The following is a 72,089-nucleotide window of genomic DNA, read 5'->3' as shown; positions in this document are numbered from 1 at the left end:
TAACCTGGGACGCTGACAAATGGAAGAGCGCGTGTCAGATGCTTCAAAGGTATATATATATATCGGCCTCTTCCGTTCATCGGCCTCTTTTTCGTTCATTTCCTGATATCAAGTAAGTAATAATTAACTCTTGTATTCATTTTTCTTTGTCGGCCAGGGTTTGGCAAATGTTCATCAAGGAAGAACCCGGTACATGGGCAGACAAGCTCCACTTTCAGATTAACAAAGTAAGTAGTACTACGTACCCTGGTTTCAATACCATTACCATTCTCTTGATTATTATTAATTTGACTGAATTATGTTCTCGTATATAGGGCGTCCCGCAACAACCACAGGGCACTGATTATTGTGGATACTACGTTTGCGAGTACATTCACAGGATTATCAATGAGAAATCCCGTACTTCCAGAAATCTAGAGGTACGTAACCGGATCTTCATAACTTTATTTATGTTGCCATCAATTATGTTAGTTTTTTTCATAACTTAATTGTTTTCATCTACTTCTTTTAAAGCTGCAACGAAAGCGGGTGATGCTAAGACCAATCCAACGTTGCAAGGCAGTTGCAGAGGAATTGGCAGGATTTCTCCTCACGCAAGACATAGATGAAGGCGGAGAATTTTTCCATCCTATGAACCAATAGCCAGCTCCCTTCTCTATGCAAGTATAGAGCTATATATAGGAAACGAACTTCAAATTATGTAATGATAATTGGTCCAGTACTTCGTGTTACATGTATATATGTACTTTTATTTGGTGCATCAACATTTAACCGCAAACACGGAATCGGAGAAACACTTAACCGCAAACACGGAATCGGTGTTTCCGGATACGTGTTTCCGATTACGTGTTCGTAAAAAACGGAACACAGACACACGGAATCGGAAACACGGAATCGGAAAGACGTAAACGGAAATACGGAACCGGAAACACGTAAACGAAAACCCTGAAAATAGGAACACGGAAACACCGAAATACGGAATCGGAAACCCTGAAAAGAAAAGGAAAAAAAAAGAAAAAAAAAGCATTAGGACCGGTTGGTGTTACCAACCGGTCCTAAAGGTCCTCCGCATGCGCACACTTTTCGGCGCCCACGTGGAGTCCTTTAGCACCGGTTTGTAAGAGACCGGTGCTAAAGTGGGGGGCCTTTAGTCCCGGATACGTAGCACCGGATGTGTATCCGGGTCCAAAGGCCCTTACCAACCGGTTCTAATACCCCTTTCTCCACTAGTGTAACATATGCCTTAAATGCTAATAATGGTGTATGAAAACGTACGACCGTTGTCCTCCAGGGAGGTTACGATATACAGAGTGGAATCCAGTCGGCAGTTTAATACGCTCTGAATGCTCATCTCCGACTGGATGATGGCGGGAATCATTACCGACTGGATGATGGGAAGTCCTTAATTCAGTCGGAACTGACTAAGGGCCTTGTCCCTTAAGAAGGGTAGTCCTTGGGTAGGACCTATAGGGCAGGTCTATGACCCTACCGTGGGACTATGACCCCATCATTAGTCCCCGAATGGATCGGGGTTGGAACGACGAAGTGATGCCTGGAATAGGGATCCGACTGGTATGGATGCGACTTTGGCGTGGTTTGCCTCGATCCATCTTATCCTCTTGACCAGTGATCCGAGTGGATATATCTGTGAAACGAACCGTCAGAGACCGAGTGCTTCTGCGGAATCTTTCGACGTGACCGGTCAACTGACAGCGGCGGATTTTCCAGGATCCTCAAATTTCGGTTGCCGCACGCTCAGCGGGGATGACGGCATCGTCATCGAGTAGTTTCTGCCGCCTCAATTACCGCGCCTTCATCTCCTCCACTAATATCGCAGCAGCCGGTCGGGGGATAAGATTTCGGGGCCACCTGTTAGTGACCCAGTCGGAAGCTTATTTAAACCTCCCCAGCGAGGGTTTCTCGTTGTGCTCTCCTGATTACTCGCACTCGCCCCACTTCTCCCGTAGCTCCCTGCGCACTCCAAGCCTCCTCCTTCCTCTCCTCCCCTGCGGATCTGCAGCCTCCACCATGACGAAGGGGCCGTTGGGGAACGTCGCATGGGAAACAAAAAATTTCCTATGCGCACGAAGACCTATCATGGTGATGTTCATCTACGAGAGGGGATTTCTGATCTACGTACGCTTGTAGATCGCACAGCAGAAGCGTTAGTGAACGCGGTTGATGTAGTGGAACGTCCTCACGTCCCTCGATCCGCCCCGCGAACCATCCCAGGAACCGTCCCGCGATCCGTCCCACGATCTAGTGCCGAACGGACGGCACCTCCGCGTTCAGCACACGTACAGCTCGACGATGATCTCGGCCTTCTTGATCCAGCAAGAGAGACGGAGAGGTAGATGAGTTCTCCGGCAGCGTGACGGCGCTCCGGAGGTTGGTGGTGATCTGATCTCCGCAGGGCTCCGCCCGAGCTCCGTAGAAACGCGATCTAGAGGTAAAACCGTGGAGGTATGTGGTCGGGCTGCCTTTGAAAAGTTGTCTCAAATCAGCCCTAATTGCTCCATATATATAGGAGGAGGGAGGGGAGGCTTGCCTTGAGGCTCAAGGAGCCCCAAGGGCTGCGCACCAAGGGGAGGAGGAGTCCTCCTCCAATCCTAGTCCAACTAGGATTGGAAAGTGGAGTCCTTCTCTCCTTTCCCCCTCTTTTTTTTTCTTTTCTCTTTGATTTTCTATCCTTGGCGCATAGGGCTCTCTTGGGCTGTCCCACCAGCCCACCAAGGGCTGGTGCGCCACCCCCAAGGCCTATGGGCTTCCCCGGGGTGGGTTGCCCTGTTGGGGAACGTCGCATGGGAAACAAAAATTTTCCCTTGTAGATGAGTGATCTACGTTGCATGGGCATGGGGTGGGTTGCCCTGTTGCCCCCAAGACCTATCATGGTGATGTCCATCTACGAGAGGGGATGAGTGATCTACGTACCCTTGTAGATCGTACAGCAGAAGCGTTAGAGAACGCGGTTGATGTAGTGGAACGTCCTCACGTCCCTCGATCCGCCCCACGAACAATCCCACGATCAGTCCCACGATCTAGTACCGAACGGACGGCACCTCCGCGTTCAGCACACGTACAGCTCGACGATGATCTCGACCTTCTTGATCCAGCAAGAGAGACGGAGAGGTAGAAGAGTTCTACGGCAGCGTGACGGCGATCCGGAGGTTGGTGATGACCTTGTCTCAGCAGGGCTCCGCCCGAGCTCCGCAGAAACGCGATCTAGAGGAAAAACTATGGAGGTATGTGGTCGGGCAGCCGTGAGAAAGTCGTCTCAAATCTGCCCTAAAAGCTCCATATATATAGGAGGAGGGAGGGGGACCTTGCCTTGGGGTCCAAGGGACCCTCAAGGGGTCGGCCGAGCCAAGGGGGGGAGGACTCCCCCCGCAAACCAAGTTGGACTTGGTTTGGTGGGAGGAGTCCCCCTCCCTTCCCACTTCCTCCCTCTTTTTTTTCTTTTCCTTTGATTTCCTTTTCTTGGCGCATAGGCCCCCTTGGGGCTGTCCCACCAGCCCACTAAGGGCTGGTGTGTCTCCCCAAAGCCTATGGGCTTCCCCGGGGTGGGTTGCCCCCCCCCCCCCGGTGAACTCCCGGAACCCATTCGTCATTCCCGGTACATTCCCGGTAACTCTGAAAACCTTCCGGTAATCAAATGAGGTCATCCTATATATCAATCTTCGTTTCCGGACCATTCCGGAAACCCTCGTGACGTCCGTGATCTCATCCGGGACTCCGAACAACATTCGGTAACCAACCATATAACTCAAATACGCATAAAACAACGTCGAACCTTAAGTGTGCAGACCCTGCGGGTTCGAGAACTATGTAGACATGACCCGAGAGACTCCTCGGTCAATATCCAATAGCGGGACCTGGATGCCCATATTGGATCCTACATATTCTACGAAGATCTTATCGTTTGAACCTCAGTGCCAAGGATTCGTATAATCCCGTATGTCATTCCCTTTGTCCTTCGGTATGTTACTTGCCCGAGATTCGATCGTCGGTATCCGCATACCTATTTCAATCTCGTTTACCGGCAAGTCTCTTTACTCGTTCCGTAATACAAGATCCCGCAACTTACACTAAGTTACATTGCTTGCAAGGCTTATGTGTGATGTTGTATTACCGAGTGGGCCCCGAGATACCTCTCCGTCACACGGAGTGACAAATCCCAGTCTTGATCCATACTAACTCATCTAACACCTTCGGAGATACCTGTAGAGCATCTTTATAGTCACCCAGTTACGTTGCGACGTTTGATACACACAAAGAATTCCTCCGGTGTTAGTGAGTTATATGATCTCATGGTCATAGGAATAAATACTTGACACGCAGAAAACAATAGCAACAAAATGACACGATCAACATGCTACGTCTATTAGTTTGGGTTTAGTCCATCACGTGATTCTCCCAATGACGTGATCTAGTTATCAAGCAACAACACCTTGTTCATAATCAGAAGACACTGACTATCATCGATCAACTGGCTAGCCAATTAGAGGCATGCTAGGGACGGTGTTTTGTCTATGTATCCACACATGTAAATCAGTCTTCATTCAATACAATTATAGCATGGATAATAAACTATTATCTTGATACAGGAATTATAATAATAACTATATATTTATTATTGCCTCCAGGGCATAATTCCAACAGTCTGCCACTTGCACTAGAGTCAATAATCTAGCCCTCACATCACCATGTGAATTACATTGTAATAAATCTAACACCCATACAGTTCTGGTGTCGATCATGTTTTGGCCGTGGAAGAGGATTAGTCAGCGGGTCTGCTACATTCAGATTCGTGTGCACCTTGCATATATTTACGTCCTCTTCCTCGACGTAGTCGCGGATGAGGTTGAAGCGTCGTTTGATGTGTCTGGTCTTCTTGTGAAACCGTGGTTCCTTTGCTAAGGCAATGGCACCAGTGTTGTCACAGAACAAGGTTATTGGATCCAGTGCACTTGGCACCACTCCAAGATCCGTCATGAACTGCTTCATCCAGACACCCTCCTTAGCCGCCTCCGAGGCAGCCATGTACTCTGCTTCACATGTAGAATCTGCTACGACGCTTTGCTTGGCACTGCACCAGCTTACTGCACCCCCATTAAGAATAAATACATACCTGCGACTTAGAGTCGTCCGGATCTGTGTCAAAGCTTGCATCGACGTAACCTTTTACGGCGAGCTCTTCGTCACCTCCATACACGAGAAACATCTCCTTAGTCCTTTTCAGGTACTTCAGGATATTCTTGACCGCTATCCAGTGATCCACTCCTGGATTACTCTGGAACCTACCTGCCATACTTATGGCCAGGCTAACATCCGGTCTAGTGCACAGCATTGCATACATGATAGAACCTATGGCTGAAGCATAGGGGACGGAGCGCATATGCTCTCTATCTTCATCAGTTGCTGGGCACTGAGTCTTACTCAATCTCGTACCTTGTAACACTGGCAAGAACCCTTTCTTGGACTGTTCCATTTTGAACCTCTTCAAAACTTTATCAAGGTATGTGCTTTGTGAAAGTCCTATCAGGCGTTTTGATCTATCCCTATAGATCTTAATGCCTAGAATGTAAGCAGCTTCTCCTAGGTCCTTCATAGAGAAACTTTTATTCAAGTAATCCTTTATGCTCTCCAAAAACTCTACGTTATTTCCAATCAGCAATATGTCATCCACATATAATATTAGAAACGCCACAGAGCTCCCACTCACTTTCTTGTAAATACAAGATTCTCCAACCACTTGTATAAACCCAAATGCTTTGATCACCTCATCAAAGCGTTTGTTCCAACTCCGAGATGCTTGCACCAGTCCATAAATGGATCGCTGGAGCTTGCACACCTTGTTAGCATTCTTAGGATCCACAAAACCTTCGGGTTGCATCATATACAACTCTTCCTTAAGGAAACCGTTAAGGAACGCCGTTTTGACATCCATCTGCCAGATTTCATAATCGAAAAATGCAGCTATTGCTAACATGATTCTGACAGACTTAAGCATCGCTACGGGTGAGAATGTCTCATCGTAGTCAACTCCTTGAACTTGTGAAAAACCTTTTGCCACAAGTCGAGCTTTATAAACGGTCACATTGCCGTCAGCGTCCATCTTCTTCTTAAAGATCCATTTGTTCTGAATAGCCTTGCGGCCCTCAGGCAGTACTTCCAAAGTCCACACTTTGTTTTCATACATGGATCCTATCTTGGACTTCATGGCCTCCAGCCATTTGTTGGAATCTGGGCCCACCATTGCTTCTTCATAATTTGCAGGTTCATTGTTGTCTAACAACATGATTGACAAAACGGGATTACCGTACCACTCTGGAGCACCACGTGGTCTCGTCGACCTGCGTGGTTCGATAGGAACTTGAACCAGAGTTTCATGATCATCATCATTAACTTCCTCCTCAACCGGCGTCGCAACGACAAGCGTTTCCCCTTGCCCTGCGCCACCATCCAGAGGGATGAGAGGTTCGACAACCTCATCAAGTTCTATCTTCCTCCCACTCAATTCTCTCGAGAGAAACTCCTTCTCGAGAAAAGCTCCGTTTTTAGCAACAAACACTTTGCCCTCGGATTTGAGATAGAAGGTGTACCCAACTGTCTCTTTTGGGTAACCTATGAAGATGCACTTTTCCGCTTTGGGTTCCATCTTTTCAGGCTGAAACTTTTTGACATAAGCATCACATCCCCAAACTTTAAGAAACGACAACCTTGGCCTTTTGCCATACCACAGTTCGTACGGTGTCGTCTCAACGGATTTTGATGGTGCCCTATTTAAAGTGAATGCAGCTGTGTCTAATGCATAACCCCAAAATGATAACGGCAAATCGGTAAGAGACATCATATATCGCACCATCTCTAATAAAGTACGATTACGACGTTCGGACACACCATTACGCTGTGGTGTTCCAGGCGGTATCAAGTGTGAAACAATTCCACATTGTCTTAAGTGAGCACCAAACTCGAAACTCAGATATTCACCCCCACAATCAGACCGTAGGAACTTGATCTTCTTGTTACGATGATTTTCAACTTCACTCTCAAATTGGTTCAACTTTTCAAATGTTTCAGACTTGTGCTTCATTAAGTAGACATACCCATATCTACTCAAATCTTCAGTGAAGGTGAGAAAATAACGATATCCGCCGCGTGCCTCCACGCTCATCGGACCGCACACATCGGTATGTATGATTTCCAATAAATCACTGGCACGCTCCATTGTTCCGGAGAACGGAGTTTTAGTCATCTTGCCCATGAGGCATGGTTCGCACGTGTCAAGTGAATCAAAGTCAAGTGACTCCAAAAGTCCATCGGTATGGAGTTTCTTCATGCGCTTTACACCAATATGACCTAACCGGCAGTGCCACAAAAACATGGCGCTATCATTGTTAGCTCTAACTCTTTTGGTCTCAATGTTATGTATATGTGTATCACTATCAAGATTCAATATGAACAATCCTCTCACATTGGGTGCATGACCATAAAAGATGTTACTCATAGAAATAGAACAACCATTATTCTCTGACTTAAAAGAGTAACCGTCTCGCAATACACAAGATCCAGATATAATGTTCATACTCAACGCAGGCACTAAATAACAATTATTCAAGTTCATAACTAATCCTGATGGTAACTGAAGTGAAACTGTGCCAACGGCGATTGCATCAACCTTGGAACCATTTCCTACGTGCATCGTCACTTCATCTTTCGCCAGCCTTCGCCTATTCCGCAGTTCCGGTTTCGAGTTGCAAATATGAGCAACAGAACCGGTATCGAATACCCAGGCACTACTGCGAGAGCCGGTTAAGTACACATCAATAACATGTATATCAAATATACCTGATTTTTCTTTGGCCGCCTTCTTATCAGCCAGATACTTGGGGCAGTTGCGCTTCTAGTGACCCATACCCTTGCAATAGTAGCACTCTGTTTCAGGCTTAGGTCCAGCTTTGGGTTTCTTCGTCGGATTGGCAACAGGCTTGCCGCTCTTCTTTTAATTGCCCTTCTTGCCTTTGTCGTTTCTCTTGAAACTAGTGGTCTTATTCACCATCAACACTTGATGCTCTTTACAGAGTTCAGACTCTGCGACTTTCAGCATCGCAAACAACTCGCCGGGTGACTTGTTCATCCCTTGCATGTTGTAGTTCAACACAAAGCCCTTATAGCTTGGCGGCAGTGATTGAAGAATTCTGTCAGTGATAGCCTCTTGCGGGAGTTCAATCCCCAGTTCAGCTAGACGGTTTGAGTACCCAGACATTTTGAGCACATGTTCACTGACAGACGAATTCTCCTCCATCTTGCAAGCATAGAATTTATCGGAGGTCTCATACCTCTCGATCCCGGCGTTCTTCTGAAAGATAAAGTTCAACTCCTGGAACATCTCATATGCTCCATGACGCTCAAAGCGACGTTGAAGTCCCGGTTCTAAGCCATACAAGACTGCACATTGAACTACTGAGTAGTCCTCCTTACGTGTTAACCAAGCGTTCTTAGCATCCTGGTCAGCTGTAGCGGGTGGTTCATCTCCTAGCGCAGCATTAAGGACATAATCCTTCTTCCGAGCTTGTAGGATCAACTTAAGATTACGAGCCCAGTCTACAAAGTTGCTTCCATCATCTTTCAACTTAGCTTTCTCTAGGAACGTATTAAAATTCAGGGTGACTGTCGCGTGAGCCATGATCTACAACACAAATATATTCAAAGTGGACTTAGACTATGTTCAAGATAATTAGAGTTTAAGTTAATCACATTACTTGCTAAACTCCCACTCAAAAAGTACATCTCTCTAGTCATTTGAGTGGTTCTTGACCCACTTACACTAGCTCAAGTCCGATCATCACGTGAGTTGAGTATAGTTTCAGTGGTAAGCATCCCTATGCTAATCATATCAACTATATGATTCATGATCGACCTTTCGGTCTCATGTGTTCCGAGGCCATGTCTGCACATGCTAGGCTCGTCAAGCTTAACTCGAGTGTTCCGCGTGTGCAACTGTTTTGCACCCGTTGTATGTGAACGTTGAGTCTATCGGACCCGATCATCGCGTGGTGTCTCGAAACGACGAACTGTAGCAACGGTGCACAGTCGGGGAGAACACAATTTCGTCTTGAAATTTTAGTGAGAGATCACCTCATAATGCTACCGTCGTTCTAAGCAAAATAAGGTGCATAAAAGGATTAACATCACATGCAATTCATAAGTGACATGATATGGCCATCATCACGTGCTCCTTGATCTCCATCATCAAAGCACCAGCACGATCTTCTTGTCACCGGCGCCACACCATGATTTCCATCAACGTGTCGCCATCGGGGTTGTCGTGCTACTCATGCTATTACTACTAAAGCTACATCCTAGCAAAATAGTAAACGCATGTGCAAGCACAAACGTTAGTTTAAAGACAACCCTATGGCTCCTGCCGGTTGCCGTACCATCGACGTGCAAGTCGATATTATCTATTACAACATGATCATCTCATACATCCAATATATCACATCACATCGTTGGCCATATCACATCACAAGCATACCCTGCAAAAACAAGTTAGACGTCCTCTAATTTTGTTGTTGCATGTTTTACGTGGTGACCATGGGTATCTAATAGGATCGCATCTTACTTACGCAAACACCACAGCGGAGATATATGAATTGCTATTTAACCTTATACAAGGACCTCCTCAGTCAAATCCGATTCTACTAAAGTTGGAGAAACCGACACTTGCCAGTCATCTTTGAGCAAGGGGGTTACTCGTAGCGATGAAACCAGTCTCTCGTAAGCGTTCGAGTAATGTCGGTCCAAGCCGCTTCAATCCAACAATACCGCGGAATCAAGAAAAGACTAAGGAGGACAGCAAAATGCACATCACCGCCCATAAAAACTTTTGTGTTCTACTCGAGAAGAAATCTACGCATGAACCTAGCTCATGATGCCACTGTTGGGGAACGTCGCATGGGAAACAAAAAATTCCCTACGCGCACGATGACCTATCATGGTTATGTTCATCTACGAGAGGGAATTTCCGATCTACGTACCCTTGTAGATCGCACAGCAGAAGCGTTAGTGAACGTGGTTGATGTAGTGGAACGTCCTCACGTCCCTCGATCCGCCCCGCGAACCGTCCCACGAACCGTCCCGCGATCCGTCCCACGATCTAGTGCCAAACGGACGGCACCTCCGCGTTTAGCGCACGTACAGCTCGACGATGATCTCGGCCTTCTTGATCCAGCAAGAGACACGGAGAGGTAGATGAGTTCTCCGGCAGCATGATGGCGCTCCGGAGGTTGGTGGTGATCTGATCTCAGTAGGGCTCCGCCCGAGCTCCGCAGAAACGCGATCTAGAGGTAAAACCATGGAGGTATGTGGTCGGGCTGCCTTTGAAAAGTTGTCTCAAATCAGCCCTAATTTCTCCATATATATAGGAGGAGGGAGGGGAGGCTTGCCTTGAGGCTCAAGGAGCCCCAAGGGCTGCGCACCAAGGGGAGGAGGAGTCCTCCTCCAATCCTAGTCCAACTAGGATTGGAAAGTGGAGTCCTTCTCTCCTTTCCCACCTCTTTTTTTTCTTTTCTCTTTGATTTTCTATCCTTGGCGCATAGGGCCCTCTTGGGCTGTCCCACCAGCCCACCAAGGGCTGGTGCGCCACCCCCAAGGCCTATGGGCTGCCCCGGGGTGGGTTGCCCCCCCTCCCCCCCCCCCCCCCGGTGAACACCCGGAACCCATTCGTCATTTCCGGTACATTCCCGGTAACTCCGAAAACCTTCCGGTAATCAAATGAGGTCATCCTATATATCAATCTTCGTTTCTGGACCATTCCGGAAACCCTCGTGACGTCTGTGATCTCATCCGGGACTCCGAACAACATTCGGTAACCAACCATATAACTCAAATACGCATAAAACAACGTCGAACCTTAAGTGTGCACACCCTGCGGGTTCGAGAACTATGTAGACATGACCCGAGTGACTCCTCGGTCAATATCCAATAGCGGGACCTGGATGCCCATATTGGATCCCACATATTCTACGAAGATCTTATCGTTTGAACCTTAGTGCCAAGGATTCATATAATCCCGTATGTCATTCCCTTTGTCCTTTGGTATGTTACTTGCCCGAGATTCGATCGTCAGTATCCGCATACCTATTTCAATCTCGTTTACCGGCAAGTCTCTTTACTCGTTCCGTAATACAAGATCCCGCAACTTACACTAAGTCACATTGCTTGCAAAAGTAGCTACCCCGCTCTTCAGTTGTCCGAGTCCGTTAAGAACTGGCAGTCGACTCGGTTCTATTGCCAGGACGTCGCCTGTCCGAATACAACAACTGGGCTGCCACCTTTTAGTCTAGACTGACCGGCTCCGCCCAGGTAGCTTGCGCTCACGAAGATGGAAAAGATCCAGATCCAACCTCTGGTCGAAGTGCTGATAGATGTCGTCCGCAAGGGAGTCACTGGCACGGATCTGCTGGTGACTTTTCTGGGCCGGCGCATCCAGCCTCTGCAAGCTCGACACCATGCCATGTGGCAGTACCCGGGGCCTGGAGACTCCACTCGGACTCATCCCGAATGCGTGACCGGGGAGGTTGTGACCGCGTGGGTCCGCGGCATCACAGGCGCCTACGATAACCCCAAAGGAGCCGGCGATTGAAGCCCTTCCGCGCTGACAACCCTCCTCCGAATGAGGTGAGCATATCTTGCCGAGTGCTTACAATTCCCTAAGATTTTCCGCTTCTTCTTGCATCACCGTCTGACGTCTGATGTTGTCAACTGTATCTTGTGTAGGCGTGGACCAACTGGTATTCTCCCGTCTCAAACGGGAATCCGGCTGAGGAAGAGGAAGGCAGCCAGGAGGGCAGCGTGGACAGCGTTGAGTACGTCTCCGACAGTGGGGAGACGGAGGAGGAGACCGAAGAGGAGGGGGGGAAGTTGGGGAGCAGAGCTCGCCACCCCCACCACCAGAGCCTAGAACTAAGCGCCGTCACGAACCCGTGACTCCGTCGGCTCCTCCAGCGGCCCCGAGTGCCTCGCCAGCTCCTCCCGTGGTTCCGAGTGCCTTGCCAGGTACTCCCGTGGCTCCGAGTGCTCGGAGCACAAAGAGGACCAGGGACGCTGCTGCCGAGCCCACGGACCAACCTTCCAAGGTGGCCAAACCGAGTGGATCCAAGCCTCGGAAAGCTTTGCCTCGGATGAGGATCGTTGTTCCCATTGCCTCAGCGTAAGTGTCTTGTTCTCCTATCTTCTTTCAGTATTTCACTGAACTCATGCTTATCGGTTGAGTGGATTTTACTCGACAGAGCCGCTACCTCCGCCACCTCTCTGCCACGCCAAGAAGACGATCCCATGGATACGGATAACGTTGCCACATCCTAGCAAGGTACGTCGTGACAACTCCGAGAGTTTGCATTATTGTTTCGCGAATTCTGTATTTAATCTTGCCCTTTTTCCGTGGTCTCACGTCGTTCAGTCGGGCTTCCTTCAGAGGTGATTCATCTAGAGGAGGATGACCAGAAGAGGTCCGGGCAAGCTTCAGTGCCTGTCCCTGAGGTTGTTCCATCTGCTACCGCCCCTGCCATGGACGCGCCGCTGACCGAGACGATGTCGTCGACTGAGACGGTGCTCATCATGGCTGAACCGACTGGAGCAGGACTTGGGATGCCCAAGGAGTCTCCTGTCGTGCCGGGTCCGTCGACCGTCCAGTTCAACGCCCAACACCTCCCGGAAGATCAAGAGGGACCGGCAAGGCGGCCATGGTGCAGGTGGAGTTGATGGCGGGTGATGCCAAGGAGGCGTACGACTCCATCGCATCTTTGTACAAGAGAAGCTTGGAGCTCCGGGATGATATCCGAGTAAGTGCGCTAGTAAGTATTTTCTTTCCTCTTGTAACCCAGTGGAGGTTTAAGCGATATACTCGGATACAGTAGGATTATTTTGCAGTGGGTTCACTCCGAGTGAACCCAGTGGGTGTAGTCCCCGAGACTTTTGTCGAGTGCTTGGATCGGCAGTTGTCTTTATATACATTTTCCTTGACTTGATCGGATCAGAACGAATCTGTCCGAATGATACCAGTGGGGGCACTCCGAGTGCACCCACTGGAAGTAGTCCCCGAGAGTAATTTTACTCAGGTCGGGTAGTAGTAGCCTCATAGGCTTGTTTTTGTTATGTAGCTCAATAGGGCGGACCTGTTCGAGCTTCATGCTAGTGGGGTCACTCTTAGTGAACCCACTGGGTGTAGTCCCCGAGACCGCTGTCGACTGCTTGCGTCGACAGGGGTCTGAAGAACTTTGAACTTTTATTGTTTTCCTTGTTGAATGTGTCTCGTATCTTCTTCGCGCTGATTTGCAGAAGACTTGCGAAATGGGCTCAGCGTACAATACTCTGAAGGCTGAAAAGATTCAGCTTGCTGCGGAATTTGAGGCAGCTGTGAATGACTTAGCTGGTGTGAAGGTAGCACTTGCTGACCGAGAGAAGTCTTTGGAGGAGTCCCGGGAGACCAACAAGGCATTGGTGGCCGAAATTGAGAAAATGGGCAAGCAAAGAAGTGAACTGATGGGTCAAATGCAGGTGATGAACCGTCGATGCATTTCGCAGGAGAAGTATGTCAACGACTGGGCGAGGAAGATGATTGCATTGCTCGGTGGTAAGCTTCTTGTCGAGTGCTTCTTGACTTTGTAATTCATTCTGCGCTTACTTTCTGCTCTTCTTTTCTTTGCAGATTTTTGTCTGGACGCTGAGGCTGAAGCAACCGACATTGAATGGTCGGTTGTTCTGAACGTTCCACTCGGCGACGAAGCGAATCGGGACATGCTCCGAGCACATATTCGCCTTGGCAGAGTGGGGCCTTTTATCGGCCGTCTGAGAGAAGTCATCGGCCGGATCGACAAGGAGCTGTGGCCCGAAGACGATTCCCGGCAGGAAATAGAAGCGCTGATGACTCGGCTGGAGGACGTCCCGAACCGAGTGCAGGCGTGGAAGAAATCTGCCGCTCACTGTGGTGCGGACGTGGCGCTATCGCTGGTCCGAGTGCACTGCAAGGAAGCTCACGAAGAGAAGATCAAGGCGTTGCAGGTCGCCAACACCAAGAAGCTTCGATTCGAAGATTTCATGGAGACCTTCCTTGAGACCGCCACTCGCATCGCAGACGGGATCGACCTTGACACTTTTGTGGAGCCTGCCAGTCCCGGTGCCAGTCCTGACGATGCTTGAAAAACTTTACCTCGGTATGCCGACTGGTATCTGTATCAAACTTGGGCCAGTGCTGTTGGCCGTCACGTTCGTGGTTCGGTGTGGGTAAGCTTGATCCACACCGAGCCGACTATCGTAGATCCAACGTTGAATTCGAATCGAATATTTTGCTGTTCTTTCGCCAAGTTTATTTTCTGACACGATTTGAGCTCGTGGTTTTTGTTTGGCGTTTCTTGGTGAAGCCAATGGAAAACATGCGGAGCATGTAATTGTTAATTGTCTTCACATCCACATGAGCCTCAATGAGGGTCTGCTAGGCGTCCGAGTGGATCTCGAGGATACACTCGAAGGAAGCTTTTTTACTTAGGCGATTCTGGATCGCAGCTAAGTCCCCGAGTGCGGCATCTCGTGCGCACTCGGAGCGAGTTGATACTCATGTAGTTGTCAGTTGTCTCGACATCCACATGAGCCTCAATCAGGGTCTGCTAAGCCTCCGAGTGGATCTCTAGGATACACTCGAAGGAAGCTTTTTACTTAGGCGATTCTGGATCGCAGCTAAGTCCCTGAGTGCGGCATCTCGTGCGCACTCGGAGCGAGTGTGACGTTTAGTGCGCGCTCGGAGAAAATTTTTGTACTTAGGCAATTCTGGATCGCAGCTAAGTCCCCGAGTGTGACGTTTAGTGCACACTCGGAGAAAGTTTGTACTTAGGCGATTCTGGATCGCAGCTAAGTCCCCGAGTGTGACGTTTAGTGCGCACTCAGAGAAAGTCTGTACTTAGGCGATTCTGGATCGCAGCTAAGTCCCGAGTGTGACGTTTAGTACACACTCGGAGAAAGTTTGTACTTAGGCGATTCTGGATCGCAGCTAAGTCCCCGAGTGTGACGTTTAGTGCACGCTCGGAGAAAGTTGGTACTTAGGCGATTCTGGATCGCAGCTAAGTTTTTTTTTCTGAGACCGGAGTCTGCCAACGCGGAAGAATCTTGAATCTGCAAAAAATCAATCTGCTTTGTATTACTTCAATGATACTTGTTCTTTACATTGCCCCATTCGGCGGTCACGTGTAGAAGCACTTCAGGAGATCTCCGTTCCATGCTCACGGCTCATCCGTTTCCCTGTCGAGGTTGTAGAGTCGATATGCTCCGTTGTTCAGCACCTTGGAGATGATGAAGGGTCCTTCCCAAGCGGGAGCCAACTTGTGAGGTCTTTGCTGATCCACTCGGAGCACCAGGTCGCTTGCTTGGAATGTACGACTCCTGCCGTGCCGCGCGTGAAATCGCCGCAGATCTTGTTGATAAATGGTTGAGCGAGTCACTGCCATCTCGCGCTCCTCTTCTAGAAGATCCACTCCGTCTTGCCTGGCTTGCTCTGCTTCGGCTTCGGAGAAGAGTTCGACTCGTGGAGCATTGTGAAGCAAGTCACTCGGAAGGACTGCCTCTGCTCCGTAAACGAGGAAGAACGGGGATCGCCCTGTAGATCTATTTGGAGTTGTGCGGAGGCCCCACAACACCGAAGGCAGCTCGGTGACCCATGCGTCGGCAGCATGTCCAACTTCCCGCAGGAGTCGAGGCTTCAACCCTTGAAGAATAAGTCCATTCGCCCGCTCTGCTTGCCCGTTTGTTTGGGGATGAGCCACAGATGCAAAATCCACTCGGATACCTTGGCATGTACAGAAACCTTTGAATCTGTCTGAGTCAAAGTTTGTGCCATTGTCAGTGATTATGCTGTGCGGTACCCTGAATCTGGAGATGATGTCCCTGACAAACTTGATGGCCGTAAGGGCGTCGAGTTTCTTGATGGGCTTGGCTTCAATCCACTTGGTGAACTTGTCGACTGCCACCAACAGATGTGTGAATCCACCTTGGCCTGTCCTGAATGGACCGACTGTATCTAATCCCCACACTGCAAACGGCCAAACAAGGGGGATTGTCTTCAGCACAGACATTGGCTTGTGAGACTTGTTCGAGTAGAACTGACAGCCTTCGCATCGTTCGAGCATATCCTTCGCCATTTCATTCGCCTGCAACCAGAAGGAACCAGCTCTGAATGCTTTGGCGACGATTGCTCTTGAGGAGGCATGATGACCGCAAGTTCCCGAGTGAATTTCCTCCAGGATTAACTGCCCCTCCTTAGGGGAGATGCATCGTTGAAGGATGCCTGAAACACTTTCTTTCTACAACTGGCCATCAATGATAGTGAACGACTTCGACCTGCGGACGATCTGTCTGGCTTGGACCTCATCTTCTGGTAATTCTCGCCTTAGGATGTACGCAATGAACGGCACAGTCCAATCGGGGATGATAGCAAGAATCTCCATGATCAGATCAACCACAGCGGGGACCTCGACTTCAGTCGGATCTGTCGAGCTCTTTGGTTGTACTGGTTCCTCTGTGAAGGGATCTTCTTTAACTGAGGGAAGGTGTAGGTGCTCAAAGCAGACATCACTCGGGACTGGTCTCCAAGTGGATCCAAGTTTCGCCAACTCATCAGCTGCTTGGTTTTTCAGTCGCGGAACATGGTGGAGTTCCAGACCTTCAAACTTTTTCTCGAGCTTCCTCATTGTGTTGTAGTATGTAGTCATGGTGGGGTTCCTAACGTCCCACTCCTTCATCACTTGATTAACCACCAAATCTGAATCGCCATAGACCATCAGGCAACGGACACCTAGTGTGATGGCCATGCGCAATCCATAAAGGAGAGCTTCATACTCTGCCTCGTTGTTGGAGGAATCAAAATGTATGTGCAACACATACTTGAGTTTGTCACCTTTTGGCGATATGATCACAACGCCAGCGCCGGAGCCATTCAACATCTTGGACCCATCGAAGAACATTGTCCAATGAGCCGAGTAGATGTGGGTCGGTTGCTGTTGTTCTACCCATTCTGCTATGAAGTCAGCCAGGGCTTGAGACTTTATAGCTTTCTTGGCCTCGAACTTGATATCGCAGCATAACATCTCCATTGCCCACTTCGCCACTCGGCTTGATGCGTCCCGATTGTGGCGGATTCCAGACAACGGAGCATCAGAAACGACAGTCACCGAGTGGTCTTGGAAATAATGAGCCACCTTCTTTGCAGTCATGTAAATCCCATAAATAAGCTTTTGATAATGGGGATACATCTGCTTGGAAGGAGTCAGGACTTCGGAGACATAATACACTGGCCGTTGAACCTTGTATGCTTTGCCTTCTTCTTCGTGTTCGACTGTGAGAACAGTGCTGACGACTTGATTTGTAGCCGCGATGTACAGAAGAAGGGGTTCTTCACTGAGCGGAGCAGTAAGAACCGACAGGGTGGAAAGCAGGGCTTTGAGGTCGTCGAATGCAATCTGGGCTTCGTCTGTCCACTCGAAAGTATCTGATTTCTTCATGAGTCGGTACAGAGGTAGTGCTTTCTCGCCGAGTCGACTGATAAACCTGCTCAAAGCCGCTAGGCAACCTGTGAGCCTTTGAACATCGTGTATTCTGACCGGCCGCTCCATTCGGACGATGGTCCCGATCTTTTCGGGGTTGACATCGATCCCTCGTTCGAAAACGAAGAAACCGAGTAACTTTCCGCTGGGAACACCGAATGAACACTTGGCAGGGTTGAGCTTGATATCGTACCTACGAAGGTTGGCGAATGTTTCTGCCAAGTCTGTCAGCAGGTCGGAACCTTTGTGTGACTTGACTATGATATCATCCATATACGCTTCCACATTTCGACCGATCTGGTCAAGGAGGCATTTTTGGATCATGTGCATAAAAGTTGCACCTGCATTCTCCAAACCGAACGGCATAGTGATGTAGCAGAAGCACCCGAATGGGGTGATGAAGATTGTTTTTAATTCATCGGGGCCATACAGACGGATCTGATGATAGCCCGAGTAGGCATCAAGGAATGACAAACACTCGCAACCCGCAGTCGAATCGACAATTTGATCAATGCGGGGGAGCGGGAAATGGTCTTTCGGACATACCTTATTGAGATGCTTGAAGTCGATGCACATTCGGAGAGACTTGTCCTTCTTGGGCACCATAACGACATTGGCGAGCCATTCGGAGTGGTGTACCTCGCGAATGAAGTTAGCTGCCAAAAGTTTAGCCACCTCCTCTCTGATTGCCTTCCTCTTGTGCACGGCGGGCCGACGCAGGCGTTCTCGGACAGGCCGAGCAGCAGGATCCACATGCAGTGGGTGCTTAGCCAACTCCCTGGGTACACCTGGCATGTCAGCGGGCTTCCATGCGAAGACGTCCCAGTTCTCACGGAGGAATTGGATGAGCTCGGCTTCCTATTTTGGATCGAGGGTGGTGGAGATGTTCGTCGGGGCAGTGGTGTCGTCCGTCGGGTGGATGCTGACCTTCTTCGTTTCTCCCGCCGATTGGAATGCGGACTCCGAAGCTGGCTTCTTCGAACGCATCAAGTCAGCAGGGTCGTCTGTCTTCTTGTACTCGTCGAGCTCGAGGATAGCCATCTGCTGATCGGCGATCCTCGACCCCTGCTGCAGACACTCCTCGGCCCGCTGCCGATTGCCTGTGACAGTGATCACACCTTTGGGACCTGGCATCTTCAGCTTCAGGTACACGTAACATGGATGGGCCATGAAACGCGCATACGCCAGACGGCCCAGAATCGCGTGGTATGCACTCTGGAAGTCCACCACCTCGAATGTCAGCTTTTCCTTGCGGAAGTTCTTGTCGGAGCCGAAAATGACGTCCAACGAGATCTGGCTGAGTGACTTAGCCTTTCGTCCAGGGACGACTCCGTGGAACTGCATGCTGCTCTCGCTAAGTTTGGACATCGGAATGCCCATCCCCTTGAGAGTGTCGGCGTACATGATGTTCAAGCCGCTGCCGCCGTCCATGAGGACTTTGCGCAGTCGGACTCCTTCCACCACCGGGTCGACGACCAGAGCCTGCCTCCCTGGGGAGGGCACGTGTGCTGGATGATCTGACTGGTCAAAGGTGATCGCAGTCTGGGACCATTTGAGGAACGTGGGGTTGGTTGGGGTGTCCATGTTCACCTCCCTATTCACCAGCTTCAGACGACTCTTGCTTTCCACGTCAGCAAAAATCATCAGTGTTGCATGGACTTGGGGGAACGGATCCTCCTTGTCCTCATCATCCTGTTCGTTGTCCTTTTCACTCGGCTGCCCTTCGCCGAACCCTTGGATCAGGAGGCGACATTGCCGAGTGGTATGCTTCAGGAATATGGCGTTGCCTTCTTCGTCCATCTTCGTGTGGATTGGACATGGCTGATCCAGGATCTGGTTTCCGAACTACTTCTTCTTGGGGGTGAACTAAGCCTTCCCCTTGCCCTTGAACTTGGCATTGGTAATGGCTGCGGCCTCTGCCTGCCGAGTGGACGGAGCTTTCTGCTTCTGCTTCCGAGTGCTGTTCCCATCTCCATCGGCGACTGCTTTATGCTTGCCGCTACGAATGCGGTCCTCTTCTTCGCCATTTGCATAGCGTGCCGCTATCTCCATCATCTTGCTCATGGAGATGTCGCCTGTCCGACCGAACTTCAGGTACAGATCTCTGTACCGCACGCCTGCCTTGAAGGCGCAGACTGCTTGATGCTCTGTGACGTTCTCCACCGTGTGGTAGAGGGTTGTCCAACGCTGGATCAAATCGCGCAGGGGCTCATTCTGCTTCTGGACACAGTGTTGGAGCTCAACGAGACCAGTAGGGCGTTTGCACGTCCCCTCGAACGTCCTGATGAAGACTCGGGCCAGATCTGCCCAGCTGTAGATGCTTGAAGGAGCTAACTGGTTCAGCCACGCTCGTGCCGAGCCGTCGAGCATCAGGGGGAGATGTTTCATGGTGACCTAGTCTTCACCACCACCGATCTGGACCGCCACCCGGTAGTCGTCCAGCCACGTTTCTGCCTTGGATTCTCGTGTAAACTTGCTAATCCCCATCGCCAATCGGAAGTTGGGAGGGATGTCAGCCGAACGGATGGCCCGACTGGAACACTCGGGACCAGAGACGATGGTCCTGCTTCCACTCGGACGGTCTCTATCGTGACCATCGCGGTGGGCTCGTCTCCTGTCGACCTTCCTCTGGGCGATGTACCCTCTTGCGTCGGGCCTTGGATCATAAGTGTCACCGACCGAACGGCGATCATCGTGATGACGGGGCCCGTAGGGCCCACCCCGCGGAGGGGTGCGTGAACGGCGACGATCTTCGGGGTTCATGGAACGGCTGCCTCCTCTGTGTCGCTGATGAGAATCAGGGTTGAAAACTGACCGATGCGTGTTTGTGTGAACAGAACTATTGTGGATCCTGTTGTGCGACTAGGAGACCGCTGAATTCTGTTGCTGCGCCGTGTGCAACAGGGCACGGATCTGCTCAATCCCTCTGCCAGCCTCTGAATCAGTCGGTTGGAGGGAATCGGCTATCTTGGCGGCGGCAGCCAGGTTGAGGACCGTTGTGCAGAACACCTCCACGTTGCTCTGACGAGTGCGTCGACTGGTAGAATGGCGGGGCTGACGGCGAGCGCCGGATGACTCGCCGACCTCGTGCTCGTTCCGACCAGTTTGGCGGGGACTTTCATGGGAATTGGCCATGTGAACTTTGGCTGCAGGCCCGCGACCCAAGTACTTGGAAGGCAACTCAGTCGGAACTGAGTCCGAGCGCTGGGACGGCGGCACAACCACAACCGACTCGAGGACCGCCGCTTGAGAGGACGCATTCTGGCGCGCCTGGGCGTGTCGCACCCAACACTGGAGCTGCGGACGGCAAGACTGCTTGTTGCGGTGCGTGACAGGGGCGAAGATCGACACCAAAGTCGACTGCTGGAGAAGAAGGATACCGCGGGCGCCGGCACGGAAGTGCGTAGCCCCGCGACTGGGGAGCGCCTCGACGTCGAGAGGCGCATCCCGAAGCCATGCCGAATCGTCGACGATGAAGGAGAGTGCGCCGAAGAGGATCTCACGACCCATGCACAAATCTCCACCGGACGACATGATGAAAATATGTAGTCGCAAACTCACCGGAAGTCGCTTAGACGCCTGCCCCAAGGTGGGCGCCAACTGTCGTGGGTATAAGTCTGAGAGTAGATGTGTAGGGTACGAAAGGATGGGCAGAGCCTTAGCTACGGCGAGGTTGTATGAGTTCAGGCCCCTCTACGGTGGAGGTAAAAGCCCTATGTCTCAGTGCTCTTGGGAGCTTAATGTCGAGTGAAATATGGATTACAGTGAAAATGCTAACCCCTGCACCAGTGGGGAGGGGCGGCTTATATAGAGTACGCTGCCCTTCACAACGGTCCGATGCACAGGGGTGGAGTAGTGGCGAATAAATGCCTACGTTACAGGTAACGTATGCCTTAAATGCTAATAATGGTGTATGAAAACGTACGACCGTTGTTCTCTAGGGAGGTTACGATATACAGAGTGGAATCCAGTCGGCAGTTTAATACGCTCCGAATGCTCATCTCCGACTAGATGATGGGGGGAATCATTACTGACTGGATGATGGGAAGTCCTTAATTCAGTCGGAACTGACTAAGGGCCTTGTCCCTTAAGAAGGGTAGTCCTTGGGTAGGACCTATAGGGCAGGCCTATGACCCTACCCTGGGACTATGACCCCATCAGCTAGCGACTTAGGGGTTTCACTTGGTGGTAATGGGAAAGAAATAGCTAAATCAATTAATGACCTTCTAGACTTAGAAGCGGATAGAGCCATGGAGATCATTACAAATTTAGCAGCAGTAAACCGATGAATGAGACGGCCGGATATTAATAATCTTGGAGTCACAGCAATCCAGAGCTCATGTGAGGATTTAATTCCTACAGAGGGGGTGAGATGGGAGAGGAAGGCATGGGATTGGAGGGGTATATGGCTCCTTCGATGCTCGACAGTCTTCCTCACGTGACATCCGACAATAGCGATAGAGGATGCATACAGGATAAGCCTAAAAGACCTTGGAAGAGGAATGTTTATCCTGTATCAGCGATACGGAGGAGTGCTAGGATTAAGCAAAAGAATAAATTCCATGATAAAATATGAAAGGAATTTTTTGGAATAGCAGAGGTCTAGTGGACTTGGCTAAAAGAAGATTCTTTAGAGATACATCTTTAGAGCATAAGCTTGATTTTATGGCTCTACAAGCAACAGGTAGAGATAACTTCACGCCACAATTTCTAAACACCATTTCAGGAGGGGTTGATTTTGACTAGCATAGTTTACCACCAAGAGGCAGATCCGGGGGCGGGGGTCTTACTTGGGGTAAAGTGCGAAACACTAGAGGTGTTGAATGTTGTATATGGAGATTTTTTCCGTCAAGTTTCGTGTGAGATCAAAAATTGATGGCTTCAGATGGGATTTGGTGGCTGTATATGGGGCGGCGCAGCTTGAGCTTACATCTGACTTTCTTGCCGACTTAGTGAGAATGTGTGGGGATGAAAGACTCCCCATTCTGATTGGGCGAGACTTTAATATTATTAGAAGACAAGAAGAAAAAAATAATGAAAATTTTGATGGAAGATGGCCATTCATGTTTAACATGATTATCGAGAGTCTTAACCCGAGGGAGATTGAACTCACGGGTAGACAATTCACATGGACTAACTCACTACCGGTTACAACTTATGAGAAGTTGGATCGGGTTCTGACCAGTGTGAATTGGGAGCAGAAGTTTCCGCTAGTCACAGTCCATGCATTACAAAGGGAAATTTCGAACCACACACCACTACTTGTCGATTCTGGGGAAGCGATTCATCACTAGTAGAAAACAGGGCATTTGTGCCGGTTCGTAAGGGCCATTAGTCCCGGTTCTTGAACCGGGACTAATAGGTCGTTACTAATGCCTCCCCCCTTTAGTCCCGGTTCTTACACGAACCGGGACAGATGGGCATCCACGTGGCCGCTGCGGGCAGCCAGGCAGGGGGGCCTTTGGTCCCGGTTGGTGACATAAATCGGGACCAAAAGGCATCCACGCGTCAGAAACTGGCTGCAGCTGAGGTTTTTTTTTTAAGTTGCTGGTTTAGGGGTTTTGGGGGTTAATTTAGGTTGTTATTAGCTAGCTAATAGAGAGAAGTGTCCTCTCTTATCTTCGTGCTTGGTTTACAACGCTACTGCTATGTTCATTTCACCCGCTCATATATAATAACTCTTCATACTCGCATCATACATCATCATATATAATAACAAGTCCTACTAATCATGCATCATCATACATCATAATAACAAGGAGCATCCATGAGCATGCACAAAATTTCATCAGGCACACCACCATCATACTTAAAAGTGCAGTAGCAGTTCACCACTATCGTACTTAAAAGGTTTATACTATAAAGATTAAAGCCATCATGTTCTTAAGATATTCACTCCTTCTCCTTCATCATCTTGATGCGCTTAGAGCGGCGAAGCCCCAGGCCAGGTTGTGGGATGTACTCCTCTAACACAATTGGCATGGCCCTGTCGCCCAGCTGTGGGACATCCATCGCGAGGCCATCGTCGCTGCTACTTTTGTTGTCGCCAGAGTCGCTGCTACTTTTGCTGCCAGAGTCGCTGTTGCCGTAGACATAGCACCTGTCGCAGTACTCGCTGCTCCTGCTCCCATTGCCTTGCCAAATGCAAAAAAGTTTTTTTAAAATGGGTGTGAGAGATAGCCTAATGGAGAGGAAGAAGAGACAGAGCGTACCGGCATCGTCGTCGTCCTGGTAGCGCCTCTGACACATAGTCGTGTCGAACACCTTCACGGCGAACGTGGCGTTGCCGTCGTACCTGAAGACAAGGAAGCACCCGATCCCCAGGTCGTAGGCATGGACGAACTGCTTCCAGCCACGATCTAGGTACATGCGGCCATCGGCGTCGAACACCACCTCCACGTCCCACAGCTTGCGAAGCCCGTTGCCAGCCTGCCTCAGCTTCATGTTCTGTGGCCGATGGCCGTCCAGCATCTTCACAAAATTGTGCGGCAGCACCAGCGTGGAGGATTTCTCAAGTATAACCGTGAAGAACTCCATCTCTGAAAAGCAGCAGAAGAGACTAATTACTACCCTTTACAACATTGTCATACAACATTTACAACAACATGATCATTAGTATTAGGGAGGACCTAATTAAATACCCTATTTAAGGTGAAATTGCATAAAACAATATAGACCCTGACTCGAGGTCAGAGGGGGGTCGGTGACGGGGACGACGGCGCGGATGATGGAGGGGGCTCCTAGATTTCTGCATAGTGCTCTCTAATTTTAGCATTCAAAGTAGGAGTACTTTTCCAATTTGAACATTCAATAAGCAAAAACAAATCGTAAAATAAAGTAGTATTCAAATTAGCATGCATTCAATTATAAGCAAGACTACATCATCGATCTCTTGTGTCCATACATCGTCGAATATTATCACTAATTAATACTCCTCGAATACTATCATACATAAAGCATCATTAATACAGCTAGAACCGTAGCGCCCGACGGGTATCGTCGCTGGCGGTGGACACGCAAAGAGAAGGAACCATCACAGGATCATAGCTCCAGTGAGATCCCTGAAGAACCTACCAGGTATTGTCGAACCTGCCCTCCAATGCAACCATGTAGCGACGGACGTGCTCGTCCTCCTCGCTGACACGGTGACGTACCACCTCCGCGGTGTCCGGAAGCCTCGGCACCGTCACTGGCCCACGCGACCGCCACCAAACAAGGATCGGGTCAATAACGGGCTGCCTCCTCACCAACATACGTCCCCCGGAAGGTAGCACCTCCCAATACCAGCCGGGCGGAGCCCAGTCCCGGACATGGCCCCTCTGGTCAAGCAGGTGTCCTCCGCCGAGTCGACGGCGAGGATGCTGGATAGGCATCGTAAAATGAACTAAAAAAATAACATTTCTATAAGGCATGGAAAAAAACAAAATCAATACATTGAATGAAACTATTCTATGCTTTATTATATTTCATTTAAATGTTAAGATTATAAAGCATTTGATTTCCGTTTTAAGATACCCACAAAAATTAGCACTTTGGTTTTCACATTTGTTTTGAAGGAACTACACACATAACAAAATAATCTGACAAGTATAAGACTAACCACTATTTCCAAAATCAATATACTTTCACGAGACCATTGCTAAGTAACCATGCACTAAAACTAGCCCGTGCAAATGCACGGGTTGTTGACTAGTGGATATTAGTTTGAATCGTCCTTTGCATGTAATTAGATGCATGAATGAGAAAACTAGGGATGGTTGATAGAGTATATTCACTGAACGATCTAGAAACACCATATGAATTATTGGCCACTACACAAAGTGGTTGGGTATATCGGATAACAAACACATGTTGATGATCTATTCATAGCAAGAATGACGAACAATGAAGAACGTGAAAGCACATAAACAAGGGAGAGATAAAAAGGTATATAAATGTAAAAAGTGGTTGATTGAATATTTTGCTATGTGTTGTTCAATGCACCGTGACCTCACATCTATTTATGATGTTGTTGGACTTCCCATAAAATGGAAGTATTCCAAATCCTTTAAACATTCTTTAAAAATTAACCGAACTCGGATTTAAGTATGGTTGAGACAACAATTTCATTTTTGGGTACCACAGTCCACATATGATCTCGGACGGAGGTGCGCCCAATTTCAAATTTATATATATGGGTGATACAAACAACTTTCTTGTTGAACCTTTTTTGATTTGAGGCCATATTTGTGCCAAATATCACGCACAAAGAAGGCAACGACTCACGCTACCCATCAGACGTTGGTCATATGGGTATATTTTTGTTTGAAAAGGAGGTTAAGACCCCCGGTCTCTGCAAACATAGATATATGAAACATGCAAACGTACATGCATGAAATGAGCATTCTACAACTATATATGTATATAGAAATCAAATGTTACAAATCAAAAATTAAAAACAATAAATCAAAAAAACAGAGCCATGGCGACGACGGCTCACATTGGGGGCCGACGGGGCGACGACGTGGGCGGCGAGGGCGACGGCGACGGCGGCGGGGGGGGCGGAGGGCGACGGTGACTGGCGACGGCTCGGGGGGCGGCGGAGGGCGACGGCGACGACGGCGGGGGGGCGGAGGGCGACGGCGATGGGCGATCGCCTGGGCTTGGGGGCGGAGGGCGACGGCGACGGGGCAGCCTGGCGGCGTCGTGCATGAGCTCGCGGCGTCGTCGGGCGTGGATGAGCTCGTCGCGCCGTCAAATCTGAAAATTTCCAAAGTGTTGGTTTATATAGCAGAAGCATTGGTCCCGGTTCGTGGCACCAACCGGGACTAAAGGGTTGCATTGGTCCCGGTTGGTGGCACCAACCGGGACCAAAGGCCTCTGCTTCCCGCCCTTTGGGCTACCGAAAAGAGGCCTTTGGTATAGGTTGGTGCCACCAACCGGGACTAAAGAGGGGCATTAGTCTCGGTTGGAGCCACCAACCAGAACTAAAGGCATGTGCCTGCCACATCCGCGGTGCGGTTGGATGTTTAGTCCTACCTCGCCAAGCGAAGGGCTGCCGAGCCTGTTTATAAGCTCCGCCACGGCTGCAATGTCGAGCGGTACGAATTTAGAGACAAAATTCAACCTAAATTCAAACGGCTAGTTAGGCTAACTAGCACTTTAAATTCGAAGAGCTAGTTAGGCTAACTAGCACTTTGAATTTAGGTTGAATTTCTCCCTGAATTCGAATCTATTTTTCCATTATTTTTGTTTTGTTTCTACTTAAATTCAAAGTGCTAGTTAGCTTATTTTGTTTTGTTTCTACTTACAACAAAATACTTATTTTTTTTATTTTGTATTGTTTCTAATTACTTATTTATTTTCTTTTATGATAATTCTTTTTGCTATTAAAGTTTGTAACAAAATTCTATATAATTTTAGTTTCAATAATACTAGAGGTTTATAAAAGCTTTTTACTTGATTCCTTTATTTTAATTTTTTCCTAGTTTTTTTTTGCTTTCTTTTTTGTTTGTAGTTACTTATTTATTTTCTTTTACGATAATTCTTTTTGCTATTAAAGTTTGTAACAAAATTCTAATTACTTATTTATTTTCTTCTAAAATAATTCTTTTTGCTTTTAATGTTTTGAACAAAATTCTATATAATTTTAGTACAAAGGCATTTTATTTGGTACAGATTTTAAGGCTGGGCCCCATGAGCACCTTTTAGTACCGGTTCGTGGCATGAACCGGTAAAAGAGTTTTTTAGTTGATTATTTCTGCAGCTGTTTTTTAGTTCCACCTCGCCAAGCGAGAGGCACTCGCAGCGGTTTATAAGCCCTGGGTGTACAGACGATGAAGGGACAAGCGCAGTGCTCACCTGTCTGTTACAACATGCATTTCAAATGAACTACAAAAGGTTGAAAGTTGGCATGGTATCATCATAATAGTTGTGGAGAAAGTCTTCACTTTTTCTTTGCTTGTGTCCTTTCCTTATTGCGCCGTAACCATGGATAATCTTCATCATTTATCAGGATGCTTGGGCCAGCCTTGACTTTGAAGGGAGGAATTTCATGAAACTTTTCATAATCTTCGGACATGTCTGTCTTGCCCTCCACTCCCACAATGTCCCTTTTTCCTGAAAGAACTATGTGGCGCTTTGGCTCATCGTATGATGTATTCGCTTCCTTATTTTTTCTTTTTCTCGGTTTGGTAGACATGTCCTTCACATAGATAACCTGTGCCACATCATTGGCTAGGACGAACGGTTCGTCAGTGTACCCAAGATTGTTCAGATCCATTGTTGTCGTTCCGTACTATGGGTCTACCTGTACCCCGCCTCCTGACAGATTGACCCATTTGCACTTAAACAAAGGGACCTTAAAATCTACTTCGTAGTCAAGTTCCCATATGTCCACTATGTAACCATAATATGTGTCCTTTCCCCTCTCGGTGGCTGCATCAAAGCGGACACCGCTGTTTTGGTTGGTGCTCTTTTGATCTTGGGCGATCGTGTAAAATGTATTCTCATTTATCTCGTATCCTTTCCAAACAGTCGAAGATGGTCCCCTGGAGAACGAGTACAACTCATCACAAACAGTGTTTTCATCTCTGAGTCGTGTTTCCATCCAACTGCTGAAAGTCCTGATGTGTTCACATGTAATCCAGTCGTCGCACTGCTCCGAGTGTTTGGAGCGCAGGCTGTTCTTGTGTTCATCGACATAAGGGGTCACCAAGTTAGAGTTATATAGAACTGTGCAGTCTGCTTGAGACCAAGAATATCCGTCCCTGCATATTATTGTCTCCCCTCCAAGCGTGCCTTTTCCAGTCAGTCTCCCCTCATACCGCGATTTAGGGAGACCTATCTTCTTAAGATCAGGAATGAAGTCAACACAAAACCCAATGAAATCCTCTGTTTGATGGCCCATGGAGATGCTTCCTTCTGGCCTAGCGCGGTTACGGACATATTTCTTTAGGACTCCCATGAACCTCTCAAAGAGGTACATATTGTGTAGAAATATGGGGCCCAGAATGACAATCTCGTCAACTAGATGAACTAGGACGTGTGTCATGATATTGAAGAAGGATGGTGGGAACACCAGCTCGAAACCGACAAGACATTGCACCACATCACTCCTTAGCCTTGGTATGATTTCTGGATCGATCACCTTCTGAGAGATTGCATTGAGGAATGCACATAGCTTCACAATGGCTAATAGGACGTTTTCTGGTAGAAGCCCCCTCAATGCAACCGGAAGTAGTTGCGTCATAATCACGTGGCAGTCATGAGACTTTAGGTTCTGAAACTTTTTCTCTGCCATATTTATTATCCCCTTTATATTCGACAAGAAGCCAGTCCAGACATTCATACTAAGCAGGCATTAAAAGAAGATTTCCTTCTCTTCTTTTGTAAGAGCGTAGCTGGCAGGACCTTCATACTGCTTTGGAGGCATGCCGTCTTTTTCGTGCAAACGTTGCAAGTCCTCCCGTGCCTCAGCTGTATCTTTTGTCTTCCCATACACGCCCAAGAAGCCTAGCAGGTTGACGCAAAGGTTCTTCGTCACATGCATCACGTCTATCGAAGAGCGGACCTCTAGGTCTTTCCAGTAGGATAGGTCCCAAAATATAGATTTCTTCTTCCACATGGGTGCGTGTCCCCCAGCGTCACTCGGAACAGCTACTTCGCCGGGACCCTTTCCAAAGATTACGTGTAAATCATTGACCATAGCAAGTACATGATCACCGGTATGCATGGCGAGCTTCTTCTAGTGATCCGCCTCGCCTTTGAAATGCTTGCCTTTCTTTCGACATTGATGGTTGGTCGGAAGAAATCGACGATGGCCCAGGTACACATTCTTCCTGCAGCTTCCCAGGTATATACTTTCGGTGTCAGCTAAATAGTGTGTGCATGGGTGGTATCCCTTGTTTGTCTGTCCTGAAAGGTTACTCAGAGCGGGCTAATCGTTGATGGTTACAAACAGCAACATGTGCAGGTTCAATTCCTCCTGTTTGTGCTCATCCCACGCACGTACATCGTTTCCATTCCACAGCTGTAAAAGTTCGTCAACTAATGGCCTTAGGTACACATCAATGTCGTTGCCGGGTTGCTTAGGGCCTTGGATGAGAACTAGCATCATAATGAACTTCCGCTTCATGCACATCCAAGGAGGAAGGTTATACATGCATAGAGTCACGGGCTAGGTGATGTGATTGCTGCTCTGCTCCCCAAAAGGATTAATGCCATCCGCGCTTAAACCAAACCATACGTTCCTTGGGTCATGTGCAAACTCAGCCCAGTACTCTCTCTCGATTTTTCTCCACTGCGACCCGTCAGCGGGTGCTCTCAACTTCCCGTCTTTCTTACGGTCCTCACTGTGCCATCGCATCAACTTGGCATGCTCTTTGTTTCTGAACAGTCGTTTCAACCGTGGTATTATAGGAGCATACCACATCACCTTCGCAGGAACTCTCTTCCTGCGGGGCTCGCCGTCAACATCACCAGGGTCATCTCGTCTGATCTTATACCGCAATGCACTGCATACCGGGCATGCGTTTAAATCCTCATATGCACCGTGGTAGAGGATGCAGTCATTAGGGCATGCATGTATCTTCTGCACCTCCAATCCTAGAGGGCATACGACCTTCTTTGCTGCGTACGTACTGTCGGGCAATTCATTATCCTTTGGAAGCTTCTTCTTCAATATTTTTAGTAGCTTCTCAAATCCTTTGTCACGCACAGCATTCTCTGCCTTCCACTGCAGCAATTCCAGTACGGTACCCAGCTTTGTGTTGCCATCTTCACAATTGGGGTACAACTTTTTTTTGTGATCCTCTAACATGCGATCGAACTTCAGCTTCTCCTTTTGAATTTTGCATTGCGTCCTTGCATCGACAATGACCCGGCGGAGATCATCATCGGGCACATCGTCTGGTTTCTCTTGATCTTCAGCAGCTTCCCCCGTTGCAGCATCATCGGGCACATCGTCTGGTTCCTCTTGATCTTCAGCAGCTCCCCTCGTTGCAGCATCACCGTATTTAGGGGGCACATAGTTGTCATCGTCCTCTTCTTCTTCGCCATCTTCAATCATAACCCCTATTTCTCCGTGCCTCGTCCAAACATTATAGTGTGGCATGAAACCCTTGTAAAGCAGGTGGGTGTGAAGGATTTTCCTATCAGAGTAAGACTTCGTATTCCCACATTTACTGCATGGACAACACATAAAACCATTCTGCTTGTTTGCCTCAGCCACTTGGAGAAAAATACGCACGCCCTTAATGTACTCGGAGGTGTGTCTGTCACCATACATCCATTGCCGGTTCATCTGCGTGCATTACATATAATTATGTGTGTCAAAATTAAGAAAATCAGACAAATATCTATGTAAAGTAAGAAAATCAGACAAGTATCATAAAGAAGATAAGAACAAGAGGCTCACCACGGTGGTGCCGGTGACGATATCGGCGCGGGCGATCAATGGCGGTGAAAACGGGGACGGGGCGTGACGGACCCCTAAATCTAGACAAATCTCGGGAAAAATGAAGCTCCTAGGTCGAGCTTCGAGAGGAGAAAGCTTAACTAGTGTGGCTCGGGCATTTCATCGAACACCTCATGTGCATAGGAGGTGAGCTAGAGCACCAAAATGCCCTCCCCTCGCCGGCCAAAAAAACAGAGTGCTCTGCCGCGGCGATGGGTATATATAGGCAACTTATTTGTACCCCTTCTATCCCGGTTCATGCCACGAACCGGGACCAATGGTTGTGGGCCAGCAGCGAGACCATTGGTCCCGGTTCGTGGCTCGAACCGAGACAAATGGTTCTACACGAACCGGGACCAATGTCCACGAGGCCCCGGCCGGCCCCCTGGGCTCACGAACCGTGTCTAATACCCCCCATTGGTCCCGGTTCTTGAAGAACCGGGACTAATGGGCTGGCCCGGGCCGAACGATAGCCCTGTTTTCTACTAGTGCATGTAGGTAATAGAAATATTTTCTCTTTCGAATTAAGCTGGTTCGAGAGAGAAGGTTTCATGGATATCATTGCTACTGAATGGCCCATGGAAGCTCGCGGGACATCTAATATAGATAGGTGGAAAAACAAAATTAGGAACTTCCGCCAGTTCTTGAGGGGCTGGGCCAAGAATCAAAGTGGCATTTACAAAGTAGAAAAAGAGAGGCTAATTCAGCTCATTAATGACTTAGATGTGAGAGTAGAGTCTACACTTCTTAATATGTCAGAGCGGAATATTAAGATTGAGGTTGAGAAGCAGTTACAAACTCTTTTGAGAGAGGAGGAGATGAAATGAGCCCTTCGAGCAAAGGTGACGAGGGTGGTCCATGGAGATGATAACACGCAATTCTTTCACATGATTGCGAATGGCAAGCATAGGAAGAAGAAAATAATTCAACTCGAACATGATGAGGGTACAATTGTAGGACATGAGAATCTCAAATTGTACATCTCTGAATATTATAAGAAACTTTTTGGTTCACCCGAAGAGAATTTTGTCTCTTTGGACGAGAACACAACAGGTGACATATCTCAGCTCAGCACCTTTAACAACGAGATATTGTCAGCGCCGTTTACTGAGAAAGAGGTGTTTGACGCAATAGCACAAATGAAAAATAACAAGACCCCGGGACCGGATGGGTTTCCGGCCGAATTCTATAAAAATTGCTAGCATATTATAAAGGATGATCTTTTGCATATGTTCCATGACTTATTTAATGTACACTACTACTTCTCGAGCTTGCGTTGGTTTTTCCCTTGAAGAGGAAAGGGTGGTGCACCAAAGTAGCGATAAGTATTTCCCACAGTTTGAGAACCAAGGTATCAATCCAGTAGGAGTATCAAGATGAGGCACCAATGAACCTGCGCAAAAACAAACAAACTTGCACCCAACGCGATAAAGGGTTGTCAATCCCTTGACGATTACTTGCAAGGTGAGATCTGATAGAGAAGAAAGGTAAAAAGATAAAGGTGCAGCAAAGTATTTTTGGTATGTACAGCTGAATATATGTTCTGTAAAATAGACCCGGGGGCCATAGTGTTCACTAGAGGCTTCTCTCATGATAGCAAGTATTACGGTAGGTGAACGAATTACTGTCGAGCAATTGATAGAATCGCGCAAAGTCATGATGATATCTAAGGCAATGATCATACATATAGGCATCACGTCCGAGACAAGTAGACCGATACTGTCTGCATCTACTACTATTACTCCACACATCGACCGCTATCCAGATGCATCTAGTGTATTAAGTTCATAACAAACGGAGTAACGCCTTAAGCAAGATGACATGATGTAGAGGGATAAATTCATGCAATATGATATAAACCCCATCTTTTTACCCTTGATGGCAACAACACGATGCGTGCCTCGCTACCCCTTATGTCACTAGGTGAGGACACCGCACAGTATGAACCCAAAACCAAGCACTTCTCCCATTGCAAGAATTATAGATCAAGCTGGCCAAACGAGACCCATAACTCGAAGAGAATTACAAGGATATGAGATCATGCATATAAGAAATCAGAGGAGACTCAAATAATATTCATAGATAATCTGATCATAAATCCACAATTCATCGGATCTCGACAAGCACACCGCAAAAGAAAGTTACATCTGATAGATTTCCATGAAGATCATGGAGAACTTTGTATTGAAGATCCAAGAGAGAGAAGAATCCATCTAGCTACTAGCTATGGACCCAAAGGTCTGTGATGAACTACTCACGCATCATCGGAGAGGAATTGGTGTTGACGAAGAAGCCCTCCGTGTCCGAATCCCCCTCCGACAGGACACGAGAATGGTTCCCAGATGGGATGTTGCGGAGACAGAAGCTTGCGGCGGCCGAAAAGTATTTTCGTGGCTCTCTCAGGTGGTTTCGGAATTTTTGGGAATTTATAGGCGAAAGAGGTAGGGCAAAGGAGCCACGGGGGGCCCACGAGCCTGCTAGGCGCCCCCCCTAGGGCGCGCCTAGGGGGCTCGTGACCTCCCCCGAGACCTCCTGCCTTGGTTCTCAAGTCCTCTACGTATCTTCTGTTATGGAAAAAATCATCCCGCAGGTTTTATTCCGTGTGGACTCCGTTTAATATTGTTTTCTGAAAAAGGTCAAAAACACGGAAAAAACAAAAACTGGCACTAGGCACTGAGTTAATAAGTTAGTCCCAAAAATGATATAAAATGGCATATAAATGCATATAAGACATCCCAAGTTGATAATATAATAGCATGGACCAATCAAAAATTATAGATACGTTGGAGACGTATCAAGCATCCCCAAGCTTAACTCCTGCTCGTCCTCGAGTAGGGAAGTGATAAAGTTCGAATTTTTTATGTGGAATGCTACCTAACATATTTTTTCTTTGTAACTTCTTTATAGTGGCATGAATGTTCAGATCCGTTAGATTCAAAACAATAGTATAATGTTGACATGAAAACAATAATACTTCAAGCATACTAGCAAAGTAATCATGAACGTTTGAAATAACAAGGCCAAAGAAAGTTATCACTACAAAATCATATAGTCTGTCTATGCTCCATCATCCCCACACAACGAATTTAAATCACGCACAACCCCGGTATTGGCCAAGTAATTGTTTTCGCACTCTTACTTTCTCAAACTTTTTCAACTCTCACGCAATACATGAGCGTGAGCCATGGATATAGCACTATAGGTGGAATAGAGTGTGGTGGAGGTTGTGAGGCAAAATGGAGGAGATGGTCACATTGACTCGGCGTATCAATGGGCTATGGAGATGCCCATCAATAGATATCAATGTGAATGAGTAGGGATTGACATGCAACAGATGTACTAGAGCTATAAGTGTATGAAAAATCAAAAAGAACACTAGTGGGTGTGCACCCAACTTGTTTGCTCACGAAGACCTAGGGTAATATTGAGGAAGCCCATCATCGGAATATACAAGCCAAGTTATATAATGAAAATTCCCACTAGTATATGAAAGTGACAAAACAAGAGACTCTCTATCATGAAGAATATGGTGCTATTTTAAAGCACAAGTGTGGAAAAAGATAGTAGCATTGTCCCTTCTCTCTTTTTCTCTCATCATTTTTTTTGTTTGGGCTCTTTGGCCCCTCTTTTTTCATTTCATTTTTTTGGTGGGCATCTTTGGCCTCTTTTTTTTATTTACTCACAAGGGACAATGCTCTAATAGTGATGATCGTCACACTTTTATTTACTTACAACTCAATACTTAGAACAATAATGACTCTATATGAAATGCCTCCGGCAGTGTACCGGGATGTGCACCGATCTAGCTTAGCGTATGACGTTGAAATATCTCTCTAGCTATCTTACGTTCATGCAATGGCAATACAAAAATTACGGCACATGTCATGAGATGGAACGGTGGAAGTTGCAGGGCAATATATTTCGGAATGGCTATGAAAATGCCATAATAGGTAGGTATGGTGGCTCTTTTGAGAAAGGTATATGGTGGGTTTGTGCACTGGCAAAAGTTGCGCGGCACTAGAGAGGCTAGCAATGGTGGAAGGTGAGAGTGCATCTATACCATGGACTCACATTAGTCATGAAGAACTCATATACTTATTGCGAAAGTTTTATTAGTAATCGAAACAAAGTGTTGAACGCATACTCCTAGGGGAAGGGTTGGTAGGTGTTAACTATCGCGCGATCCCGACCGCCACACAAAGGATGACAATCAATAAATCTATTATGCTCCGACTTCCTAACATAGCGGTTCACCATACGTGCATGCTACGGGAATCACTAACCTCAACACAAGTATTTCTAGATTCACAACACCCTACTAACATGACTCTAATATTATCATATCCATATCTCAAAACTAATTGTGGGGAATCAAACTTCTCTTACTAATCAATGCACTTGAATATGAAAGTTTTTATTATATCCTCTTTGGATGCCTATCATATTTAGGACTAATTTCATAGCACACGTCAATTACCAAGTTACTTAGAGAGAGCACTCTCAAAATGATATAATTGAAGATGGAGAGTTTTTATTGCTACAAAATATGACACCGCCGTGGTCTAAAAAGATTTAAGTGAAGAACTAGAGCAAAATTATGTAGATCAAAAGATATAAGTGAAGCACATGCGAGCTAAATTGCCTAACTCAAAAGATATAAGTGAAGCTCATTGAGTATTCTGACAAATTCACGATGAGTGTGTGTCCCTCAAAAAGGTGTGCAGCAAGGATGATTGTGACAAAATAAAAAAGCAAATGCTCCTATAATACACGACGCTCCAAACAAAACACATATCATGTGGTGAATAAAAATATAGCTCCAAGTAACGTTACCGATGGATTGAAAACAAAAGAGGTGATGCCTTCCCGGGGCATCCCCAAGCTTAGTCTTTTTGGTGTACTTGAATTTGGCTTGGGATGACTTGGGAATCCCCAAGCTTAAGCTCTTTCCACTCTTTGTTCCATTGTCCATAAGAACATCACCCAAAACTTGAAAACTTCACAACACAAAACTCAAACAGAAACTCGTGATATCATTAGCATAAGAAAACAAACCACCAACTTTTAGGTACTGTAGTAAACTTGATTTCCATTTAGATTGATGTTATATTACTGTATTCCCAATTCTCCATGGCTCGTACCCCCCGATACTAACCATAGTTTCATCAAAATAAGCAAATCAACACAACAAAAACAGAATCTGTCAAAAACACACCAGTGTGTGGCAATCTGTATATTTCATATGCATCTGATATCCCAAACATTCTGAAACATTATGACAATTAGGGAAATTTGTATATCAATCATCAGCAAAAAGAATCAACTCAAAGCTCTTGTTTAATAGTAATTAAAAATAATTTTCTGAGCACAAAGTTTCTGTCTTTTTCAGCATGATTAAACAACTATCACCAAAACTAATCATAAAGGTTCTACTTGGCACAAACACCAATTAAAACATAAAAAACACAATCATAATAGAATCATGATGGTGTGGACTCAACAAAACATAAAGTGAAAAGCCAAAATAAATTGATTCATTGGGTTTCCTCCCAACAAGCGCTATCGTTTAACGCTCTTAGCTAGGCATAAGGCAATAGAATCAGGTATCGTCATCTTTAGTGCTCAAACCATAAGTAGCTCTCATAACGGATTCATAAGGAAATCTTATTTTCTTTCTAGGAAAGTGTTCCATGCCCTTCTTTAATGGAAATTGAAATTTAGTATTCCCTTCCTTCATATCAATAATAGCACCAATAGTCCTAAGGAAAGGTCTACCAAGAATAATGGGGCACGTCGGATTGCAATCGATATCAATCACAATGAAATCTACGGGCACATAGTTCCTATTTGCAATAATAAGAACATCATTCATCCTTCCCATAGGTTTCTTAATAGTAGAATCCGCAAGATGCAAATTAAGAGAGCACTCATCAATCTCATTGAAACCTAGAACTTCACATAAATATTTTGGAATTGTGGAAACACTAGCACCCAAATCACACAAAGCATGGAATTCATAATTTTTAATCTTGATTTGTATAGTAGGTTCCCACTCATCATGTAGTTTTCTAGGAATAGATATTTCCAACTCAAGTTTCTCTTCAAGAGACTTCATCATAGCATCAACGATATGATTGGTAAAAGCCTTATTTTGGCTATAAGCATGTGGAGAGTTTAGCATGGATTCCATCAAGGAAATACATTCAATCAAAGAGCAACTATCATAATTAAATTCCTTGAAATCCAAAGTAGTAATTTCATCACTACTCAAAGTTTTGATATCCTCTACTCCACTTGTAGTATTTTTAGCATCAAGATAAATAGACTCTGAATCATTGGGGCATTTCTCAACCAAAGTTGATTCACATCCAGCCCCATCATCATTAGGATTGACATTAGAAAACAAGGATTTGATAGGAGTCACACCAAGCACTTTGAGATCTTCGTGATTCTCATCACATACTTCAGGTTTAGCAGCCATTTTATTGACTAAGGTAGCTTGTTTATCAGAAATCTGGCCTACCAATTTTTCAAGACGAGCAAATTGAGAATTTAACGCAAGGAATTCTTTGGCCATATCATCAACCTCTTTATTCATATAAGCCATAAAAGAATTTTGCTCCCTTAGTTCTCTACGAAAGTAACTATTATGATCAAACTGTGTAGACATGAAACTTTTAACACTAGTCTCAATCTCTTCCAACCTTTTATAGTAAGCATCATAATCATTTGGTTGGGCCATGATGACTTAGCAAGAAGACAAGCACAAAAGCAAACAAAAAGCAAGCAAAAGAAAGGGCGAACGACAAAGGCAAATATTTTTGTAAATTTTGTTTTTTAGAAGTGGGGGAGAGGAAAACGAGAGGCAAATGGCAAATAATGTAAATGCAAGAGATGAGTTTGCGATAGGTACTTGGTAGATATGCTTCACTTGAATACTCCTCGGCAACGGTGCCAGAAATTCTTCTTGCTACTTCTCGAGCTTGCGTTGGTTTTTCCCTTGAAGAGAAAAGGGTGGTGCAGCAAAGTAGCGATAAGTATTTCCCTCAGTTTGTGAACCAAAGTGTCAATCCAGTAGGAGTATCAAGATGAGGCACCAATGAACCTGCGCAAAAACAAACAAACTTGCACCCAACGCGATAAAGGGTTGTCAATCCCTTCACGATTACTTGCAAGGTGAGATCTGATAGAGAAGAAAGGTAAAAAGATAAAGGTGTAGCAAAGTATTTTTGGTATGTAGATCTGAATATATGTTGTGTAAAATAGACCCAGGGGCCATAGTGTTCACTAGAGGCTTCTCTCATGATAGCAAGTATTACGGTGGGTGAACGAATTACTGTCGAGCAATTGATAGAATCGCGCAAAGTCATGACGATATCTAAGGCAATGATCATACATATAGGCATCACGTCCAAGACAAGTAGACCGATACTGTCTGCATCTACTACTATTACTCCACACATCGACAGCTATCCAGCATGCATCTAGTGTATTAAGTTCATAACAAACGGAATAACACCTTAAGCAAGATGACATGATGTAGAGGGATAAATTCATGCAATATGATATAACCCGCATATTTTTACCCTTGATGGCAACAACACGATGCGTGCCTCGCTACCCCTCACCAGGTGAGGACACCGCACGATATGAACCCAAAACCAAGCACTTCTCCCATTGCAAGAATTATAGATCAAGTTGGCCAAACGAAACCCATAACTCAAGAAGAATTACAAGGATACGAAATCATGCATATAAGAAATCAGAGGAGACTCAAATAATATTCATAGATAATCTGATCATAAATCCACAATTCATCGGATCTCGACAAACACACCGCAAAAGAAAGTTACATCCGATACATCTCCATTAAGATCATGGAGAACTTTGTATTGAAAATCCAAGAGAGAGAAGAATCCATCTAGCTACTAGCTATGGACCCGAAGGTCTTTGGTGAACTACCCACGCATCATCGGAGAGGCAATGGTGTTGATGAAGAAGCCCTCCGTGTCTGAATCCCCGTCTGGCAGGGCACTAGAACGGTTCCCGGATGGGATGTTGCGGACACAGAAGCTTGCGGTGGCGGAAAAGTATTTTCGTGGCTCTCTCTCGTGGTTTCGGAATTTTTGGGAATTTATAGGCGAAAGAGGTAGGTCAAAGGAGCCACGGGGGGCCCACGAGCCTGCTAGGTGCCCCCCCTAGGGCGCGCCTAGGGGGCTCGTGACCTCCCCCGAGACCACTTGCCTTGGTTCTCAAGTCCTCTGCGTATCTTATGTTATGGAAAAAATCATCCCGCGGGTTTTATTCCGTTTGGACTCCGTTTAATATTCTTTTCTGAAAAAGGTCAAAAACACGGAAAAAGAAGAAACTGGCACTAGGCACTGAGTTAATAGGTTAGTCCCAAAAATGATATAAAATGGCATATAAATGCATATAAGACATCCCAAGTTGATAATATAATAGCATGGAACAATCAAAAATTATAGATACGTTGGAGATGTATCATACACCTACAACGTTTTCACCTAAACTTTGGAACAATAACGTTGTTGCCAAAGAAGGTGGAAGCCATTCGTACTGAGCAGTTCAGACTGATCTGTTTACAAAGGTTGGAACCAATAGGCTGACTCAAATTGCCCGTTTGGTAGTCCAACCAACGCAGACTGCGTTCATGCCCGGGAGACACATCCTAGAAGGGGTCCTGGTCTTGCTTGAAACGCTGCATGAAATTCACACAAAGAAACTTGATGGGGTTATCTTTAAAGTGGATTTTGAGAAGGCGTATGATAAGGTCTTATGGCCATTCCTTCAACAAGCCTTGCGTATGAGGGGGTTCAACCAATCCTGGAGAGACCAGGTGGATGCTTTCATTCAAAAAGGCAGTGTTGGAATTAAATTTAATGATGATGTAGGTCATTACTTTCAAACACATAAGGGACTGAGATAGGGAGCTTCCATGTCTCCCGTGTTATTCAACATAGTAGAAGATATGTTGGCAGTCCTTATTGGTAGGGCTAAAGAGAATGGCCAAGTAGGTGGACTTGTCACACACCTTGTAGAGGGGGAGTGTCTGTACTACAATACGCAGATGACACGGTCATCTTCATGGAACACGACATTGTTGGGGAACGTCGCATGGGAAACAAAATATTTCCTACGCGCACGAAGACCTATCATGGTGATGTCCATCTACGAGAGGGCATTTCCGATCTACGTAACCTTGTAGATCGCACAACAGTAAGCGTTAAGAAACGCGGTTGATGTAGTGGAATGTCTTCACGTCCCTCGATCAGCCCCATGAACCGTCCCACGAACCGTCCCGCGATCCGTCCCACGAACCGTCTCGCGATCCGTTGCACGAACCGTCTTGCGATCCGTCTCACGATCCGTTCCGATCTAGTGCCGAACGGACGGCACCTCCGCATTCAGCACACGTACAGCTCGATGACGATCTCCACCTTCTTGTTCCAGCAAGAGGGGGCAGAGAGGTAGAAGAGTTGTCCGACAGCGTGACGGCGCGCCGGTGGTGGTGATGATCTACTCTGGCAGGGCTTCGCCTAAGCTCCACAGAAATATGACCTAGAGGAAAAACTGCATGGTATAGGGTCGAGCAGCACATGGCAAAGTTGTGTCTCAAAAACCCTCAATACCTCAAGCATATATAGGAGGGAGGGAGGGGAGGAGGCAGCCTCAAACCCTCAAGGTTTGGCCGAAATTGGAGGTGGAGGAGTCCTACTCCAATCCTACTTGGAGTAGGATTCCACCTTCCCACTTGGAAACTCTTTCCACCTTGTGTTTTTTCCTTCTCAAACCTTATGGGCCTTAGTGGGAAATTATTCCAGCCGACTAGGGGCTGGTTTATCTCTTACCATAGCCCATGAAACCCCTTGGGGCGTGACACCCCTCCCGATGGTCCCCGGCACCCCTCCCGACACTCCCGGTACACTACCGATGAGCCCGAAATTTTTCCGGTGACCAAAACAGGACTTCCTATATATCAATCTTTACCTCCGAAGCATTACAGAGCTCCTCGTGACGTCCTGGATCTCATCTGGGACTCCGAACAACTTTCAGTTACCAACACCTATAACTCAACTATACCGAAACGTCACCGAACCTTAAGTGTGCAGACCCTGCGGGTTCGAGAACTATGTAGACATGACCCGAGACACTCCTCGGTCAATATCCAATAGCGGGACCTGGATGCCCATATTGGATCCTACATATTCTTCGAAGATCTTATCGGTTGAACCTCAGTGTCAAGGATTTATATAATCCCGGATGTCATTCCCTTTGTCCTTCGGTATGTTAATTGCCCGAGATTTGATCGTCGGTATCCGCATGCCTATTTCAATCTCGTTACCGGAAAGTCTCTTTACTCGTTCCGTAATACAAGATCCCGTGACTTAGACTTAGTCACATTGCTCGCAAGGCTTGTTTGTGATGTTGTATTACCGAGTGGGCCCCGAGATACCTCTCCGTCACACGGAGTGACAAATCCCAGTTTTGATCCATACTAACTCAACGGACACCTTCGAAAATACCTGTAGAGCACCTTTATAGTCACCCAGTTACGTTGCGACGTTTGATGCACACAAGGTATTCCTCCGGTACCAGTGAGTTATATGATCTCATGTTCATAGGAATAAATACTTGACACGCAGAAAACAGTAGCAATAAAACGACACGATCAATATGCTACCTTCATAGTTTGGGTCTTGTCCATCACATCATTCTCCTAATGATGTGATCCCGTTATCAAGTGACAAAACTTGCCTATGGTCAGGAAACATTGACCATCTTTGATCAACGAACTAGTCAACTAGAGGCTCACTAGGGACAGTGTGTTGTCTATGTATCCACACATGTATTTGTGTTTCCAACCAATACAATTATAGCATGCATAATAAACGATTATTATGAACAAGGAAATATAATAATAACCAATTTATTATTGCCTCTAGGGCATACTTCCAACAGATATCACAAAATCTAGGAATATGAAACTTGTTATTTGCCTATTCGAACAACTATCTGGATTAAAAATTAATTTTAACAAAAGCAAATTGTTCTTCTTTGGGAAAGCAAAGGTGGAACAAGATTTTTATAGAAAACTATTCGGATGTGAAATGGGATCATTGCCATTTAGTTACCTAGGGATTCCCATTCATCATAGACGTCTGACGAATGCGGAATGCGGAATGGAAATGTATTGAAGATAGATTTGAAAAAAGACTAAGTTGCCGGAAGGGCAAGCTTATGTCATATGGTGGTAGGCTTGTGTTGATCAATTCAGCATTGACTAGTTTGCCTATGTTTCTCCTATCTTTCTTTGAAGTACCGGTCGAGGAACGGAAAAGACTAGACTTTTATAGATCTCGTTTCTTCTGGCAATGTGATGAGGCCAAGAAGAAATATCGATTGGCAAGATGGGACATTATTTGCAGATCCAGAGATCAAGGGGGTCTCGGTATTGAGAACTTAGAAGTGAAAAATAAATGCTTACTTAGCAAATGGGTTTACAGGCTTTCTACTGAAACCGAAGGGATGTGGGTACAATTTTTGAGGAATAAATACCTACACTCTAAGACATTGTCCCAGGTTACAGTTAGACCTAATGACTCACCTTTTTGGAAGGGACTAATGAAGGCCAAAGTAACCTTCTTTCAGCGGGTAAAGTTTTTAGTTCGTAACGGTACCACAACCAGATTTTGGGAGGATACTTGGCTTGGGGACACTCCTCTAGCTCTACAATATCCTTCTTTATATAATATTGCACAACGTAAGGAAGATTATGTTGTCACAATATTACAGTCGGTACCTCTGAATATCCAATTCAGGCGAGCTCTAGTGGGAGAACGCTGGAATTCTTGGGTACACTTGGTCAGACGATTGATGGATGTTCAACTCTTTGACCAGGAAGACGGTATTCACTGGAAATTAGCTACGAATGGTAGTTTTTCAGTGAAGTCGATGTATATGGATCTAATTAATTCTGGGCCCCTTTCGAGATCGTTACATATTTGGAAAATTAATGTGCCACTTCGAATTAAAATTTTCATGTGGTTTGTACACAAGGGAGTTGTACTAACCAAGGATAATTTGCTAAAACGGAGTTGGATAGGCAGGTCTACTTGTTGCTATTGTGATCAGAATGAAACTATAAGACACCTCTTTCTTGATTGCCCACTTGCAAAATTACTATGACGCACTGTTCATATAGCCTTTAACATTAATCCACCAACGAGCATCAATACGCTATTTGGGACGTGACTCAATGGAGTAGACGTACATATAGCGAATCATATCCGGATTGGGATAAGTGCTGTTTTTTGGGCTATATGGAACACTAGAAATGATATGATCTTTAATGAAAAGAACTTTACTTATCTTTTGCAGGTTATCTACAGAGCCATGTCTTGGATCCGTACGTGGTCGTTACTCAATCATGCGGGCTCCAGGGAGCTTATGGCTATTGGGTGCAACCGGTGGGAGACGGTCGCATGGGCTATCTTCAGCCGATTTGAATGGCAAGCTAATAATAGGCTAGGTGTATAGGCATCGTAGCCTTCTTTTAGTGTTGCTGCAAATGGCAGATTTTATTTACCTTTACCTTTTGTTTTTATTGCTCAGTTCGTGAGACTTTTGTGAATTTAAGACTTTGTTATTGTTATCCTTTAATAAGATGGTTGCATGCATCGATTGATGCAGAGGCCGGGGGCTTTGTTCCTCTCTTTTTAAAAAAAATATCCAGTCCATCAAACAGGTTTGGATTTTCAAGTGCTTCCTACAGAATTGACGAGCATTATTTGAAACCACAAGACACATATAACTGTGAGTACAAAAAATAAACAAAAAATAAACAGCACAAGTCAGATCTACCAGATGCATACCAATTTCAAACAAATCATCATGAAAGCAAAATACCCTAGACGGAAAAGTTGTTGCATATATATAATTTGTTATGTTCAGTAATTCTGGATCATAGAAATTTCAGCACAAGTGTGTTATACACAGATGACATTGATGTTGCAGGCATGCATATAGGTAATGAACCATGCGTTTACACTTCACACCCACTGCAAAATTCACAATCTTAGATAATTTTCTGTAGATACACAAGTTAATGTCAGTGTTTAGGAGAAAAATAGTTTTGGAAAGGTCGTGTAGCCTTAGATGTCGTCAGTATGCCTAAAGTGGCTGTAACACTTTCTATAGTAATAACTGCTTGATGCAAACATGGTTATGTTCTTTTGGAGAAGTGTCAAGCTACATCACCTGCACCACATTCTGACGACATCTAAGGCACGCCCGCGCCACATTGGAAATTATGTGTCATGGACGTGTATGAGCTGTCCTGAACAAATCTAGGAACAATTTTTTTTGAGAACTAGAGCAGTAAAAACTACTCAGACAAACCACAACGTTCAGATAACATCAGGTTTCGGAGGTTGTGAGGGACGTCATCTAGCATCCCCTGGTCACCATAGGTTTTTTTTAAAGATCCAGCAGCTGGCTGACTTATATTGAACAAATCAGGTAGAAAGACGGGCTACAACAAGGTGGGATTGATCCTAAGGATCAAGGAAAAAGGAAGAGGAAAAAAGGGAACAACATCCCAGAAAAGACCTACAAACTTCTCCTGGTGATTCCCCAAATGGGTGCTCGAGGCAGGCCGCTCCCGCCTGCCTCCAGAACTCTATGGCAGGCAGCTCCGACTATGAAGGAAAGATTCAAAGAAGAACTATGCCAGGCTGGCGCCGTGGAAGACCACCGAACGGACCAGCTGCTGCCTGTCATCGTTGCCATAGGGGCCCCGCCGCCGCAGCTCCGACTTCACCGCAACAAACAAAACCGAGGTAATCTCACGGACACGTCGGAGAAGAGACGACTACCGCAACCACCGCAATGCCTCCGACTTCACTCGCCCCATCATCGTTGCCACAGCAGCCTTGACGCCGCAACAACGCTTTCCATCACCTAACCTTCCAACACACCCCTTGGTCCCTCTGACCGGATTAACCTCCAAAATCGATGCCCTCAAGAGGGGAGCGACGTCAAATGCCACCAACGATCGACCCTCGGGTCTGGAGTTTCCTCCGAAGTTGTCCCTCGCAGAGGAAGAGAGAGCGTCCTGTCGACGCCTTCAGGAAGGTCACGGCGTCCACAGACGCCGCCGTCACAGGCTCCAGCCATGGCCAGAAACGGGTTTTCACCCAGCCCTCGAAATCCTCTGGTCGACAGCCAATCCGTCAGCCCACCTTCGGACCTCCTCTATGCTGCACCTCCACGCATCAGCCACTCAGGCAGCCAAATCTTGCATCCCCATCGCCGCAGCACGATGGGATGCTCTCTCTTGGCCCGCAACCAACACCACCGCGCCGCCCAGCAGGAACGACGCCCGAGCTCCGGGACCGCCCCGGCGTCCAGCCTCAGACCCCCTGCAGCACCGCATCTGCACTGCCTCCAGCAGCCGCCGCCGCGCAGATCTGGAGCCGCCACAGCAGCCCCCTCACGCCTCGCCACCAGCTGTGTCGCCGAAGCCCGACCGGAGCACCAGATCCCAGAGCCCCAGGCACCGGAAGCCTGACCTGGGAGGGAGAGGGGTCGGTCGGGGGCCTTCACTTGCCTATCCCTGAGAGGGGTCATCCGCCACCGTGCAGATCTGGCGCCGCCACAGCAGCCCCCTCACGCCCAGCCACCAGCTGTGCCGCCGAAGCCCGACCGGAACACCAGATCCCCAAGGCCCAGGCACCCCCGCGCCGCGACGCCCAGTGCCCGCGCCGTCCCCAGGGCAGAGGGGTCGCTCCGCGCCGCCCCCGACCACCTTGAGAACGCGAAGGGCCCCCCGCCGCCGGCTCCGGTCAGGCTTTGCCCGACCGAGCCACGGGGCGGCGACGGGGGAGACAAGCGAGGGAGGGGAGGGGAATGGGCGGCGGATCTGGGATCCCCCCGGTCGCCGCGCGGGGCAACCTGGTAGGGACACTAGTGGGGACGGGGCCTTTAGCCCCGGCCCGTAAGGGGCTTTAGTCCCGGTTCACCAACCAGGACTAAAGGGGCGGGACTAAAGGCCTAACCTTTAGTCCCGGCCCTGTTACAAGCCGGGACTAAAGGTGCTCCACGTGGGCGCCTCATAGCACCCCAGGGGCAGGCCCTTTAGTCGTGGCTCGTTATACGGACCGGGACTAAAGAGTTTCAGATTTTGCTTATTTTTGGGTTTTTTTTGAATGAAATTATTTTTGGGTTTTAGGATTTTAGGGTTTAGGTATTCGGGAGATTAACGTGATGCCTCGTTTGGTGTTTGAGAATTAGTTTTCATATAATTTAAATAGAAATAATTATGCATATATATATATAAGATTAACTTATCTTACAAGCAAGCATATATATACAATTATATGGAGATCTGAATTATCGGGACTAGAGCCCGTCTATTCTATTACATGGACGAACATCAGTAATGGCCCCTAGCTACACTAAATCGTCCTTTGTCATCTATAGCTTCCGTCCTCAAAAATCCCGCAAGCTCCTCTGCAACAGCAATCGCGCGTTGCTCTGGTAGGACCTTCGTCCTCATGGCCGTGTGCTATATAAGAAGAGGAGATGAATATGAATATCAATCATGATAACAAGGAATGACGGGTAAAAGTAGAGGTGTGAATGTTCATTGCTTACGTTGAATCTGTGATCCTTGTGCTTAGAGGTAAACGTGCGAATGGTCTCGCAAACATAGTATCCGCATAGATGCGTTCCCCGTGGCTGGTGGTTGCACTTTACGAGAATAGAATATATATAATCAAAATAATAATCTAGCATCATAAATGTATTGAAAATAGAAGTATGTCATACTACTACTTACCTGAGCCGCTCTAAAGGTCAGCTTCTCAGGAAAGTTACCGGGAGTCACGCACTTGAACCGCTTCCAAACCCTGCCCGACAAGGATAATGATTTGCCAAGTTTTTCATTAATTGATATATCAAAAAATCATCGAAAGGGACCGATAGAGCGCAAGAATGATTGAAATTACCCTTGGAGCATGTCCTGCAGGCTTTGGAACTGTTCCAAGGGTCTCGATAATGGGTCGAAGGCATCAACTCTTCCCTTATCAATTTGAATGTCCAACAGAATCCAATGGAAGCTGCACATGTATATATATATAGGTGTGTGTGTGTGTCAGTAACTTACAAATTACACTTATAAGTGAATGGACACAACAGAGTAAAGACCCTCACCTGAAGTTGTATGGAAACAGTATGTGGTCACAGAAACTTTGATCTGTTAGAAACCTTAGAAGGTTTTCCTCCGTCTCCTTGGGTTTATCAGTTAGCGTCGCTATATGTATTTTATCTAGGTCAATAAACCCAATATTTAGGATGTTCTTACTTTTACAATCCAGTATCTTCATTGTGCATAATAGAGCACAAGTTATATATATACAATGAATTGAAATAACTAAACAAGTTATATGTAGACAACGAATTGAAAAACTTACAAACAATAGCAACTCATAAGCGATTTGTCGAGGGCGTCGCCATTGTACATCTGGAAGAGTTCATCAAAGTCGATATGGATTTCTTCGGGGCGGCCGTAGTACTCTCGTGGGACACTCAGCACGATCATCGTTCTCCCATTCTTTGATTCACTTAAGTACCATGTATGCAAGTAACGCATATTTGTTGGGAGATCATCTTTGCTGACCAAAGGCTCTCCCATGACAAACTGTGGCTTAGGGGCTACCATAGCCTTGGGTAACCTGTCGTCTTGGGAAGCCAGAACATCTTCAACCAAGACACCCCATTGAGCCGCCCACTCCTTTGCTATTTCAAAAGCTTGCCCCTGCACCGGAGGGGGAACATTCTCGGTTAACACCTTGAGGGGTGGGATCGACTGTTTGGCTTGTTGTCCAAGCTGAGGAACGTCTGATTTTTTCTTGCTTGTAGTTGAACTTGATTTGCTCCCACTTGCACTTGCACGTGATCTACTCTTTTTCACTTCCTTCTGCAATGTGCGTGTATAGTCATCAGGCTTATGGTGTAAGTCATACTGTGATGGAAGGGTCGTGATGTATTTTTCCCATGCTATTTGCTTCTCGGTGTATTCCGGGCGGGGCTCGGGTTCCTTCTTTTTCATCTGTGCATCATGACGTTCCTTTGCTATCCTGGCGTTTTCCTCGGGGGTACGATCATAAGGTCTGATAGGAAGATTAGCATGAGGTACCTTTGGGAGGGGCGACCGTTTGCGCTTTGGGGGGCTCCGTCGCTTAGGAATCGTCGGCGGAGCGTTCTTGGTGGCACGCTTCCGCTTAGTATCCTGTGCGGGCGGCGGCGGAGACGGATGACCCATGTCCGGCGGCGGTGATCGAGATGGACTCGTGTTGTGCTGGCCGACGTCATGTGGAGGGCTTGGAGGTAATGGAGGTGTAGGTGACCTGCGACGACTCGGAGGCGGTGTTGTCCTTGGGGCCGAGCCTGGAAGCTTGATGTAGTTCTTGTCCCATAGGATGACTCCACCCAGTACTTCTCCGAGTGTCCTCTCATCTTCGGGTCCAGCTATGTCGAGCTCCATATCATGAAACCCCATCATGATTTCATCCACCCCGACTTTAGCAAAGCCAGCTGGAATCTCACGGCCATGCCAGCGTGCATCAGGGCCAGAAGGTAAAGCTTATCCGACGGCCACCTTCATGGATATGTTCTTGAATTTCTGATGGAGTTCACATGATGTTGACTCCTTGATTCCATCCACGGGGTAGCCGGGACCGCCCTCTATCATTCTTCGTGCATCGTCGGGCGGGGCCTCAGATTCAGCCACATTGCTTTTCCGCTTAGATGGGGCGCCGGTAATATCAAGTGCAGGATCTTCCTGGCGCGCTACTCCTCTAAGCTCATCAATCTGCTTCTGTTGCTCGTTAATCCTGGCAAGCAATTGGTTGAACTTGTCATTCTCCTCATCCTACTGCCGCTTCTTTGCTCTCTCTCGGCTTCTGTAAGTGTCTTGGTCTCCGGCAAACCCAAGCCACCACGGGTAAGAAGGACCAAAGCCTCGCGTTCGTCCTCCATGTTCGTCATTGCCGAGGACCAGTGTGAGCAAATCTTTCTCTCTATCTGTAGTGAACTTTCTTTTTCCCTCCTTAATTTCTTTCACTATCCTTTTCCAATTCTCCCTGGGTATCCTAAGACCGTCACTGCAGATGAGGTCCCCTGTTTTTTTGTCGTACGACCCACCATGCGCAAGGAACCAATTTCTTGCTCTCAATTCCCACTCATCACGGAGTGGTTCAGGTACGATGCCTTTATCTAGCAGATCTTGCTCTTTCTTATCCCACTTTGGGATGGCAGTCTCATAGCCCCCTCGCCCCATCTTGTGGTGATATTTCTTCTTGTCGGCATTTATCTTGTTCTTTTCTGATAATTCCTGGGCATCTTCTGACTCCTTGTACTCTTGAAATGCCTTCCAGTGATTCGCCTGCTTGGCTAGATACCCCTCGAATACTGGCACTTTCTTTGTCTTCGGATAGTTTTTCCATAGCTTCTTCTTCCAGCTACGGAACAGTTCGGCCATCTTCTTTAGAGTCCACTGCTTGACTTTGGCCCTCAGTTTGTCTGCAGCGTCTTCATTCTCACATTCTGGCAGGTTGAAATGTGACATGAGATCATTCCAAAGATTATCTTTGTACCTTTCGGCGACATAGTCACTATCGGCTGCCCCTTTACGCTTGTTCCACTCCCGAATGCTGATCGGGACGTGATCCCTAACGAGAACTCTGCATTGCTTCTTGAATGTGTTAGTAGCATTCTTAGGAAGCTTGGGTTCGCTCGTAGGCAATATCACCTCAAAGGTGTAATGCGTCCGTGCATCCAACTTTCTAGTCAGGCCTCGTTTTGTAGCTTTGCTCGATGTGGAGGCCTAAGAGGGAGAAACATTCGTCAAATGAATGTATATGTATACAATATAGAGCTATCTCCAATATTTTTCACATATTACAAGTGATTGTCGAACTTCATATATATACCTCGCCGGACTTTATTATTTCTTCACCGGCTTCTCCATCAGTCGAGCTATCACCTTCTCCGTCATTGGACCTATCTCCTGCCCCATCGGCTTCATCTTCGTGTCGCTCGACCTCCATTCCAACGTCTGGGTTTAGATATGACGACGGAGATTCAGCTGGTTCAACGTCGGGGCCATCTTTGATTATATCTTCGAGAAGTTCTCCCTCTTCGACGTTCCTGATATGTGGATCCATAGTTCTGCAAAAAAACGGATTCTCTTAACCTTTGTACCAAAAAAGAATTATTCTATCAGGAACTCCGTTCCAAAACAACTTTAGTCCCAGGTCGTGGCTCCATCCGGGACTCCTAGATTTCTGCATAGTATTCAAAGTAGGAGTACTTTTCCAATTTGAGCATTCAATAAGCAAAACCAACTCGTAAAATAAAGTAGTATTCAAATTAGCATGCATTCAATTATAAGCAAATACATCATCTCTTTTGTCCGTACATCATCGAATATTATCACTAATACTCCTCGAATACTATCGTACATATAGCATCACTGATACATCTAGAACCGTAGCGCCCGACGGGTATCGGCGCGGACGGTGGACACCCAAATAGAAGGAACCTTCACAGGATCATAGCTCCAGTGAGATCCCCGAAGAACCTGCCAGATATGCCCGAACCTGCCCTCCAACGCAACCATGTAGCGACGGACGTGCTCATCCTCTTCGCTGACACGGTGACGTACCACCTCAGCGGTGTCCGGAAGCCTCAGCACCCTCACTGGCCCACGCGACCGCCACCAAACAAGGATCGGGTCAACGACGGACTGGCTCCTCACCAACCTACGCCCCCCGGAAGGTAGCACCTCATAATACCAGCCGGGAGGAGCCCAGTCCCGGACAGGGCCCGTCTGATCAAGCAGGTGTCCTCCGCCGAGTCGACGACGAGGATGCGGGATAGGCATCGTAAAATGAACTAAAAAAGTAAACTAGTTCTATTAATTTTCTTGCTAAAAATAAACTATTAACACTTAAGCATATACAATAACAAAATTAAACTATTAACACTTAAGTATATACAATAGCAAAATTAAGCAATAATCTAAGAAACACTATTAACACTTAAGCATATACACTATACAATATTTTATTCTTCTTGTAACCCTAAACTAATTTTTCCTCTTCTTCTATTTCTCCTCTTCTTCTACTTCTTCTTCTACTTCTACTTCTCCTCTTCTTCTACTACTTCTCCTCTTCTCTTCTTCTACTTCTCCTCTCCTCCTCTTCTAATTTTTTCTCTTCTTCTATTTTTCCTCTTCTTCTCCTCTCCTCTTCTTATTCTCCTTTTTCTTATTTTCTTCTCCTCCTCTTCTTATTTTCCTTTTTCCTAATTCTAAATATTACTAACCCAAATAATCTAGCACAAACCTAATAACAATAGGAATTAAATGACAAAAAAATCTTTTTCTTCTTTTCTTCCCTTTTTCTTCCTTTCTTCTCCTTTTTCTTCCTTTCTTCTCCTCTTTCTTCCTTTTTCTCCTTTTTCTTATTTTCTTCTCCTTTTTCTTATTTTCTTCTCCTCCTCACCGGCACGATGGCGGCGGTGGCGTCCCCGCCGGCGGGCGCCGGCGGCTCGTCCTTCGTACGTGTTCGGCATGGCGAGGAGGGGGTGGGGGGCTTACCAGAGTAGGAGGGCGCCGGCGAGCAGGACGGCAGGGCGTCGACGACGGGGACAAGGGCGCGTGAGGAGGTCCGGCGCCGGCGAGGAGGACGGCAGGGCGACGGCGACGGCGGGCAGCCTGGCGGCGTCGAGGAGTTTGTCCGTTGCCGCGCCGGGCAGGAGAGGCGAGCGAGAGGAAGAAGATAACGAAATGGCGTTTGGATTTGGATTTTCGTCCGTGCCGTATATATAGTAGGATCTTTAGTCCCGGTTCGGGGCTCGAACCGGGAGTAAAGACACCCTTTAGTCCCGGGTGGAGCCACGACCCGGGACTAAAGGACCTTTTTCGGGCAGACCAGAAGGCGGGAAGCAGGGGAATTTAGTCCCGGGTGGAGCCACGCACCGGGACTAAAGCCCCTCCTCGACAGGCGGCAGGCGAGGGGCTTTAGTCCCGGGGCGTGGCTCCACCCGGGACTAAAGCACCTCCTCGGCTGCACGATAAGTTTAGTCCCACCTCGCCCAGCGAGGGGGACTAACACTTGTTTATAAGCCCCGTCGCAGCTTCTTCATCGAGCTCCTCTCTAAAGCAGGCTTACGGGCCTAAACTCATTGAAAATTGAAACTATATTCGAAATTATGGAGAAAATTCAACCTGAATTCAAAGTGAGTTCACTTCGAACAAAGTGAGTTCACTTTTAATTTAGATTGAATTTTCTCTATAAATTCTCATATAGTTTCAAAAAAAATTCTATTATCAAAATTAATTATTTTGACTATCCAAACCATTAACTATTTTGTTATTTTCAATTAAAAACTATGTTTATTAAAATTCTTTTTGCATATTTGAGAATTTGACAAAACTATGATAATGAAAAGTGTTTGAAATTGAATAAATAATTCAAAAAAATTTCTATTTTCAAAAGTAATTATTTTGACTATCCAAACTATTAACTATTTTGTTATTTTCAATTAAAAACTATGTTTATTAAAATTCTTTTTTGCATATTTGAGAATTTGACAAAACTATGATAATGAAAAGTGTTTGAAATTGAATAAATAATGCAAAACTATTTTCTATTTGCAAAAGTAATTATTTTGACTATCCAAACTATTAACTATTTTGTTATTTTCAATTAAAAACTATGTTTATTGAAATTCTTTTTGCATGTTTGAGAATTTGACAAAACTATGATAATGAAAAGTGTTTGAAATTGAATAAATAATTCAAAACTATTTTCTATTTTCAAAAGTAATTATTTTGACTATCCAAACTATTAACTATTTTGTTATTTTCAATTAAAAACTATTTTTATTAAAATTCTTTTTGCATATTTGAGAATTTGACAAAATTATGATAATGAAAAGTGTTTGAAATTGAATAAATAATGCAAAACTATTTTCTATTTTCAAAAGTAATTATTTTGACTATCCAAACTATTAACTTATTTTTTTTGAGCTAGTTGACCCTGAAATTGAAAAGCACTACAAATGAACTCTCAAAATGTTGAAAGTTGGCATGCTATCATCATTTCACCCACATAGCATGTGTTGAAAAGTTGAGAGGGCTACGACAAAAACTGGATGCACTTCGTGTACAAAACGGACAATCTCTCTCGAAGTATCAGCGTTTCGAAAGAGAACTCATCTCTTACAAAGGGATTTCATTTGTTTGAACTTATTTGAACTCCATACTTTTCGTGTGTTCAAAATGCACCATTCAAAGGCACATCACAAAATTTCAACAATTTCTGACTTCATTTGGTATTCTTCGTGCATTTACTTTTCTTTTGAGCTAGTTGACCCTGAAATTGAAAAGCACTACAAATGAACTCTGAAAATGTTGAAAGTTGGCATGCTATCATTATTTCACCCACATAGCATGTGTTAAAAAGTTGAGAGGGCTACGACAAAAACTGGATGCACTTCGTGTACAAAACGGACAATCTCTCTCGAAGTATCAGGGTTTCGAACGAGAACTCATCTCTTACAAAGGGATTTCATTTTTTTTTAACTTATTTGAACTCCATACTTTTTGTGTGTTCAAAATGCACCATTCAAAGGCACATCACAAAATTTCAACAATTTCTGACTTCATTTGGTATTCTTCGTGCATTTACTTTTTTTTTGAGCTAGTTGACCCTGAAATTGAAAAGCACTACAAATGAACTCTGAAAATGTTGAAAGTTGCCATGCTATCATCATTTCACCCACATAGCATGTGCGAGAAAGTTGAGAGGGTTACGTAAAAAACTGGATGCACTTCGTGTACAAAATGGACAATCTCTCTCGAAGTATCAGCGTTTCGAACGAGAACTCATCTCTTACAAAGGGATTTCATTTTTTTGAACTTATTTGAACTCCATACTTTTTGTGTGTTCAAAATGCACCATTCAAAGGCACATCACAAAATTTCAACAATTTCTGACTTCATTTGGTATTCTTCGTGCATTTACTTATTTTTTTTATTTAGTTGACCCTGAAATTGAAAAGCACTAAAAATGAACTCTGAAAATGTTGAAAGTTGGCATGCTATCATCATTTCACCCACATAGCATGTGCGAAAAAGTTGAAAGGTTACGTTAAAAATTGAATGCACTTCGTGTATAAAATGGACAATCTCTTTGGAAGTAGAAGCGACCCCCACAATAAGAGACGACATACTTCTCTCATATATGGTGGACACTAGCTCACCTGCTTTTTCAACCGTCGATGATGGTCGCTACTCCTACTTCCCCTAGTGCATAACCAATATCTAGCACAAGGAGATGAAGGAGAAACGACCCCCCACAGCAACAGTCGACATTCTTCTTCTCTCATGTATGGTGGACACTACGTCACCTGATTTTTCGACCGTCGATGATGGTTGCTACTCCTTCTTCCCCAAGTGCATAACCAATATCAAATGTACTGTACTATATAAGGTCCCCCGGTCCTTCACTGGAAAATCATTCCACTCTCATTCTGTCAAGAGCAACACTCATACTATTACAGAGCACTTCAGCTCATACTACGAAAGTGTGACCTCCTCTACTCGTGTGTCCTCTCGATACTAGTGTGTGTTTGACTAGTATATGTGCTAGTTTTACCGAACATTTTATCTAGTAGTAGTCCACCTTTAGTCTCTAATTGGACTAACACCAACCCATCAAACATGAAGTCTTATCCCTTCATTAGAGTGCCAATTCACAGTATCTTTGTTCGAAAATAATCCAGTCAATTTAGAGATCGTACTACAGTTTGAATGGATTTACCAGCTTGTTGTTCAAATCCATATAAAGGGATTGACCCCTCTCAATAAGATATAGAAGAATATTATTGTTTACTTTTATCTACGTTTGGGTAACTTGGGTTAGGTCGGTGATAGATTCTTCCAAAAGAGGTTCCTATTAAATTTCTATCATATCCCTTCATTTTTTTAAAAAGTTTCTATCATATTAGTCCAATTTACTAGTTAATTACTGAAATAGACCCTAAAACAGTACAAACAACATATTATGGATCGTGTGAAACATTCCGTGATTGTCCGACAGCGACATGCATATTGGAAACAATCACCCTCTTCGAAACACCGCTTTTATACATGCTTAAGAGTATCTCCCGCGTGCTAAAAAAAATATACAATATTGAAATAGCGTTTTTAATGCGTTGAAGGGCGTTTGCTCCAATAGACGCTTTGAAATATGACGCCCAATCAGACGACCCATCTGTAGCAGCCTAGATTTTATAGCGCGGGCGAGCGGGCGCACCAAATACGCAGCGCGTGATGCTGTTTTACCCAGCTTGTTGAATCTTGTATACGTGCGCGGGATTTTTAACGACTGTTGAGCGCTCAAATCGCGTGCGCATTATATAGTTTTTTTTAGCGTGGGGGTTATCTAACGACGTCGGTTGGAGATGCTTTAACGATTGTACTATTAAGAACAGTTATCGTGAGCATGCATATACTATCAAGAATTATTGAACAATAAAGCTGGTTCAATATAGGCGTATAAAACTATCAGAAAAGTAATGATGAAGCCCTCTTGTCCAAGAGAAATGCAGAAAACATATCAATGAAGTAAATGTCTGCTCCATGTACTCGCCCTGTGACAAAGCCTCGTCTATGTGTCCGCAACACCAAGTAAGGCACCTCACCGTGCATGGTGTGAGAAAAGGCAACACGACGCACCTCACCGTGCACGCTGCATTACCAGCTATAGCCTCAGTACTACACTACCACTAGTGGTTTAATTACCGGTGGTTATCATATAATCTATCGGATTCTTATTGATTATATTAATTGGTCCCAGTTAGCTGCATGAGCAGCTATCGATCTCACCAAGTCCCCCCAAGATATGTACAAATCTTTACAGGAATGTCCCATTCCCTGACTTGGAGAGATCGATCAAAGTCCACAAATTAAGCATGAAATAACAATATTTCTGCTGCACTACACATGGTAAAGAAGTAGCAAATGTACCCACAAAGAAAACACAATGATACTTCTAACGTTAGCAGTTAGCACAAACCCCATAAAGTTTGGTCGGAAAATCACCGTGCACCTACCAGCAATTATCGAGTATCCAGTAGACTAGTACACACACAATCTTCTAGAGAAACTAGCTAGGCCTGGTTTGTTTGATCAGAGCTAGGCCTGGTTTTGGATTAGGAACTGGGATCGGCACATTCTTTATCCAGTCATTATGTACATAAAATATCCTGCGATGCGATGTGTCGGTCCCATATATAGAACCAAAACTAAGTGCCCCCACAATATATACATCCGGATGAACCAACCATTCCGTCAATTCATAGGAGATAAAAAGTAGTAAAAGATAGCATTGCATTGGCACACAGCGAAGACTTGGGTTGGGCTGGACCACCGACCACGTACCTTTGTGCCAGCGGAATTCCCCTCGGGCTCTCGGCCTTCGCTGCTCTCCGGCGCGGCAGGCACTGCCGCCGTCTCCTCCTCCTTCTGCCCCTCTTTCTCCTCCTCTTGCTGTTTCCTCTTCGGTTTCTTCTCCTCCTTAGGCCTTCTTTGGTTAAGGGGGATTGGAAAGGTTTTGAGAGGGAGCGATTTCAGGGGATTGGATGAATCCCTTTGTTCCACCCATTCCTCTCAAATCCCCGGGGCTTTGTTTTCACTAGTCCCTCGATGAGGGTTTTGAAACACATGAATAGGAAGGGATTGAAGGGGAACGGAGGGGATTGGGCTAAGCAAACACCTCCTATCAAATGGGCGCCCAAGGATCTGTAGGGTTTCTGGCTACGCCGCGGCGAAGAGGTCGGAGATGGACCGCTTCTTCGGCGGCTTTGCCTTCTCTGGCGCCCTCCTCGGGGCCGCCGCCGCAGCTGCAGGAGCCACGGTAGTGCCGAGCTCGTCCGCCCACCACCGACACCTGGCGCCCTGAGAGGAGGGAGATCCTCGATTCCCAAGAGACGCTGCCCCTCGGCCGCTGTCTTGCCCCTCATGCTAGCCGCGTATCCCCTACGGACAGATCACAGACCGAGATCAGGAAAAATAAACGCAAACACGACAGCCATAATACCGACGAGACGGTGCGGCGCCTCCACACAAACCTGATGGGGAACACGGCGGCGGCCATGGACGCTTCGTCGACGCGCACCGTGGTCGCAAATCTGCGCTGGATTTCGCGACGGGTCTGGTGATTTGGGGGAGAGGGAGGAGGAGTAAACTGGAAGAAATGAAGGGGGAGAAAAGAGCTGGGTGCAGGAAAGGCAGGTACTACTATACTCCGGTATCTAAAGGGTAGCGATTACCGTATAGTGTTAGAGGGTGTTTGTTTCCAGGGACTTTTTGGGGTAGGGACTAAAAAAAGTCCCAAAAAGTCCCATGTGAAACAAACATGAGGGACTTTTAGGGACTAAAAGGGGGTATTTAGGACTATTTGGAGAAGTCCCTATGAGAGGGTCTTTTTGGGACTTTTTGGCACTTTTTTCAACAAAGCCCCTACTTTTAGCATGTCATTTAATAACTAGTACTACATTATTAAGGGTAACATGGTCTTTTTGCATGTCATTTAATGACCTCTAGTCTCTATTTAGTCCCTGGAAACAAACAGATAGAGACTAGGGACTTTTAAGTTGAGACTAAAAAAAGTCTCAGAACTTTTGAAACAAACAGGGCCTAGTAATTCGAGGTGGCCTTTGATGACAACGAGGCGAATATTTTACTTTTTCCCGCTCTTCCCGCCTGCTTATTTTGGGTGCAATTCATTATTTTTTGGGTAGTTAATGTCCTGGCTTGGCACCGGGTCCTGCCCCTCGGGCCCACTATCTACTGCCGCGGACAGCGACCGGTGAGGGGAGCGGCCCATTTGTGCCCCCATTTGATTTGCTTTATTTCTGTGTGGCTAGTCTTCGGTTCGCCGGCCAGCATCATCATGTGATAACGACCGTTGGCGGTGGGGGCGCACAACTCAGCCCCCTGCCCGGCTGCCCCATCCAAGCATCTAAACTGGCGTGCGGCCACCGTTTTCTGTCCTCGGCTTTTGAGACACAGGAAGAATCTCATGTGAATTTCTGTTTTGTTTTAAAAGTACATTTTGAGCTTTTAAAAAAGACACTCTTTCTTTACATATTAAGTATTGTTGGTTTAATATAATTTTATATTAAATCAGCGACCCTTAATACGAAACAGAGGGAGTACAATCTAGGTCGTTTTATAGGGCTATGCATGTGTATTGCTTTTGTAGTTTGTTTGTTTGAAAAATAAGGCTTAACAAGGTAATCCTCAATTAAAACCCCTAAATTTAATGGCTGGCTAGCTGTGTCGGTAGTTTGGTAAAAGAAAATCATGTAGAAACACATAACCGTAAATTGGGTGTAGTTTTGCGATTTGTTTGATCGAGAAAAGAGGCTCAAAAATTGATCCTAACTTAGAAAGGAGTAAATATGACGAGTTGCTAAGTGTGTTGATAATGTTTACGATTATGTTTGAGTTTTCCAACCCAATGCAAAACATATGGTGCTAAAGTTAACCATATGCGCTGGCATGCACCACACACGGCAGCGCAAGAGACTATGATTCGGTGTTATTTCCCATATAAACACATATATAGGATAGTTGGGAAGATGAGTTGTCACTAATTAGGCCCAGACACACAACCCCCAATTTCTTGGGCCCCCAAATTACTACTCCCTCCTTTTCGGTTTATAGGGCTCAAATCTGAAATCTCATCAACCAAGGTGAATTGTGAGTGGATGACACTAATTCTAACTAGCCAATGAAATGTTTCTCACATATTCAATTTCTGAGGCAATAAATGTAGCATCCTCCTTTTCATTGGACTTGCATGGTGCATGTAGAAAAAGATGCATGCATAGCCACTAATTTGCTTTTCCTTATCTCTATGAATTAAATATGGTGTGAGACTCAAAGCACTTTAACTCAACTAGACTCAAAATGAGCCTAGTATAATGAAAATCTAAAATTTTGGAGATGAGCCCTATAAACCGGAAAGGAGGGAGTAGCACTTCAACCCATTAGGCCCAATAAACCCTAACCCCAAATTGTCCCGTTGAAAAGCCTTTAGTACCCTTAGTTTTTCGATGATAGTATTTTATCTATTCCTCATGACAAATTCCTACAATAGGCATGGGCCCATTACTTCTTTGCATGTGAAATTTGTTCCTTTGTCTACGTCAGTTTGACTTCGACAGCTGATATGCCTTTGTTTGGACGTGATCGGTCTAAGTGACTCGTAAGCCTTTCTCACTCGAAGTCTCATCTTCACCTCTCCCTCCATCCCTTGCCAGTCGCCATGAATTCTACAGTCTGCATGGTGCGTTCTCTATCTAATTGCTCTAATTACCGGGAAGTGTACGAGATCATTCACTAGTACTCCACTGTCGTATAATTTATACTTACTAATTTAATTAATCATATAAATGGGACATCAAAATTTTGAATTAATAAGGAACAAAGAATACTAAATCGAAAGTTCGAACCTTGCCTCATTTTAGTTCTACGCTGTTGTGAACTTGTGATTTATCCGACAAAGATTATGTTTGAATTAAATGGGCTTGGCCCATCTACAGAATTCTGAAATCTCAAATTGAGCCCATGAATAAAATAACAAGTGGTGGTGCTAAAGTTTAGTCCCATACCGTTAGTGGAGGAAGTGTTGGAACTCTTTATATAGTGAGTTCTCCCCACTACTCTAAGTGTGTGTTGAGAAGAGAAAGGAGAGAACCACATGCGCGTGCTCGCTCGCCTCGCCTCGCAGGGCGGCGCGTACGTGCGACATGTGCGTGAATGGTCCGATGCCTTGCGGGGGCGCGGCTATCTTTTGCTGCTTTGTTGTTTTATGTCTTGGCAGACAAGTTAATTTCTTGTCCGGTAAGTATACGACTTGGAAACCAAGTCGGTTTGAGACGTGGTCACGACACGGAAACGACCTTGGTCCTCCTATATATACAGGTTATCGGGGTCAGCCAAAGACACACCGAAAACCATCTAGGGTTTTGCCTCGTCTCACAACTTATGCCTCCATCATAGTCTACCTCATCCCGAGCGCCGGCGTCCAACGTCGAACGGGAGAGCAGGTCTCCGGAACCAGTCGCCTTTGCGATCCTGTACGTGAGAAGGCGAATTAGGTTTTTGGGAAGCGTTTTGCACGACTGCTCGCTACTTCCACAATGGGTCGTCTACCAAGCAAGTCGGGCGGTGCTGCGTACCGCCGTCTCAAGCGTCGTCTACTTCGTCCCTTCATCGCCAACGTCATCGTCAACAACGTTTCTGCACCGAACACATCAGCTTCCTCTACAAACATTCGATACTTGTGTCATGTTCCCGTTAGCTTGATGAACATGTTAGATGCATACATGTTTTGCTATACGGTCTTGCTGCTATTCATGTTGTCTGCTGCATCTAGTATGTTAGAGTTTCACATGTTAGTAGCTAGTATCGTCATGTTTTATATTCTGGAATTAATCATGGAAATTGTGCCTAATTTCTCAACAATCCAAAAATCTAATTGTAGGCAATTTCCTAAGTTAACTATGGCTGGATTTTCTGATGCACTGAGGCCAGATAAGTTTCCCGGTGTGCACTTTAAGAGGTGGGAAGTGAGATCCACGCTCTGGCTTATTGCTCTGAAAGTTTTCCATGTTAGTGCTGGCATGCCAGAGGGAGCTTCTGATGAAGATCAGAGGAAGTTCTAGGAACCAACACTATGTTTGTGGGATGCATTTTGAGTGTTTTTGCTGACCGTCTGTGTGATTTGTACATGCACATACAAGATGGAAAGACACTGTGGGATGCACTGAAGGCTAAATTCGGTGCTACAGATGTAGGCAGTGCATTGTACATCATGGATAATTTTCACGACTACAAGATGGTGAATAACCGTTCTGTGGTTGAACAAGCTCATGAGATACAGTGTATTGTGAAGGAACTGGAAGTCCTTAAGTGTGATCTACCCGATAAATTTGTGTCTGAGTGCATTATTTCAAAGTTGCCTTCTTCATGAAGGAACTTCGCCACTTCTCTGAAACATAAGAGACAGGAGATATCAGTTGAAAATCTGATTGCATCTCTTGATGTTGAAGAGAAAGCTCGGGCTAAAGACACTACTGAGAAAGGAGGTGAGGTTCAACCTACTGCCAACATGGTACAAAGGTTCCCACAGAACAAGAACAAAGGAAAGAACAAGCCTATTTTCAACAAGCCTATAAAGACTACCACCTTCAAGAAGAAGAAGTTCAACAAGGCTGAGCTAGAGTGCTACGCCTGCAGGAAGCTCGGACACTTTTCCAAGGAATGCCGAGAACGCGCAGATCGCAGAGGGAAAACCAGCTCCAAGACAGTCAACATGGTGACCGCTAGCAATACTGATGGGTATGGTAATTTACCTATTGTGCTTTCAGTATTTCAATCATCTTCATGGTGGATTGATTCAGGAGCTAACGTTCATGTGTGTGCTGACGTCTCTTTGTTTACTTCTTATCAGGTCGCAAGGGATTCTTTCGTCCTAATGGGGAATGGGTCGCATGCTTCTGTTCGTGGCATTGGCACGGTGGATCTGAAGTTTACTTCGGGAAAGATCGTGCAACTAAGGAACGTGCAGCATGTCCCTACTATGAACAAGAATCTAGTTAGCGGCTCCCTTCTATGTCGAGATGGGTTTAAGGTAGTTTTAGAGTCAAATAAAGTAGTCGTGTCGAGATTTGGACAATTTATAGGTAAAGGCTATGAGTGCGGAGGCTTGTTCCGCTTTTCCCTTTCAGATTTCTGCAATAAGTCAATAAACCAAATTTGTGCTAGTATTAATGATGGTACAAGTGTTTGGCATTCTCGTTTCTGTCATATTAATTTTGGTTTAATGTCTCGACTATCCAGTATGAGTTTAATTCCTAATTTCACACTTGCCAAAGGTTCTAAGTGCCATATTTGTGTGCAATCGAAGCAACCTCGAAAGCCTCACACGGCTGCCGAAGAGAGAAACTTGGCACCTCTAGAACTCATACATTCTTATCTATGTGAGATGAATGGTGTGTTGACAAAAGGTGTAAAGAAATATTTCATGACTTTGATTGATGATGCAACTAGATTTTGTTATGTTTATTTGTTGCAAACTAAAGATGAAGCTCTCGATTACTTTAAGATCTATAAAGCAGAAGTTGAAAATCAACTGGAGAGAAAGATCAAGCGTCTTAGGTCGGATCATGGTGGAGAATATTTTTCCAAAGTTTTTGATGATTTTTGTGAGGAACATGGTATTATTCATGAGAGGCCGCCTCCCTATTCGCCCCAATCAAACGGGATTGCCGAGAGGAAAAACCGCATGTTGAATGACTTGGTGAACGCCATGATAGACACTGCTGGTTTATCTAAGGCATGGTGGGGGGATGCTTTGTTGACTGTATGTCATGTCCTGAATAGAGTTCCTAAAAATAAATAAAGAGAAAACCCCTTATGAAGAGTGGATTGGGAGAAAACCATCACTTTCTTATTTGCGCACTTGGGGATGTTTGGCAAAGGTCAATATTCCTATCCCCAAGAAATGCAAACTTGGACCAAAGACAGTGGATTGTGTTTTTCTGGGTTATGCTCAGCGGATCATTGCTTATAGATTTTTAGTAGTTAAATCTGAGGTTCCTGATATGCATGTAGATACTGTAATGGAATCTTGTGATGCAACATTTTTTGAGAATATGTTTCCTATGAAAGATATGCATATCATTGCTAGATTTTCTTCTGAGTTAAATTCTAAATCTAGTACACTTGATGATTATATTGAACAAACACCCGAGGAAGTCCATGAGAAGGATAACGATGAAGCTCCTGTAAGGAGCAAGAGACAAAGGGTTGCAAAATCCTTTGGTGATGATTTCATTGTATACCTTGTGGACGATACTGTTGGAATTATGCCCTACAGGCAATGATAAATAAGTTGTTATTATAATTCCTGTATCAAGATAATCGTTTATTATCCATGCTATAATTGTATTGAATGAAGACTTAGATACATGTGTGGATACATAGACAAAACACTGTCCCTAGCAAGCCTCTAGTTGGCTAGCCAGTTGATCAAGGATAGTGAGGGTCTTCTGACTATGTACAAGGTGTTGTTGCTTGATAACTCGATCAGGTCATTGGGAGAATCATGTGATGGACTAGACCCAAACTAATAGACGTAGCATGTTGATCGGGTCATGTTGTTGCTACTGTTTTCTGCATGTTAAGTATTTATTCCTATGACCATGAGATCATATAACTCACTGACGCCGGAGGAATACTTTGTGTGTATCAAACGTCGCAACGTAACTGGGTGACTATAAAGATGTTCTACACGTATCTCCGAAGGTGTCCGTTGAGTTAGTATGGATCAAGACTGGGATTTGTCACTCCGTGTGACGGAGAGGTATCTCAGGGCCCACTCGGTAATACAACATCACAAACAAGCCTTGCAAGAAATGTGACTTAGTGTAAGTCACGGGATCTTGTATTACGGAACGAGTAAAGAGACTTGCCGGTAAACGAGATTGAAATAGGTATGCAGATACTCACGATCGAATCTCGGGCAAGTAACATACCGAAGGACAAAGGGAATGACATACGAGATTATATGAATCCTTGGCACTGAGGTTCAAACGATAAGATCTTCATAGAATATGTAGGATCCAATATGGGCATCTAGGTCCCGCTATTGGATATTGACCGAGGAGTCCCTTGGGTCATGTCTACATAGTTCTCGAACCCGCAGGGTCTGCGCAGTTAAGGTTCGGCGTTGTTTTATGCGTATTTGAGTTATATGGTTGGTTACCGAATGTTGTTCGGAGTCCCGGATGAGATCACAGACGTCACGAGGGTTTCTGGAATGGTCCGAAGACGAAGATTGATGTATTGGATGACCTCATTTGATTACCGAGAATGTACCGGGAGTGACGAATGGGTTCTGGATGTTCACCGGGGGGGGGGGGGGGACCCCTCCCGGGGAAGCCCATTGGACTTAGGGGTGCCGCACCAGCCCTTAGTGGGCTGGTGGGCAAGCCCAAGAAGGCACTTGCGCAGGATAAGAAGAAAATCAAAGAGAAAGAAAAAAGGGGGGAAGTGGGAAGGAAGGGAAGGACTCCACCTTCCAATCCTAGCTGGACTAGGATTGGAGGAGGATTCCTCCTCCCCCCCTTCGGCCGACCCCCTTGGGGCTCCTTGAGCCTCAAGGCAAGGCCCCTCCCCTCCCACCTATATATACAGAGGTATTAGGGCTGAGTTGAGACAACTTTGCCACTGCAGCCCGACCACATACCTCCATGTTTTTTTCCTCTAGATCGCGTTTCTGCGGAGCTCGGGCGGAGCCCTGCTGAGATTAGATCACCACCAACCTCCGGAGCGCCGTCACTCTGCCGGAGAACTCATCTACCTCTCCGTCTCTCTTGCTGGATCAACATGGCCGAGATCATCGTCGAGCTGTACGTGTGCTGAATGCGGAGGTGCCGTCCGTTCGGCACTAGATCGGAGCGGATCGTGGGACGGATCGCGGGACGGTTCCTGGGACGGTTCGAGGGACGTGAGGATGTTCCACTACATCAACCGCGTTTATTAACGCTTTTGTTGTGCGATCTACAAGGGTACGTAGATCTGAAATCCCCCTCGTAGATGGACATCACCATGATAGGTGTTCGTGCGCGTAGGAAATTTTTTGTTTCGCATGCTACGTTCCCCAACAGTGGCATCATGAGCTAGGTTCATGCGTAGATGTCATATCGAGTAGAACACAAAAGTTTTTGTGGGCGGTGATGTACGATTTGCTGCCCTCCTTAGTCTTTTCTTGATTCCGCGGTATTGTTGGATCGAAGCGGCTCGGACCGACATTACTCGTACGTTTAGGAGAGACTGGTTTCATCTCTACGAGCAACTCCGTTGCTCAAAGATGACTGACGAGTGTCGGTTTCTCCAACTTTAGTTGAATCGGATTTGACCGAGGAGGTCCTTGGATGAGGTTAAATAGCAATTCATATATCTCCGTTGTGGTGTTTGCGTAAGTAAGATGCGATCCTACTAGATACCCATGGTCACCATGTAAAACATGCAACAACAGTTAGAGGACGTCTAACTTGTTTTTGCAGGGTATGCTTGTGATGTGATATGGCCGACGATGTGATGTGATATATTGGATGTATGAGATGATCATGTTGTAATAGTTAATATCGACTTGCACGTCGATGGTACGGCAATCGGCAGGAGCCATACGGTTATCTTTAAACTAATGTTTGTGCTTGCAGATACGTTTACTATATTGCTAGGATGTAGCTTTAGTAGTAATAACATGAGTAGCACGACAACCCCGATGGCGACATGTTGATGGAGATCATGGTGTGGCGCCGGTGACAGAAGATCGTGCCGGTGCTTTGCTGATGGAGATCAAGAAGCACGTGATGATGGCCATATCATGTCACTTATGAATTGCATGTGATGTTAATCCTTTTATGCACCTTATTTTGCTTAGAACGACGGTAGCATTATGAGGTGATCTCTCACTAAAATTTCAAGACGAAATTGTGTTCTCCCCGACTGTGCACCGTTGCTACAGTTCGTCGTTTCGAGACACCACGTGATGATCGGGTGTGATAGACTCAACGTTCACATACAACGGGTGCAAAACAGTTGCACGCGCGGAACACTCGGGTTAAGCTTGACGAGCCTAGCATGTGCAGACATGGCCTTGGAACACATGAGACCGAAAGGTCGAGCATGAATCATATAGTTGATATGATTAGCATAGGGATGCTTACCACTGAAACTATCCTCAACTCACGTGATGATCGGACTTGAGCTAGTGGAATTGGATCATGAACCAATCAAATGACTAGAGAGATGTAATTTTTGAGTGGGAGTTTAGCAAGTAATTTGATTAAGTTAAACTCTAATTATCTTGAACATAGTCTAAGTCCACTTTGAATATATTTGTGTTGTAGATCATGGCTCACGCGACGGTCACCCTGAATTTTAATACGTTCCTAGAGAAAGCTAAGTTGAAAGATGATGGAAGCAACTTTGTAGACTGGGCTCGTAATCTTATGTTCCTCCTGCAAGCTGGGAAGAAGAATTATGTCCTTAATGCTGCGCTAGGAGATGAACCACCCGCTACCGCTGACCAAGATGTTAAGAACGCTTGGTTAACACGTAAGGAGGACTACTCAGTAGTTCAATGTGCAGTCTTGTATGGCTTAGAGCCCGGACTTCAACGTCGCTTTGAACGTCATGGAGCATATGATATGTTCGAGGAGTTGAAGTTTATCTTTCAAAAGAACGCCCGGATCGAGAGGTATGAGACCTCCGATAAATTCTATGCTTGCAAGATGGAGGAGAATTCGTCTGTCAGTGAACATGTGCTCAAAATGTTTGGGTACTCAAACTGTCTAGCTGAGCTGGGGATTGAACCCCCGCAAGAGGCTATCACTGACAGGATTCTTCAGTCACTGCTGCCAAGCTATAAGGGCTTCTTGTTGAACTACAACATGCAAGGGATGAACAAGTCACCCGGTGAGTTGTTCGCGATGCTGAAAGTCGCAGAGTCACAACTCCGTAAAGAGCATAAAGTGTTGATGGTGAATAAGACCACTAGTTTCAAGAGAAATGACAAAGGAAAGAAGGGTAATTCTAAGAAGAGCGGCAAGCCTGTTGCCAATCCGATGAAGAAACCCAAAGTTGGACCTAAGCCTGAAACGGAGTGCTATTATTGCAAGGGTATGGGTCACTAGAAGCGCAACTGCCCCAAGTATCTGGCTGATAAGAAGGCGGCCAAAGAAAAATTAGGTATATTTGATATACATGTTACTAATGTGTACTTAACCAGCTCTCGTAGTAGTGCCTGGGTATTCCATACCGCTCATATTTGCAACTCGAAATAGGAACTGCGGAATAAGCGAAGGCTGGCAAAGGATGAAGTGACGATGCGCGTGGGAAATGGTTCCAAGGTTGATGCAATCGTCGTCGGCACAGTTTCACTTCAGTTACCATCAGGATTAGTTATGAACTTAAATAATTGTTATTTAGTGTCTGCGTTAAGCATGAACATTATATCTGGATCTTGTTTATTGCGAGACGGTTACTCATTTAAGTCAGAGAATAATGGTTTTCTATTTCTATGAGTAATATCTTTTATGGTCTTGCACCCAATGTGAGAGAATCGTTCATACTGAATCTTGATAGTGTTAATACACATATACATAACATTGAGACCAAAAGAGTTAGAGTTAACAATGATAGCGCCATGTTTTTATGTCACTGCCGCTTAGGTCATATTGGTGTAAAGCGCATGAAGAAACTCCGTTCCGATGGACTTTTGGAGTCACTTGACTTTGATTCACTTGACACGTGCGAGCCATGCCTCATGGGCAAGATGACTAAAACTCCGTTCTCCGGAACAATGGAGCGTGCAAGTGACTTATTGGAAATCATACATACCGATGTGTGTGGTCCGATGAGCGTGGATGCACGCAACGGATATCGTTATTTTCTCACCTTCACTAACGATTTGAGTAGATATGGTTATGTCTACTTGATGAAGCACAAGTCTGAAACATTTGAAAAGTTCAATCAATTTCAGAGTGAAGTTGAAAATCATCGTAACAAGAAGATCAAGTTCCTACGGACTGATCGGGGGGGGGGGTGAATATCTGAGTTTCGAGTTTGGTGCTCACTTAAGACAATGTGGAATTGTTTCACAGTTGACACCGCCTGGAACACCACAACGTAATGGTGTGTCCGAACGTCGTAATCGTACTTTATTAGAGATGGTGCGATCTATGATGTCTCTTACCGATTTGCCGTTATCGTTTTGGGGTTATGCATTAGAAACATCTGCATTCACTTTAAATAGGGCACCATCAAAATCCGTTGAGACGACACCATACGAACTGTGGTATGGCAAAAGACCAAAGTTGTCGCTTCTTAAAGTTTGGGGATGTGATGCTTATGTCAAAAAGCATCAGCGTGAAAAGCTGGAACCCAAAGCGGAAAGGTGCATCTTCATAGGTTATCCAAAAGAGACAGTTGGGTATACCTTCTATCTCAAATCCGAGGGCAACGTGTTTGTTGCTAAGAACGGAGCTTTTCTCGAGAAGGAGTTTCTCTCGAGAGAATTGAGTGGGCGGAAGATATAACTTGATGAGGTTGTCGAACCTCTCATCCCTCTGGATGGTGGCGCAGGGCAAGGGGAAACCCCTGTCGTTGCGACGCCGGTTGAGGAGGAAGTTAATGATGATGATCATGAAACTCCGGATCAAGTTCCTGTCGAACCTCGCAGGTCGACGAGACCGCATACTACTCCAGAGTGGTACGGTAATCCCTTCATATCAATACTTTTGTTGGACAACAATGAGCCTGCAAATTATGAAGAAGCAATGGTGGGCCCGGATTCCAACAAATGGCTGGAGGCCATGAAGTACGAGATAGGATCTATGCATGAAAACAAAGTGTGGACTTTGGAAGTACTACCTGAAGGCCGCAAGGCTATTCAGAACAAATGGATCTTTCAGAAGAAGACGGACGCTGACGGTAATGTGACCGTTTATAAAGCTCGACCTGTGGCAAAGGGTTTTTCACAAGTTCAAGGAGTTGACTACGATGAGACGTTCTCACCCGTAGCGATGTTAAGTCCGTCATAATCATGTTAGCAATAGCTGCATTTTTTGATTATGAAATCTGGCAGATGGATGCCAAAACGGCATTCCTTAACGGTTTCCTTAAGGAAGAGTTGTATATGATGCAACCCGAAGGTTTTGTCGATCCTAAAAATGCTAACAAAGTATGCAAGCTCCAGCGATCCATTTATGGACTGGTGCAAGAATCTCGGAGTTGGAATAAACGCTTTGATGAGGTGATCAAAGCATTTGGGTTTATACAAGTGATTGGAGAATCTTGTATTTACAAGAAAGTGAGTGGGAGCTCTGTGGCGTTTCTAATATTATATGTGGATGACATATTGCTGATTGGAAACAACGTAGAGTTTTTGGAGAGCATAAAGGATTACTTGAATAAAAGTTTCTGTATGAAGGACCTAGGAGAATCTGCTTACATTCTAGGCATAAACATCTATAGGGATAGATCAAAACGCCTGATAGGACTTTCACAAAGCACATACCTTGATAAAGTTTTGAAGAGGTTCAAAATGGAACACTCCAAGAAGGGGTTCTTGCCAGTTTTACAAGGTACGAGATTGAGTAAGACTCAGTGCCCAGCAACTGATTAAGATAGAGAGCATATGAGCAGCGTCCCCTATGCTTCAACCATAGGTTCTATCATGTATGCAATGTTGTGCACTAGATCGGACGTTAGACTGGCCATAAGTATGGCAGGTAGGTTCGAGAGTAATCCAGGAGTGGATCACTGGACGGTGGTCAAGATTATCCTGAAGTACCAGAAAAGGACTAAGGAGATGTTTCTCGTGTATGGAGGTGACGAAGAGCTCGCCGTAAAAGGTTACGTCGATGCAAGCTTTGACACACATCCAGACGACTCTAAGTCGCAGACCGGATACGTATTTATTCTGAATGGGGTGCGGCAAGCTGGTGCAGTTCCAAGCAAAGCGTCGTAGCTGATTCTACATGTGAAGCGGAGTACATGGCTGCCTCGGAGGCAGCTAAAGAGGGTGTCTGGATGAAGCAGTTCATGACGGATCATGGAGTGGTGCCGAGCGCATTAATCCAATAACCCTGTTTTGTGATAACATGGGTGCCATTGCCTTAGCAAAGGAACCACGGTTTCACAAGAAGACCAGACACATCAAACGACGCATCAACCTCATCCATGACTACGTCGAAGGGGAGGACGTAAATATATGCAAAGTGCACACGGATATGAATGTGGCAGACCCGCTGACTAAACCTCTTCCACGGGCAAAGCATGATCAACACCAGAACTGTATGGGTGTTAGATTTATTACAATGTAATTCGCATGGTGATGTGAGGTCTAGATTATTGACTCTAGTGCAAGTGGGAGACTGTTAGAATTATGCCCTAGAGGCAATGATAAATAAGTTGTTATTATAATTCCTGTATCAAGATAATCGTTTATTATCCATGCTATAATTGTATTGAATGAAGACTTAGATACATGTGTGGATACATAGACAAAACACTGTCCCTAGCAAGCCTCTAGTTGGTTAGCCAGTTGATCAAGGATAGTCAGGGTCTTCTGACTATGTACAAGGTGTTGTTGCTAGATAGCTGGATCACTTCATTGGGAGAATCATGTGATGGACTAGACCCAAACTAATAGGCGTAGCATGTTGATCGTGTCATTTTGTTGCTACTGTTTTCTGCGTGTCAAGTATTTATTCCTATGACCATGAGATCATATAACTCAGTGACGCCGGAGGAATACTTTGTGTGTATCAAACGTCGCAACGTAACTGGGTGACTATAAAGATGTTCTACAGGTATCTCCGAAGGTGTCCGTTGAGTTAGTATGGATCAAGACTGGGATTTGTCACTCCGTGTGACAGAGAGGTATCTCGGGGCCCACTCGGTAATACAACATCACACACAAGCCTTGCAAGCAATGTGACTTAGTGTAAGTCATGGGATCTTGTATTACGGAACGAGTAAAGAGACTTGCCGGTAAACGAGATTGAAATAGGTATGCGGATACTGAGGATCGAATCTCGGGCAAGTAACATACCGAAGGACAAAGGGAATGAGATACGGGATTATATGAATCCTTGGCACTGAGGTTCAAACGATAAGATATTCGTAGAATATGTAGGATCCAATATGGGCCTCGAGGTCCCGCTATTGGATATTGACCGAGGAGTCCCTTGGGTCATGTCTACATAGTTCTCGAACCCGCAGGGTCTGCACACTTAAGGTTCGGCGTTGTTTTATGCGTATTTGAGTTATTTGGTTGGTTACCGAATGTTGTTTGGAGTCCCGGATGAGATCACGGACGTCACGAGGGTTTCCGCAATGGTCCGGAGACGAAGATTGATATATAGGATGACCTCATTTGATTACCGGAAAGTTTTCGTCATTACAGGTATGTACCGGGAGTGACGAATGGGTTCCGGATGTTCGCCGGGGGGGCACCCCACCCGGGGAAGCCCATAGGCCTTAGGGGTGCCGCACCAGCCCTTAGAGGGCTGGTGGGCAAGCCCAAGAAGGCCCCTGCGCAGGATAAGAACAAAATCAAAGAGAAAGAAAAAAGGGGGGAAGTGGGAAGGAAGGGAAGGACTCCACCTTCCAATCCTAGTTGGACTTGGATTGGAGGAGGATTCCTCCTCCCCCCTTCGGCCGACCCCCTTGGGGCTCCTTGAGCCTCAAGGCATGGCCCCTCCCCTCCCACCTATATATACGGAGGTATTAGGGCTGATTTGAGACAACTTTGCTACGGCAGCCCTACCACATACGTCAACGGTTTTTCCTCTAGATCGCGTTTCTGCGGAGCTCGGGCGGAGCCCTGCTGAGATTAGATCACCACCAACCTTCGGAGCGCCGTCACGCTGCCGGAGAACTCATCTACCTCCCCGTCTCTCTTGCTGGATCAAGAAGGCCGAGATCATCGTCGAGACGTGTGCTGAATGCGGAGGTGCCGTCCGTTCGGCACTAGATCGGAGCAGATGGTGGGACGGATCGCGGGACGGTTCGTGGGACGATTCGCGGGGCGGATCGAGGGACGTGAGGACGTTCCACTACATCAACCGCGTTTATTAACGCTTCTGCTGTGCGATCTACAAGGGTACGTAGATCTGAAATCCCCTTCGTAGATGGACATCACCATGATAGGTCTTCGTGCGCGTAGGAAATTTTTTGTTTCCCATGCGACGTTCCCCAACAGATACTCCCAAGTCTATTGAAGAGGCATATGTCACTCCAGATGTAGATGATTGGAAAGAAGCTGTTCGTAATGAGATGGACTCAGTTCTTTCCAATGGAACTTGGGAGTTAACCGAAC

The sequence above is a fragment of the Hordeum vulgare genome, chromosome 3H (genome assembly GCF_904849725.1).
Source record: "Hordeum vulgare subsp. vulgare chromosome 3H, MorexV3_pseudomolecules_assembly, whole genome shotgun sequence".
Classification (NCBI taxonomy): Eukaryota; Viridiplantae; Streptophyta; class Magnoliopsida; order Poales; family Poaceae; genus Hordeum; species Hordeum vulgare.
The sequence above is the reverse complement of the archived record's forward strand: the minus strand, read 5'-3'. Positions refer to the sequence as shown.